Below are 72,089 nucleotides of genomic sequence, written 5' to 3' on the forward strand. Positions count from 1 at the left end.
CACCATAACCCAAGGGTTAGCAGTGTGAGCTTACACCTTCAAGGACCCTCATGCCTAATGAAGGCAGGGCAGGATCTACCACATTAAGGAGATAGACCCTGGAGAAAGTATGCGGCGTAGCCCAGCTAGCCGCAGTACAAATATCGGACTGTGAGGCCCCTCTGAAGAGGGCCCAAGATGTAGCCAGCCCTCTAGTGGAGTGTGTGGCTACTCTCCCAGGTAGGGGCAAGCCAGCACCATCATAAGCAGTCGAGACTGTGTCCACATTCCAATGTTACAGACACTGCTTTCAGCGGGACAGTCCTAGGGTCAGTGTCCCATGACAGACAAAGACCTGGTAAGACTGACGTAGAACTCTTGTCCTATCCACGTAGTATCTCAATGCCTGCACTGGGCAGAGGAAATTCAATCTCTTATCCTCCATTGACACAAATAGGGGAGCCACATAGCCAAGAGCTTGCCCTTGGAGACGGGAGAGCTGCAGCAGCGTGCCAGAGACGGACCTCGTGCAGTACACCGTCCATATCAGTCGTCAGCACGCTCGCCGTGTTTGACAGTTTCTGTCACCCAGCACTGAGTGTTCGGGTACATTGGGTCTCTAGCTAACCCACCCACTGGGGGGGCCTTAACCACGATGGTGGTCTACAAGGGGGAACCCCGCTAGGCCCAGCTTGTCCATGCCTTCTATAGAGGCAAGCAGTGTGGCCTGCTTCAGAATGCTAGGACTTTAAGCCAAACAATACCAGGAGGAGGTTACCTCCTCCATGAAGTCCGGGAAGCTGCAGCATGTCCCACCAGTGCCGAAACTGAACTAGACAACAGGAGAGCATTGGTTTCTAAGGCTACCTTGAAGCCAGGTTCTTCCTCAGCAGGGGGTTTGAGCTCTACTCCTACCTCCATGTCAGATGAGGAGGAGGCCCCATCCCCAGAGGCTGCTATAGAAAGCATGTCCTCTTGCACCAGCTTGGACACCTCCTCCCATGCACCCTGATCTCCCCTGGGGTAGGGGGGCATGGAAATTGGGGAGGTAACGGAGCTGGGACTGCGGCCAGGGCCGCAGGTGCCTGTTTGGCCAAGAGCTCCAGGACCTGAATAATCTGGGCTTTGAGGTCCATAATGTCCCTCGCTTGTGTTGAAATCTTCACCCTTCTCGCCTGCAGAGAATGGGAGAAACTACGGGGGGGGGGGGGGGGGGGGTCGGGTATTCGGGGGGGGGGGGCAGGGGGTCCTGGGACGATCAGGACGTGGTCCTGGGACAGATCATGGAGGAGGGGCTCTGGGGCTGTAAGAGTTGCCGATGGTGCGGCCACCGAGGACAGAAGTCGCCCTTGTGGCCCTCTCCAACCTATTCTCCCTCACTAGGGATGGCACAGATGCTGCAGGCCACCTCCCTCTCGTGAGCCAAGGTGGCATGTTGGACGCCCAAGCACCGCGCACAGAGGGTATACTTATCTTCCTGCAGGATCTTTGTCTTGCAGGCCATACAGCGGTGGAACCCCGACTTGCCTGACATCAATTCGGTGTTCTGCATTGGCTGTGCACCAAACATTGCTTGCACTGGCTGTAACAAGCTCTCTAGCGCTGTAGCTGAGGACACCAAGTACCGAGTGCACCGAGTACCGTGGACACCACATGCTCGTGCAGTAATGTGTCAGTCAGCCGATCACCGTTTGCATCATGCATACTGAGCATCGTGTGCACCTAGTACCGGAGCACTACGTGCACCGTGCATTCTTGCAGTAGCGTTTTAGCAGTGGGTGCCAAGAACCACGTGCACTGTGCGTTCAGGCACTAGCACTATAGAAGTGGGCACCAACCACTGTGTGCACCGAGTACCGAGAGCACCATGTGGTGCTGTGTCTGTGCACTGATGTTGTAATGCTGGGTACCATGTGCCGTATGCAATGAGCACTTTGCACATCAAGATACCACGGTACCAATGCACCGATCACACCTGACCAGCGCGTAGCATACAACAGGGAGATACAAGGGCCGAACCCGCGGTGGAAAAAAGTGGACAGCGAAAACTGCAGAAAAAAATAGATAGGGCAGAGCACACTGTTTACAAGGCCCGACTCACTGAGGTGGATGGGCCTACACAGCCAGCGAGGTCTACTTGACAGCTGGGATGCGGCAAGGCATTGGCTTCTTTTTATCAAAATCACTGGTGATGTGTTTCACCACTTCATCACTTGAAGCTCTTTACTAAATTGAAAAGGACACATGATTACAATCAGTTAATAGAGCACATGAAATAATGACTACATACATCTTAAACTGTAATTTGCTAACTACACTGAAGATGAAGTACCAGACTGCAAGACACACTGTATACTGTATGTATGAATGTGAGAAAGTGTTGGTTCTTCTCTAAGAAAAACAAAACAGGATAGGTTGATTCTTATAATAGTCTATTGTGTTTCTATGAACCCAGGGAACAAAGAGGCCTTTTTTATCAACACTAACACCCACCCCACTAGCTCCACCACTTACACACTGCAAGCATGGTTTGTTCATGCTTAGAATCCAGAAATATGCATTTATTTGCAAAATGAGAAGCTGCAGTTTCTCACTTTATTTCTACAACTGAAATGTAGACAGACCACAAGGATTTCTTTTCAGAAAGTTCCCTGGAGGAATGTCAGTAGTGCCTATTAAACTTTATGCAACAAAATGTGGCAAGGTCAAACAACAAAATGCAAAAACAGCTTCAATAGATTCAAGTTTCTGGAACAGTATATGCAGTTAAATTACTATATGTTCTTGTACACTATTTAAGCAAGCTGAATCACTGTAAAGTTGCAATGCCATATATTCTAAAAAATACTGTGTTTATCTGCAATATTGTGTAGAAAACATTTAACTAATAAATACAATAAGAAAACAGACAAAAAAGAGAAAAAAAGCACAAGTGCAAATATCAGTGATTTCATTTAGACACACACACACACACACACACACACACATCTAACTAATAGCAGTGTTAAATATGGAAAGCAAAGCCATTTTTGGTTTTAAAGGGGTTGTTCATTTAAACTACTAGGCTGGGCAAAACCTTCCCTGGTTTTATCTTCTGATGCATTCGCTTCACCACAAGAAACTTACATCACAGTAATTTTTATTTACGCTTGAAAACTCACATTCCTCTTTTGAGTTAAGGAGAACCCAGTATTACATAAACATGTTAATTTATTTACAGTATAATCGTAAATCTCGAAAAACTACTCACTTCTAAATCTTTTGTAGTCATTTTTGTATTACTTTAGTATAAATACATGTTAATTTGGATTCAAATGTTGTTTTTTTCTGACTTTATGTGATGAAAAGATACACATGTGCCCGTTTTCCCATTGGAAATAGTGATATTTTGAAATATCACTGTCCTGGTCACAAAAGCAAAGTTTGTGGGGAATAATAGCCATTTTCTATACTTTTGAGGCATAAGCAATTAGGAAATAACACTTACTACCCAGGAACAAAAGTTGTGTTACATAGTGCTATTCAAGCTCTCAACAGAAATGCTGACAATCAGGTGCAGCTCATTGGTGTTGATTGGGCTAATTTACCATTCAAAGTGAAGAAACAGCTGCTTGGATTTGTGAGGATTGCTGCTGTTCTTGGACACTGTTGGGAACAGCAGTCCACACAAATCCAAGCAGCTGTTTCTTTATTTGTTTCACTTCGAATGGTAAATTAGCCCAATCAACATCAATGACCCTTACCTGTAGAGAGCTCAATCTGCAATAAATACTGGCGAAGAGAAGATTTAACTGCAGTACATTTTCTGCTTGAAAATGAAAAACTGTCGATGGTTCTTATACTCCATATGCAACTATGTGATAAGGTCAGTGGAAAAAACACTGACTTGTTATGCACAATACCTACCATTTTGAAGTAGAACAATTGCATACATATTCCTCTACCTAATGTCACAGAGTTTCAATGAGCCACGAGAGATTAACATTTGTGTCACTTGTTTAATGTGTTGTCAGTTCCTGTTTAGTGATGGAAAGGAGATTAGCCATGTGACAGTTTTTATTATACCCTTGTTTAAGTTCAGAAACTCTTTGCCCTTTTTCTGAGACACTTCAAAATCAAATGAGGAAGTTGTTACATAATGTGTAGAGGTTTTGACCATACCTGCTATACTCTTTAAACACTATTTGGTAACATTAGGGTGTACTGCAGGTTAGTTTAATACATTTCAAAGAACAGTAGAGACTGATTTATCCAATCTTTGATCAACAGTTCTGTCTAATCAACCAAATGCACCTGTAATCATGTGATGAATTACGTGTGGTGTATTATGCACACAGCTTCTGGTGCTGAAACTGCTATGAGAATTAGTTGCCAAAAAAAGGACCAGCAGTCTGACGCAAATACGAAAACATCTTGGAAGCAGTTTCAGTACAATTGTAATCTCCTTCTAGAGCTCAATGAGTTCATACTAACATCAGCATAAGACCCTGTGACAGAAATACAATTAATTTAAATCTCCCCCCGACCTGTGAGGGTGCTAAGCAGAGAGAACAGAGTTCTTTGGACGGGCTGGCCTGACAGTTCTTTCCCCGGGCCTGGAAGTCAGTCTGGCAGAAGGCATTGCAAGAATGTATTGACCCAGAAGGGAAACTATGTAGCAGCCACAGATTGTAAAGGCAGCTGCACTTGTTTACCAATGGATCATGCGTGACAGCATATAAGGGGACGGAGAATCGTAATCTGTTCCTTCACTTTGGTTACGGAAAATAACCAGGAAGGACCTGTGCAGTATTTGTGAAATATCGTGAGTCTTTGTTTGTCTCATCTATAATTGTTACTTGTGTTTTCATAGACGGCTAACACATTCCGGAGCTGTCACTAAGGGCCAGCATAAAACCCGGAACAGCACTACACTATTGTCACGCATTAAACTGTATCGCTCACCTTGAGCACTACAGCACGCACCCAGGACTGATGAACGTGTTTGTACATTGTGGGAGAGATACCTGTGTTTATTGTTTGGGACTGCAAACCCGTTATTTACCCCGTGCATTACACATTGCTGTGTATTGTCAAGGATCATTGTTTGGTCACTAGACCTGGATTATAAAATAAAGAAACACTTTTCCAAACCAAATTACAATCTCTGTCTGTTTTATTCCTGCATTGCATCCCCTCTGCACCTGTACACAATCAACCACTTTGCCACAGACCCATATTCACTTCTCAAACACAACTTGCTCTTTAGTTGAATGGCAAGGTGTTAGTCTTGGACTCATATGGTTTGCGGTTTGAGTCCAGCCCTTACCTTTCCATTCAATTCAATGGGCAAAAATGCCAATTCATTGCACAGTACATCTTTTATAAATGTTTACCATAGTAAAAGCATACTAAAGTGTAATAAATCATAGTGACAGCATGGTAAAGCAGATTACCATATATTATTAGAAACAGGAAACCAAAGAAGATGCAGTATTTCAATATAAAAGTTCTTCATATTTCAAACCGGTGACCTTGCTTACTGCAAGTGAGCGTCTAAACCGAAATGCAACAGTCGAGCTTGTCTGCATTCGTGCTTGTGGAGCTTTTGACCGCGTCTCATCTCACTGATGGGACAGGACAGAATCTACATTGGCAGTATCACATGACACTGCTTGTTACACACACATGTCCTTAAAATAATGAAATAATCATTATTGCATCATTATTGCACTTGATGAATATTCTAAAAGAAGAATTCTAATGTGCGTCAATATTTATTTTTCATTTGTTATGATATGTTAAAGTGTCAAGCACACAGACTGAAGTGAAGCCATCTGCTCAAAGTCACGTCTAAAACCAGTTTATATCATCATTGATTGGGGCATATAGAACAAATCCAAATAAAACTGTGTACTGTCAAATGAACGCTTATATCTGAAATCTAAAAACATGAGTATACATTCTAAACATATAACTCTTGATTCACTACAATAAAATACAGAAAAGAAAAGTTTAAAGCTTTTGATAACACTATGTAACACAATTTTTGTTCCTGGGTAGTAAGTGTTATTTCCTAATTGCTTACGCCTCAAGTGTATAGAAAATGGCTATTATTCCCCACAAACTTTGCTTTTGTGACCAGGACAGGTACATTTCAAAATATCACTATTTCCAATGAGAAAACAGGCGCTTTTGTATCTTTTCGTTCACATAAAGTCAGAAAAAAACAACATATGAATCCAAATTAACATGTATTTATACTAAAGTAATACAAAAATGACTACAAAAGATTTAGAAGTGAGTAGTTTTTCGAGATTTACGATTATACTGTAAATTTGCCTCATACACACAAAAATAAACTATTAAACCATTGCATTTAAAAGTCTTATACAAAATGTGATGAAATTGAAATTAAAAGAGACAGAAAATGTGTTTTGGGGTTTTGTAAAAGATAAATAGTATAATGAATAAAAAAGCTTGGGACAACTTCAAAATGACTGGGTCAATTTACTGTACTAAACTTTTATAAAGAGGACAAACCTGTAGACCACTGCCTATTTACATTTTTTTATGTAACTTTAAGGGTCTTGTTGCTGAAAATCCTGCCTGAAACAAGGACCAGCGATGTTTTTTGGTAAAAAAAAAAAAAAAAACAGATACAAAATTTACAAATATGCACAGTAGCAAAGGACCAAAAAAAAGTTAAATTAAACAAAACCAAATATATCTCTCCACAGCAGAGTAAGAATTACAAGGAAACTCATAGATCACTCCCTGATATAACATAGCATGTTCTCATGGACATCTCACAAAACCAGAACAAGGTAATGATTCTTTGATTTCACTGCCTAAGTCGAAGAGCCATATTCAGAAACGATATTTGAGGATTCATGTTCACTTGGGTTCACTTTCTCAATGTGATAAGCTAATAACGTGTCATACATAAGTGGAAAACAGTTTGTGTCTTCTCTGAAAATGTCTGTAAAGCTCTGTGACCAGTATGGCTTGGTGGTGACGTCAGACCAGGAAGACCAGTACCAATACCAAGACCAGTACCTCAGGTTGAAGCGCTGATGTGCATATTTAATTATAAATAAAAGGTCTGAACACAAAACAAAACACTGATACAAAATAAAATGACACGTTGGCCAAAGCAAACAAAACACAACAAACCAGTATTGTGCGGTTTAAAGCCAGCATGAGTAGCAATTGTTTACATATTTTTAGATGTCTTTTTCACTTACATTCCTCCTCTGAACAAAACCCAACCTAGACTGATAGGCTACTGCCTCTTTTATTCAGCTGTGCCTGAGCTCAATTGCTTGTCAATCATTCAGTCAGGCTCAGGCACTTTCCAGAAGTGAAGTGATTTGGCAGGGAGGGCAATTAACCCTTCCCTGCCAACCTAAAACAACAGTGCAAAATAACATTTAAATCATAATACAACACAAATACAAAATAAAACAAAATATGTAGGGAAGTAGATCTGTTGCAACATAAATGCTTCAAATTTGTTGTTTTGCATGCCAAATTGTTCTAACAGGGAATTCTAGTTCTTTTTTCATCTAACATTTAAAAAAAAAAAAAATGTGTGGCATTTCTGGCATGTTCAAATTGATAATTTAATTGCAACAGTAAAATTGTTAGTTAGACATACTGTATTATAGCACTATGATGCATGCAGGCTGTGAATTTTGGGACATGTATGGGTTATTTTTCTGTATTGATACAATTGTTGAAGTCTTTCCATTATAAACAGTTTTCTCTTTGTCTTACACTTCTTTGGTACCATAAGCTGTTTATTAACTGGCTGTTCCATAAAATGTTGGTTCTCAGTATTTCTATAGTCTATTGCAGCTGGAGAGGCCGGGCAACCAATAAATCTCTTTCCCTGAGCCAAATTCTACCTTGCTTCAAAGCACTTACGCGTTACTATGGCAACACAGTCTTTGTTACTTGCTCTCTAGAATGCTTGATCGTCACTGCTGGTTGCAAATGTGAAAAATGTTATCTGATAATACTGGTAGTCATGACAATACACTAGCAATATACGATAGATTTTCTGCAAATTATCTTTATTTGAAAAATCTGCCAGTGCCTTACTTGCCTCACCGCGCTAAGCATAAAAAATGCTGCAAACTACATTACTGCTGATAATGGCTAATTGGATCCAATTCATCAAGAGTAACACCTGAACATTTTGATAAATGCATTGATCATAAGGCTTTGGCAGTTATTCTGTGGACGCAGAGTATTACTTCCTGAAACTTCCTGAAAATGCTTTGTGTGAAGCCACTGAGTGCATACATGCCTCTTATGTTTATGTTTGGATGCCAGTTTACTGCCAACTTGGTAGAGAATGGGTAACCCATTTACCTTAACATCTGTCAGTGGGAGCAGTTAAATTAGGCATCTTTAGGCAAGTAAAACTGGCAGATATCTATTGTCAGTCTACTAATAGTAGACAGCAAAAAATATTGTAGAGTGTAAGGGGGTGAGCCTCCCGTACAGGGCTTTCAGTCATGCATATGGGTTGTGCGGCTGGAACTAGCTATCAGTAGGGAAGTAGGTCTGTCACATTAATAATTGGCAGGACTTCCCACTTAAATATGTCACCGTTTATGTTTTGACAGTAGTTATGGTAATTAAAAAAAGGATCAACTCCTACCTGGAATCCTAGCCTTGGTTGTTACTGACATTCCTGGCTCGTTCCTGGGTGAAACCATGGGCAAGGATTACAGAAAGAAAATGTCATTGGTATTGGTATGTGTGGCAAAGTGGGCTATTTATTTGTTCATATGTTACGTGTAGTGTGTTAATGTTGGTGTACAGTCATTAGTACATGGATATAAATGGGTCTGTGGAACACGAGTTGTTTAAAATGTATATTTGTATTTAGGCACGAGGATTGCACAGCACTTCACGTGCAGGTAAAATGTAATACTATGCGAGCACGGGGAATTGCACTTTATTAATTCACGTGCAGTGGTACCGAGACTCAAATTGAATAATTGATTAGCAATCGAGTCTCGGTACAGTTGCATAAAAGCAACATGTTTTCACTCACTCGGTGAGTGGAGAAAGGGATTGGAGAAGGAGAGTAAAACAAAGTAAAATAACGTAGTTGGAACTGTCTTGACTCATCGTGTTTGTCTGTTAGTCCACTGTTTGTTTAGTGTTAGTCCATTTTGTTTCATCTCTTTGTTTTGGCTCCAGTGCCGTGTCCTGTGTTTTGTTTGTCTTGCAACCTTTTATTTTCTGTTTATTGATTAAACTGCGCAACAACGCAATTCACATTTCACCTGGCAGTACTGAGTGTTTCTTCCGGGTCTGACGTCACCATACACGCCATCCTGTTATAGTGTGCCATTCCATAGGAAGTAAGAGATATCAGACAGCACCCACCCCCAACACCTCCACAAGTTCTGATGTGCCTGTTGATGACGAGAGAGCTCTTAAAGAGCCATTCAGATCTGCACACTGCCTCAGTAGTTTTGTTATCATTAAACAGGTTACGGGTTTAAACACACACCGTTTGTATTTGCACTTTGACTTGCTTCTACTAGAAACTTTCAAATGTCCAGTCTCAGCCTGCAAACCCACAGAGCCATATCTGTTGTCCAGCTGATGCACCCTCTATACATATTTGCTTTTATAATCATCTGTAAAATCATTATTTTACATACATCATCTATGTGCAATGAATATCCAATAGCTAATGAAGTGTGAATAAATGAAATTGCAACGTGATTGCATTTATCTTCATCATGGAATTGTTGTTAATTGATGCTGCATAATTTATAAAGTATAACTGTGATTTTTTTTTTTTTTTTTTGTTACCCATCTGCTTGAGAATGTATCATTGCTAGCAGTCCTACCTGAATTCTGACCCAACAGCTCTATTCCATTTTTTGTCACATTTTCTAAAAGCTTCTAAAAGCCTATTTAGACTTACTTGGTTCTATAGTATAGCCAAATGTGTTGCATCACCTAAAATTTTAGGATTGAGAATCATTTAAAAAAGTAGACACATAATTTAGATATTTTATTTAACATCATGTAATCAGTTTTTTTCTAAAATATATAATATTACAAAGTGGTATGTAATTCAATATGTTAATATAGTAATATTATTCAGCAGGTTTCATTTGACTTTATGAACAAAATGAGTTCATTATATCGCTTTTGGCCATAGCTGTATGTATTAAGGGGGTCTCATTCAAACTGTATTTACCTTAGGATATGGAATAGGTTACCTGGTCATGCCGTTGATGCTGAATCTTGGCAAACCCTTAAGCTTTCAGTTTGTGTAAACTTATGTACAGCCCCACTTCTATTGGTAAGAACTGTGTGCTTCACCAAACCACAACAATCAGTACCCCAAGCCGTGGTTGAAATCGAGAGAGTGAGGTGAAGCCAGACAAAATAAAAAACGTCCATATCAGAGCTCCAGCTGTTGTGAGGCGTGAACAGTAGGGTAAAATGGTCAATACCAAACCATTGGATCTCCACATAGCCGCAGTGAAAACATTAACGAAATCTAATTTAGGCTTAACACCAGGTGAATTTATCAGATAAGAACTAGATTAGGTGAGCCATTTTGTTTTGGTCAAGGTTTAAGTGTCCACAGCATGAGAGCTCAATAGAACAACGTTCTGAGTACTTGCAGCTATAACAAGTAAAGGCAAGCTATTGTATTTGTGATTACAAACTGATATGCAGTAGGACACATTATGACTAATCTTACAGAGCCCCTTTGAATTATTATGAATTATGAATAATTAAAACAGATTGGGTGTGCATGTTAGTTGGAGGTTTGAGGTTGAGAAAATATTGTAATTTTTTCTGAACACGTTCTGCATTTTCACTGATGCTCCAAATCCCAGCAGACAGGCAATTTAAATGGAGCTTAAAATTAATTTGATTCCAGGATTCCAAGGTTTCCATGGTGTCAAAAACATCAATAGAACACATGTTCTGCAAATCATAACCTTACTTCTAAACTCCTGGAGTACTGATTAACATGAAAAAGGGCAAAACTTAGCTAATCATTGCAATGCTTCTAAAGAAGCAGCACATTTTAGAAAACACCTCTACTTTCAAAATGAAAGATCAGCCCAACAACTTTTTAAAATAAAATATACAATAAATGTAAGCTATTAGTCTATGATTAAGGAATTGACAGCATTTGGCAGTCAGCTCATGTACTGACACAATTTTAAGGTGTTAAAAAATGTTTTCCAATCACTGTAGGTAATAAAGTTGGTGGTTCAAACGCACGCCATTGGTCTAACTGAAATCATATCAGATACCAAGATGCAGCAGTGAATGTATAATGTTATATTTGAAATATTTGCATTTACTGAATTACCATTAAAAAAGGAGTCGCATAACTTGTTTTTCATTACATTAAAAGTGGGACTGTGATATTGTTAATAAAGGCAATAAGAGGACATGGATTTGAAAGCATTGGTTCACTCCTTTAACCCATGTGAAAAAAACATATCTCCAGAATAAACCAAACTGTATATAAAATACTTGTTATATAAACATGATAGCTGATTGTTGGAGGTTAGATTCAATATTTATCTCATTAGCAGTGTTGGGAAAGTTACTTTTAGTAGTCGTAGTAATCCAGTAGTTACAATTTACTTGAACAAAATTGTAACTGGTTACTGTAGCTTATTAATTGGGTGAAACAAATTCAGTTTGGTCAGGCTGAAGCTCGAAATACTCCATAAAGATACTATCAAGCCTACTCATCCCTTTCTCTGATGCCATTTTTTAACAAGATCATGTAAAAAGTGTATTCATGGGACATGTACGATTAGTAAGGTTTGACTTGCAGTGTTGAAGCACTTTCTGGTTTCCAGGTTATGCATTAGCCCTAGTTTTTTCTCGCTTTGTTTTTATTTCTGGTTCTGGAAATGCCACACATGTATACATACATTTTTAAAGAGTACAAATCTCACTGTGTTTCATATTAACTACAATATGGGACCAGTTATACAGCCCCAGTGGAGACCAATTTTAAGTTAATCTTGACTGCTTTGATTTGAGATTATAAGCAATACATTCACTGACCCTGATCTCCAACACCTCCTTCATCCAAGACAGAGCAGATCAACGCATTGCAAACATATGCCAATACACTTCCTAGCTGCAGCTAATAAAAGATGTACAAGTTTGCATACATGACAACAATCCACACATACAGGTATTAGGCCCACCAGATAGTGTCAGGTGAAAATGGAAGAGATATAATCATAATGCTCACAATAACTTGATGGACATTTTTCTAAAATTCCTGGAGATTTGGACAACTCTGCCAGCCACGGAGGAAGCGGGGTGAGGTAGGTGTGGTGCAAAAGCTGGAGATGGGCCTCCTTGAGCCTGCAGCTACAGTACAAGAAAGGGCCACCTGCCAATCCTGTCCATCAACCTCCCTGCCAAGATTCTGAGCCCAAACTGTCTGTGTGGAAGATATTACGCAGGTCAAAGTCCAGTATGATATTGGTATAAGAAAAGTGTGTTGTAAAAAATCGCTTAAAATATGCTGACAGTAATGTAAACAACACCAAGCTACAGACAGCAAGTCGCAAACTTTAAACATGTTACTGCTGATTATAGGAAAGAACTCAACTTTATTATGAATATATTGTGTTATTATGTTGTCAGAAACATATTATGATAGTGTTCATTATGGTAATTGTGTATTTATTAGTTTTAAGGTGTTTAGTAAAACGTGGCCTATTTTTTGATCTCATTAGTAAAACCAGCCCCCTTTGCTAATGTCATCTTCAGTCAGGATCATAACCCAGTATAAATCTCCACATTTTTATAAAATGACTTTACACTTACTTCAGTGATGCAGGGTGTTTCAACAATTTTTTTTTTTTTTTACATGACAATAAAGTAATAATAAAGATCAACAAGGGTAACAGTTTCTGTTGCAAGTTGAAGTATACCTGTGACAAGAATGATAAGATTGTACCTCTCTTGTGACCATTAGGGACCTAATGCAAATGCATTTTGTTAGCACCAATCTGCAGATGCATCTGCATCATTAACATCACTATCTTAAATAATGGACCTTTAACTTCTCAATTAATGCAAAAAGGTCAAAAGGACAGGCATTGTTAGTGGAAATGAAAGATAACGCAGAATACTATAATCTTCTGGGATTACTTAAAGCATCATCTTAATGAGCTCTTAAACACTGAACCACATTTAAATCTAGTAGCTGGTTGCATTTCTGAGTTATGACCCTGCTCTTTATTGGTAAACTTGAACATTCTCCTCATTAGGATCATTATGAAATGAGTCTGTGTTGTACACACATTTGTCAAATGCATCTCAGCCATATCTTGTTTTCAGACTTTTACAATGAGGCGTAGCTTTGGGGAAAATGACTGGAATGTTGTTTTTTTTATGTCTTGAAAAAATAGTTTCACACTTAAGGATCTGTTTATAAAACATCATTTTATACACTTGACACTTATTTACAAGGAAAAACAGATTATTAAACTAGCCTTTTCAAGACATATTACCAGTATAAAGCTCATGTATTTCCAATCCAATCAATTTTTATTTTATATAGTGCCTTGCACAGTGGACCACCATCACAAAGTGCTTTACAAGATGCAGTAACAACAAGAAAATCCATAATACTTCAAAATACAAAGACATGCATAATACATGACATGCAGGGAAAAAAATGCATAATACCTTAAATACAGTGGAAAGTGCATAATACATGCTAGTAACATAATACATAAAATAGTAGCAGCAACACAGCAGGTAATAGTAGATATCAGGCTTAAAGAGCATAGAAAACAAAAGAGAACAAGTGGGTCTTGATAGTTGATTTAAAGTGAGCGACAGTGGGAGCATCATGCACCAAAGCTGGGAGAGAGTTCCAAAGAGTCGGAGCCATGAAGCTAAACGAGCGAATCAAATTTTGCTTGAGGATAACAAGCAGGCCAGAGCCCTACCTTAGCTTGCGGGTAGGGACATACCGAGTCAGAAAGTTGAGGAGGTACTCGGGACCTATATGATGAAGGGCATTGTAGGTGAGCAGGAGAGTTCTGAAAATAATCATGAACTTTATAGGTAGCCAGTGCAGCTGTGCAAGATAAGGGGTGATGTGATCACGTTTTTTACATCTAGTAAGGATCCTGGCAGCAGCATTCTGGACTAGCTGCAGTCGGTTTATGGTGTGTGCCGGGAGACAACCATATAGAGAGTTGCAGTAGTCGAGTCATGAGGAGACAAATGCATGACAGAGTATCTCAATACCTGGGAGGGAAAGGTAGGGACGGACTTTGGAGATGTTTCAAAGAAAGTAGAAGGAAGATTTGACCACAGAGGAGATTAAAGCATTAAAGGAGAGGCCACTGTCAAGAAGTACACCAAGGCTTTGTACTGTGGGGGAAGGCAGCAGCAAACAGTTTCCGAGGTTTAGGGCAGCTATATTTCGATTCTTGAGTTGAGTTTTAGATCCTACTAGAAGGAGTTCAGATTTGCTAGTGTTCAGCTGAAGAAAATTGTATTGTTAATTAATTTTGTACTATAATAAAGCAATTTTCCTACAAATGCCAGTTACATGCTTTTAATAATACTGTAGTTCCCTTTCAATTGAAAGACGACCACCAAAACATTACATATGGGATATGCCTGCCTATTGGTAGATATTCACTGAGCTCTCTATACCAGAGCTGCCGATAGGCCCCTTCCTTGATAGCATCCTCTTTCCCGCCCACCAAGGGGTTAAAACCATCATTCCACGGAAGCCATTCCTCTTTTTGCCTCGCAAGATGGTAAGGTAAGACCTCTGTGTTTAACTGAGCATTTTGTGAAAAAGAGCTTTTCTGAGTTGACTGCAATTCCCTTGTATTCATGCTGAAAGCTGGCTTGCCACTTTTCTGGAATCATTGGCCCCAAAATTGAAGCCTCTTTTTCTTTCCTCCTTCTTTCAGCAATTTGCACGCTTGCGTTGCAGGCTGCCTTTCCTTACTGTCTGTCATGTGAGCGACTGCCTGTGCAATACTGATTTAAAAGAGTGTGTGTGTGTGTGTGTGTATGTCTTTTCTAGTCTACACTCTTGGGAGAACACAGTTTCAACCGGGGCTAGGCCTCGCCGCATCCCAGTTGTCAAGTGATTCCACCAGCCGCCATCTGGGCGTTGTTTGTTTAGGCTATTGCTGCATGTCCTCCTGTCTGTATACCAGACTGCATAATCCTGCTTGTCTGGGTCATGCTGTGGATTAGCTGCAGCGCAGTTTTTATAAACAACAACAGCCAACCAGCCGTGTATTCCTCCACCGGGCCATGTGTTTACATACATCTCGCTGTAGACACGCTGGCTGCATTGGCCCGCCCACATTGTTGTGTCGGGCCTTCATAACAACAAACAACAGTGTGTTCTCCCCCAGTTGTTTTTGCTGTGTTTTGCTTTTCAGCTCACCCGCTGCAGCTTCGGTCCTTGTGTCTCCCTGGTGTATGCTGTACGCTGACCAAGTGTGTGACCACACGCAGTTAGGGTAGGCACTGCTGTATTGCTGCCCCCCCAGTGCTTTAGTACCTCTGCGCACGCTCAGCCCCTAGTACTTCGGTGCCTCGGTGCGTACAGTGCTTATTGTACACAGTGCACTTGGTGCGCACGGTACTTCAGTGCCTTGGTCGCCCAGTGCCTTAGTGCACGCGTCGCTCAAGCCGCTCGATGCAGATGCAAACAGTGCTGCACAGTACTTGATGCACGTAGTGCACGAGTTACTCAGCGCACACGGTGCCCACGGCACCCAACGCACCCAATGCACACAGTGCTAGTGCCTCAGTGCACATAGCGCCCTCAGCGCATTGTACTTCAGTGCCTTGGTGGCACAGTGCCTTAGTGCACGCGGTGGTCATTGCGCGTGTTGCTCACACCACTCAGTGCACATGCAAAAAGTGTTGCACGGTACTCGGTGCATGTAGTGCACACAGTACTTAATGCACACAGTGCCTGGTGCCTCAATGCACATAGTGCCCTCAGTGCTTGGTACAGCTGGTGCACATGGTACTCGGTGCACACATTAGCACCTCGGTGCGGGCTATGCCACGGTACACCTGACGCTCGCTGCAATCTCAACTGCTTATGATGATGCTGGCTTACCCCCGCCTGGGAGGGTATATGCACATTCCAATAGAGGGTTGGCTACATCTTGTGCCCTCTTTAGAGGGACCTCGATTTCTGACATATGTAATGCTGCATATGTTCTCCAGATTCTATCGCCTTAACATGATAGATCCTTCCTTGACTTCCTTTCGGCACAAGGCTCCTTGAGGTTGCACGCTCACACCGCCAACCTTGGGTTAGAAGGTTCTGACGTGTCCCTCGTATGCTCCCGTTCTTTCTCCCTCACGACGGCTCTAGTATACATTTCCCATATGTAATGTTTCTTCTCTTTTAGGGTACCAGGTTTATGGTAAGTAACCTAACAGTCCAAATACCTATTGGATTGGATGTCGGACAACTTTTTTTTTATTATTATTATTATTATTATTATTATTATTATTATTATTATTATTATTAGTCTAATATTGTTTATGAAACCTTAAATCTCTATTGCACATTTATAGATGTATTTTATGTATTATAGATTTACTTCCCAGCACATAGTTTTCAATTTTAATGTTAGCCGGCTGAGACCATCCATACCTTAGGCCTAATTTCCAGTTTAAGGTTGTTTTTTTTTTAATTCTTCTTTTTTTTTTTTTATTGAAATTGACTTAACAATACGTGTTGCAGTTTTGTAATTGTGTAGTTATAAAAAAAATAAAAAATGTAACCCATACAATCTCCCAGCTGAGGATTTAAGAGATAGGTCAACCCTAAACCACTTGGCCAAAAGCTAACAGGATTATGATACTATCAAAATGCATATCCCTGTACCAACTGACTGACAACTGTAAGGGGATATCATTTATAACCAAGAACCCCCTGATTGATTTTGGCAGAAGGTTAATGCTTGAAAATTGTCTGTTTTAGCTTGATAGCCTCAAGACTCAAGTACCCTTGTATGCTTTAACAGGATAATCCAGAAAGAAACAGACCTTTTAAGAAACCAGAGGGCTTGCAATATATAAAATAGGCATTATTTTTGCCATCAGGCTTTGTTGTTTGTTCAATGGCATAGTACAGTACAGAGAGATTGTATTTTGTACATACACTTGCAGTGTTCATGCTGCCTGGTAGCTGCAACTAAGTGGGTAGATACTAAAATTATCCTTTCTTTATGGCTTTATGCTATTCTTTGAAATATTGTACTTTTTGTTATTGTTTTTATGGTAACCCTTTATAAGGAGTGTTAGTGATGTCACACATGCGCATTGAACAATATCTCTAAAATAGCCTTTGTGTTTTATCAGTTCAAACCTCCTTAAGTTTGTTACTTTAAAAAACTCTAGATTTTCAATCAAACAGGCATTTGTTACAGATTAAAGATAAGTGCAAATCCAATATTTGTCATTTCTTCTTGTGTCCACACAGGCTCCTGTGTGATTGAATTGGACAACCCCAATTGAAAACCTGAAATTGCGCAGCTACTCTGCAGAAAACAATTAGAAACTCTCAATTGGTCAAGGAAATTAGTCTGTAAAATGATTGTTTTATCTAATGGGCTAAGCCCTTCATTTGCATAAGATAATGTACTGTATGTTCCATGAACAAACAAATTTTGATGCAAGCAGCACTTCAATGCATTAGAGTAAACAGCATACTCTCATTATAGTGTTGTCTAAATAAACACTCACCTTACCTTTGTTTCTTATTTTATAAAGCAATTGTACAATCACAAATATTCAGTCATCTTTAACACACCACAAGACCGAAAGATGTATGATTTACATCAGGGGATGGAAAGAAAGAAGCCTGGCTTTTCAGACATGAGTAGTATCTGACCCCTTACCTCAGCCCGATAACTTGTCAGCCAGCCCACAGCCACTGCCACACGACACAAATTATAAGTGTTTTTAAAAGGAAATAAAACATCCATGTTTAGGAAATGTTCATAATTTTTTTATTGTTAAAATTAGCATTTTTCTTCAAGCCTTTTACAACAAATGACTTGATTTTTACAAAAGGAGAAAAACACCTCTAAAAGTTACAGAACTTGAACTAAACACAGCAATTGTTATATTTGAGGCAGTTTACATAAGTTTTTTTTTTTTTTTTCACTATGTTATATGAAAGGTGTTTTTTTTTTTTTGGGGGGGGGGGTGGTAGAAAATGTTTTACATTTGGACTAAAAATAATATGAAATCAGCCCTGATGTGCCTTTATTACACAAATTTGTTATATGTACTGTGCATCAGCATTTTATTTTAAAATAGTATATCTGGATGGGCCAGTGAAAAAAATTAAGTTACGAACTCGGTATCAACCCTATGTGGGCTCAATGTGGAAAAAGATTTGGCAGAGCCTTTATGGAACCCCCCCCCTAAATAAAAAAAGTATAATAAAGTCAAACCCATTTAATATCAAATCAAAGGGACCGAGCATAAATTATGACAACAAGTGGAAGGTCAACGCGGCGTGAAATTATCAGGAGTTCATCAATAATCTAACAAACCAAACGACCACGTACACATTTCATCCAATTTAAGTTGTCTTCTAATTAGGAAAGTGACAAACGTTTTTCATTTTGCTTAATCTTTTAAACTTTGTCAAAAATATGCAGGCCAAATATTAAGAACAAGGGGGTGTCTGCAAATAAGGGTTTTTTCGTTGTCTACTTCCTACCTTTGTCACGCGGTATCATTGTACCTGAATATTCCCCTCCCAATGTCCAGCATGCTTTTGCTCATGTGACTAGCAATGTCATCTTCGGGAGCTTGAAAGAAGAAAAGCCCTGTCTAGGTATATTGCGATAAAAAGGGAGACCAAAAAGTAAAATGTAGGCTGTGCTCTTACAATGATAGTATGGAAACAATGATAAATAACATGAAAATAACGTAACCTGTACTTCTCTGCTTCTCAGAGGCGTCTTTTCAGAAAAATTCAGGGGTGGAGGGGGGGGGGGGTTCAAACTTGTGTCAACGTTGAACGTTCTCTGTCCCAAATAGCATCATGAATGAGAAAAAATAGGCAGAAATATCTTTTACAACAAGATAGTGTGCTGCATTTGTCAACATCATTGTTATTCTTAAAATAAATTATACAAAATGTGCAATGCAAGTATTTTTAAATCACAGCACCGGTTTACAACAAACTAAAAAATGTTGTGCCTCATTGTCTCATTGTATAGTAATAAAGTGTGTAATGTTGCACTCATTTTCAATGAAACTTCTGTGTTTTAAAAAGGGATGTAAAGTTGGTTGTCGATTGCTTTTTGGTTTACAGACATTTCAGTGTACAAGGAGAGACAGGTCGATTTCAGATTTGTGATTTCAAAGATTTCATAACATGAAGTGAAAATAGATCAGACCTGTTTAAATAGTTTTAGCCACCTCAAAAAGATTTTAGCCACCTGTGGCAAAGTGATAATGAGTAGAGCAGGTGTATAGCAGGTGTGGTGCTGGTGCAGTAATCCAAACAAACAACAAACAACAAAGTACAGGTGAAATGGTTTGTTTTTAATGTTTTAATGATGACCAGCCAGTAAATAATATAGAGCTTGCAATACACAACAATGTGTTTTGCACAGTGGTGAAAAAGGGTTGCAGTGCCATAAATAATAAGCATAGTACTAAAACACACATAGACACACACACACACACACACACACACACACGATCACAAGTCCAAAGTGAGTGCTCTTAGTGCTTGTGGTGAAGTACAATATAATAAGTGCTACAATGGTGAACAAGTGGTGAAGTGTTGTCCAGGTTTAGTGCTGGCCTATAGCGACAGCTCCGGATCGTGTTAGCTGTCTAGTCTAAACAAACAAGACAAGCAAGATGATATAGACAGACTGACAAAAACAAAGAAAACACTCACTCCAATCCGTGGATGCCATGCCTTTAACCTTCCGGGTCAATGGTTTAGGGTACCGTAGCTCCACCCCCTTTCTAGTTGGCAGACTTCCGCCATACTCTGGGAATGAATTGTTGGGCCAACCTGTCCAGGGAACTGTTTTCCTTTACACAGTGCCCTCACAGATCAGGGGGGAGATCTAACACCAAGAATCATTAGATCTCTGTCACACCAACCAAGGAGCGTCACTATTTTGACAGACCCGGAGGCAAAATGATAAGTTATTAGATGTGTTTTATTTATACACACATACACACACATACACACACACATACACACATACATGCACACTGTCACACTATTCAAACCATACACAGAGAAAAAACAGAAAGTCAGATTAAAGTAGTTTTAGCCACCTCAAAAAAGTTATAGCCACCTCGAATTATAAATAATGTCACAAGTGACCAGATTTAGTAATGGGGAAATATTTTTTGGTACTAATTACTGTCGCTAATTGCACTTTATTGCACTTATTATTCTGTTTCACTTGTTTGATTATGTTTGATTGATTTTGTTTTTATTGTTTTGGTTTATGAGGCAGAAGCAGCTGACTGTTTGGACTCGTGGTTTTTGTTTTGTTTGTATTACATCACAGGGACTTAAGTAGATAAATTGGCTACTAACTGACACACCATCCACAGCTGAAATTCATCCATCTATTAACAGTCAGCTATTAACAGCTATTAATAGCCTTACCTACCCTATATAAACTGTTACTTTGCACCAGCTCCAGTGCTGGGAGCTGTGACCTTGAAGACTGAGCTGGCGAAGATGTCTGTTAGACATATGGCCTGGATCGCTGAAGTAGAGCATGAGCTGATCCTGGGACTTGACTTCCTGCGCGCCACCCGAATCTGTCTGGATCTTAGCCAGACAGACTGATCTTGGGGCTCTGGGGTCAGCAGTTCCATGTTGGATTGGTGAAACAACAGCAGGAGCCGCTGCAGCCAAGTGCCTCCAGGAACATGACACAGGCAATGCTTGAGATGTGCACACCGGGGAAGTGCTTCCTGGATGAGGAGGAGCAGACAGCCATACACTGTCTGGCATAGGAGTTTTGGGATGTGTTTCCCCTAGGGAAGGGTGACAACGGATGCACAGATTGGATCCAGCATTGCATCGACACCGGTCATTCCACCCACTTCAACAGCCACCATGCTGCATGCCCAGGGCCCGCGGAGAGGAGACCAAGAGTCTCATATGAGAGATGCGGGTGACAGGAGTAATTGAGCCTTCCGACAGACCATGGGCATCTCCAGTGGTGTTGGCACCACAGCACCATGCAGTTTTGTGTTGATTTCCGCCACCTTAATTAGGTCACAATGAAGTACTCTTACTCCATCCCCCACATTTCCGGGTCTCAGTGGTTCTCCACACTAGACTTAAAGAGTGGATACTGGCAAGTGGAGGTGGAGCCAGCATCATGGCCAAAGACATTCAGTATGGGCCAAGGGCTGTGGCAGTTTACCGTCATGCCGTTCGGGCTCTGCAGTGCACCGGTGACCTTGGAGCAATTGATGGAGTGAGTCCTTGATAGCTTTTCCAAGACAGTGTGTCTCGTTTACTTAGACAATATCCTGGTCTACACAAGGACTGTGGAAGAGGGAATTAAGCACCTGTGACTGGTGTTGTAATGCCTACGGCGCACTGAGCTGAAAGATGAAGAAAGGTGTGTTATACCGAAGGTGGCAGACACCAGCAGAAGACCGTACCATGTGGCAGTTGATGGCACTCAGTGCCATCCAGTCCTCCATCTTGAGAGTTGCACATGATCTGCCCACAGCTGCCCACTTTGGCATTACCAAGACGCTGCTCCACCAGCTTTATTGGGTCCTCTGCAGGAGGGATGTGGAGAGCTGGTGCCGTTGCTGTGACGCCTGCACAGCGCAAAAAGGGCCTCAACACAGTGTGAGCCCCAATGCAGCAGTATAATGTAGGGGAGCTCATGGAGAGGGTGGCCATTCAGCAGTCCCCCACTAACAAGAGAGAGCAACCGATTTATATTGATCGCCATGGACTATTTCTCAAGTGGCCTAAAGCCTACGCCCTACCTAACCAAGAAGCTGTAGCGGTGTCGAAGGTCCTCGTGGGACAGTTCTTCTCCCGATTTGGCATCCTGAGTGAGCTCCTTAGCGACCAAGGGTGAAATTGAGTCTGAGGTCTTCGGCGAGGTCTGCACACCACGGCACTTCATCCCCAGAGCGATGGCATGGTAGAGTGATACAACTGCACCTTGGAAGTTCAGCTGTCTCTGTTTGTGGAGTAGCACCAGCGTGACTGGGACAAACCATCTCCTGCTTATGGGTGCACAGGGTGGACCCCAGCTGCCATCATGTTCAGCAGGAAGCTCAGGGCACCCACAGAGCTGCTTCATGGCTGACCACCTGGGAATAAAAACGACAATGAGCCAGGACTGAAATACATACACCAAATCCAAAGGCTGTACCAAATTCTCTGAAGCCAACGCTTACTTGCTTGCTTGCATGTTGGTGGTGGTGGTGCTCCTTGTGCTGTACTGTGAGATCCTCTCTGCTTCTCGAGGTGAGTGACCGTGGGCTATTTAACAGGGAGCGCTTCACCTGTAAATGAGAGAGAGAGAGTAATTAAACAAACCAAATCTCAAATCTCCATATTCAGAGAAAAAAAGGCACTTTACAAAGCATTTAAAAGGGACCAAGAACAAAATGCACAGGAGTATTTGGAACTGCAAACCAACACAAAATAAACAGAGAGTTGGAGTTTTGGTGAAAACCAAATTAATTGAATAAATGAACAGTGAACAGACCATTTAATAAATGAACAGACAGAAAATAAAAGGTTTCAAGACAAACAAAACACAGGACAGGGCACTTTAGCCAAAACAAAGAGACTGGAGAGAGACTGGAGAATTGCAAACGTAATGCCGATCCACAAAAAGGGAAACAAAACTGAACCAGGTAACTACAGACCAGTAAGCCTGACTTCTATTATATGCAAACTTATGGAGACTATAATAAGAGCCAAAATGGAAAATTACCTATATGGTAACAGGGTCCTGGGAGACAATCAGCATGGTTTTAGGAAAGGGAGATAGTGTCTAACTAACTTTTTTTGAGGATGCAACATCAATAATGGATAATTGCAAAGCATATGACATGGTTTATTTCATATATCATATAAAATATCATATAAAATGATCTAGACAAAATTCAGAACTGGGCAGACACATGGCAAATGACATTTAATAGAGAAAAGTGTAAGGTACTGCATGCATGAAATAAAAATGTGCATTATAAATATCATATGGGAGATACTGAAATTGGAGAAGGAATCTATGAAAAAGACCTAGGAGTTTTTGTTGACTCAGAAATGTCTTCATCTAGACAGTGTGGGGAAGCTATAAAAAAGGCTAACATGATGCTCGGATACATTGTGAAAAGTGTTGAATTTAAATCAAGGGAAGTAATGTTAAAACTGTACAATGCACTAGTAAGACCTCATCTTGAATATTGTGTGCAGTTCTGGTCGCCTCGCTATAAAAAAGATATTGCTGCTCTAGAAAGAGTGCAAAGAAGAGCGACCAGAATTATTCTGGGCTTAAAAGGCATGTCATATGCAGACAGGCTAAAAGAATTGAATCTGTCCAGTCTTGAACAAAGAAGACTACGCGACGACCTAATTCAAGCATTCAAAATTCTAAAAGGTATTGACAGTGTCGACCCAAGGGACTTTTTCAGCCTGAAAAAAGAAACAAGGACCAGGGGTCACATATGGAGATTAGACAAAGGGGCATTCAGAACAGAAAATAGGAGGCACTTTTTTACACAGAGAATTGTGAGGGTCTGGAATCAACTCCCCAGTAATGTTGTTGAAGCTGACACCCTGGGATCCTTCAAGAAGTTGCTTGATGAGATTCTGGGATCAATAAGCTACTAACAACCAAACGAGCAAGATGGGCCGAATGGCTTCCTCTCGTTTGTAAACTTTCTTATGTTCTTATGTTCTTACACAGAGAATTGTGACGGTCTGGAATAAGCTCCCCAGTAATGTTGTTGAAGCTGACACCCTGGGATCCTTCAAAAAGCTGCTTGATCAAATTCTGGGATCAATAAACTACTAACAACCAAACAAGCATGATGGGCCAAATAGCCTCCTGTCGTTTGTAAACATTCTTATATAGTATAAAAACAAGCACTGTGCAGAAATGCTACTGGAACTGGTTCTGCCATTTGGTGCTACTTGTGATTTTACTTAATAAATGCTCAGTTAGTAGATATTCTATATTTTATGCTGAAACACCTGTCCAATTTTGTGGGTTTACTATTACAAAAACAGCAACTTGAAAAAGACTGAACAGCAAAAATTAGGTTTACGATTTAAAGATTTTAAAAAAATACAGAAAATTTACAGAAAGAAAAAAAAACTTAAATGAAATCAATTTTACTATTAACGCATTTCTCAGTTGTAATTGAAATACACGAATGGCTTAATAGGTACCAACTGCATTTGTAAAGGAGAGTAGTAAAGTTGGGGTGAAAATCAGAAGCCCTCTTCATAGACATACTGTATGTGTGGCAATTTGTGAAAAGACATAAATAAATAAATAAATAAATAGCACTTTCTCATATTTATTTTTTTTAATTAATATTTAAATGTCGTATTTTTAAACCACTTCAGAATTGTGATAGGCACTTAAAATTGCATTCATGTTTTTAAGAATCTTTGAGATCATTAACGGGTGCGAAGAAAATTTGTAAGCAAGAGGCTTTTTTTCTCTTTCTTTTCTTGGATAGAGCGATTATTTCAGCCATTGCAGTTTAAATATTTTCGTTTGCAAATTTATTTTAATGTGCAAGTCAAAAAAGCACTGAACACACATTTCTGATCTCCATGAGACCATGAGGCTGTTGAGTATTGTGTGTACAGAATGTGTCAAAATACAGACCAGTGGATGCAGACATTTTGAAACGATATTAAGTGCGTAGAAATCAACTGTATAACTTTTACATCTCCTTGATAATAAGCAGAATGTGACATTAACCAAAGTGATCTTACCAGGAGCTTGCTCCTTTGATTCACATTACAGTATTTTGTGGTTGAGATATTTGAATTTGATGATAATAAGCAGCGTGTGATATTAACTGGAGTGATATTAAGCAACATGTAATATTAAGCAGCTTTGACCTTACCATTTATGGGAATAGAGAATGTTCTGTTCTGCCTTGTTCAAAAGCTGTCAGAAAATCTTGGTTTATAATTCCAGCACCGACTTTGCACGATTGTTGGAGGTAATGCGTTCTGTACAGGTAGAACGTAATATACTTGCATTTAAGATAAGGGTAGTACTAGAACATTCAAACTACAAAGCCATGTTCGGTGTATTATAATAGTAATAGAAATATTGATGTCACAACTTCACAAAATCATCACTATAAAACACCTTTGATATAAAAAGCATCACTACAAGTTCCTTCATGGGACCCCTGATAGATTGTAATAGGTTCTTGGAAACTAAACTGTTGCTGGAGTGAGTGCATCTAGTACTAGTGAGATAACCTGTTTGGCTTTACTGTATTTTACTTTTTATAACTGTCTGTTCCCTTATGTCGTTCTACAATTCAAGTTTCAGACTATTCTCATAGACTACTATTTTGTACTTCATTGCAGTTATAATTCATCTCACAGTGTAGTGTTCCAGATATCTCTACCCACATCTTTACCCTGCAGGTTAGCGGTGAAGTAGATGAAAAAAAAACCTTTATAGTAACCAATTAATAGAGCTCCTGTTACAAAGCGGTTTATCTTAATGTGCAGTCCAATGATTAGTTTCTGTATTAACAATTCAAATGCTTAATCTATTCTTGCAGTGGGGTTAATAGAGCCTAGAGCAATTATTGTATTATAGTTGTACCCTGTATCTTTCTGATAACATCAAGGGAATGCTGTTTATGAACAATCCTTACTTTCAAGTAGTGCAGAAGTATTAATGTAACTATGTTTTCATTAAGTTTGATACTTTAGGCCAGTTTCCTTTGAAGAAGACGTTGGAACACAGTGTTACACATCTCAAAAGGAGGGCCATATGTTGAAAGTTTCAGAACCTCCAAGATCTACAGGAATGGATGACATATCGACCTTCAAAGTCCAGCGCTATTGAAGTTCTTCATGAATTATGTATTCCACAACATCTGGAGATTTTTTATTTATTTTTTACTTGGAATTTTAATGTAAAGAGGAAAAGTGTTACTTAGAAAATGTAGCCTATTTAAATCTCTTTCATTTTAATTACCTTACATTCCCATCCAGTCCTCACACTTCTCAGATGTAGAGGCTGGCAGGTCACTCATCACCTAAGCCCAAGGATTTGAGATGTCAGTGCTTTATCTCATGAAGATGAAAGTCACGTCAATCTGTAATAAGCATAGAATCATTGGGAAGTATGCCAGGCCAAAGATTCAATTAATGTAATTATATGTATTGCAAATGGAAAGGGAGAAACAGTTCAATTTAGTGATTGAGGGGCAAGAAAGAATTAACAACGTCAGCCAGTACAACAAGCATTACAAGACAGTAATGACAGGAACATTTTTCTGTTTTTTTTTTTTCAACACAATACAGGGACATATTTATTTGATTTTTATTTATTTAGTTATTTTTCATGAGAAGAATGCTTTTGTTGTTCTCATTTCCTACAAGATATTCAGCTTAAAGAGTAATTCAAGACTGGCAAGTAATAACAGATACAGGTCTGAAAATGTTTCCAGTTTCATTCCATAAAATACAAAAATAAAACTATAAAACCAGTTTTTTTTTTTTTTTGGAAGTTCCCTTTTAAATTATTAAAAACACTTTAAAACATTCTAAAAGAACACAGTATAATATGGTAAAATGTGGTAAACTGTAAGAAAGACTTTGCCAAAGACAAAATGATTCTTAGTGATAAATCTCCCTCCCAATCTGTCAGGGCACTGTGAAAAGGGAACAGAGTGCCCTGGACTGGGTGGCCAGACAAGTCATTCCCAGGGTTAGAAGGAAGTCAGTCATCTAGAAAGGGGGCAGAGCTACGGTACACTAAATCATCGACACAGAAGGGAAATGATGTGGCAGCCGCGGATTGGAGGAGCGGTTGCACTAGTTAACCAAAGGTTCATGATTGACTGTACAAAAGGGGACATAGCAAAGTGATCTGTCCCTTTCTATGGTTAAAGCTGAACCAGAAGGAGAACGTGTAATCGTGAGTGTTTGTTTTGTTTTGTCATGTCTAACGAACAAATTTGTTTGTTGTTATTAAATGGCTGAACACGATCTGGAGCTGTCGCCAAAGGCCAGCACTTACCAGGACATCACTACACATTGTTCACGAATAAACTGTAATTACACCACAAGCACTAAATCACTCACTGTGGACTTGTGTTTGTGTTTTGTGTTACATGTGGGACTATTATTATTTCGGGACCAACCCATGGATTAAAACAGAGCAATACACGCAGCTGTACCGTTAGAATGATCCTGATACATGAATGTGACAAAGAGCAAATGAGTCTGGATCAACAATCTCCCTCTCGACCTGTGAGAGCACTGCACAGCAGGAATTATGTGCCCCGTACTGAATGGTTGGGCAGTTCATTCCACGGGGAGTCAGAAGCCGGCCATTTAGGAAAGGGACAACGTCACGGTACCAGGAGTCATGGCCCTAGTACGGTGAGCGAAGTTTCATACATGAATTGGAGGAGACATGATTGAACTAGCTGTCGGAGGGGGCGGGGCTATGGGTACTTTAGGGGGACGAGACGTCTTGATTGGGTCCTTTGTTGTGGTTGATGGGAGGAAAAGAGGACTGTGTTTTGAGAGAGGGGTAAAGGGTTTGTTTTGCAACCGTGTGTTTTTTCTGTCACCAGACTGATCAAGCACGGAGCTGGGAGCTGCAGCCTTGGGGCCAGCGATTCACTTGAACTTCATTGCACCTGCACTTAGCCGACATCACTGTTTCAGCACAGCACCTACACCAAGAGCACTGACCAGAGACGTGTCTGTTTGTGTTTTCTTTATTATTATTTTGGGACTGTAAACCCTCATTTTTGTGCTGGCAATACCCATTGCTTTATTATTTCTGAACGATGAAAGTGGTTGGAGGAATTAAACCGTGAACTTTGTGTCTGTCCTTGTTTGGAGCACCTGCATCACCCTCTCACCATGCAATGCAAACCACAAGTTCACAATGATCCATTAAAATGATCCTGATACACATACCATTAGAATGATCCTGATACACATACCATTAGAATGATCCTGATACACATACCATTAGAATGATCCTGATACACATACCATTAGAATGATCCTGATACACGTGTCTTTAGAATTATCCTGATACACATGCCATTAGAATGATCCTGATACACGTGCCATTAGAATGATCTGATACACGTGTCGTTAAAAGGATCCTGATACACATACCATTAGAATGATCCTGATACACGTATCATTAGAATGATCTGATACACGTGTCATTAGAATGATCCTGATACACATGTCATTAGAATGATCCTGATACACGTGCCATTAGAATGATCCTGATACACATACCATTAGAATGATCCTGATACACGTGCCATTAGAATGATCCTGATACACGTGTTAATAGAATGATCCTGATACACGTGCCATTAAAATGATCCTGATACACATACCATTAGAATGATCCTGATACACATACTATTAGAATGTTCCTGATACACGTGCCATTAGAATGATCCTGATACACGTGTCATTAGAATGATCCTGATACACATACCATTAGAATGATCCTGATACACGTGCCATTAGAATGATCCTGATACACGTGTCATTAGAATGATCCTGATACACGTGCCATTAGAATGATCCTGATACACATACCATTAGAATGATCCTGATACACATACTATTAGAATGATCCTGATACACGTGCCATTAGAATGATCCATACACGTATTAGAATGATCCTGATACACATGTCATTAGAATGATCCTGATACACATACCATTAGAATGATCCTGATACACATACCATTAGAATGATCCTGATACACATACCATTAGAATGATCTTGATACACGTGCCATTAGAATGATCCTGATACACGTGTCATTAGAATGATCCTGATACACGTGCCATTAGAATGATCCTGATACACGTGTCGTTAAAATGATCCTGATACACATACCATTAGAATGATCCTGATACACGTGCCATTAGAATGATCTGATACACGTATTAGAATGATCCTGATACACGTGCCATTAGAATGATCCTGATACACGTGATTACCTGATACACATGCCATTAGAATGATCCTGATACACATACCATTAGAATGATCCTGATACACATACCATTAGAATGATCCTGATACACATACTATTAGAATGTTCCTGATACACGTGCCATTAGAATGATCCTGATACACGTGTCATTAGAATGATCCTGATACACGTGTCATTAGAATGATCCTGATACACGTGCCATTAGAATGATCCTGATACACATACCATTAGAATGATCCTGATACACGTGCCATTAGAATGATCCTGATACACGTGTCATTAGAATTATCCTGATACACGTGCCATTAGAATGATCTGATACACGTGTCGTTAAAATGATCCTGATACACATACCGTTAGAATGATCCTGATACACATACCATTAGAATGATCCTGATACACGTGTCATTAGAATGATCTGATACACGTGTCATTAGAATGATCCTGATACACGTACAATTAGAATGATCCTGATACACATACCATTAGAATGATCCTGATACACGTGCCATTAGAATGATCCTGATACACATACCATTAGAATGATCCTGATACACATACCATTAGAACGATCCTGTTAATCACAGAAAAATGTGACAGTTTATCCACCACAGGTGTAACTTGGTTCAAAGCTTCAAAGTGGAGAAAAATGCGGGAATGTTAGGGTTATTATACTATCATAACCCACTGCCACCCTGTCTCCCACTGTTAATAAGCCTTGTTAAAATAGGATACATTAAACTAAAAGGTTATGTTAAAATAGATACACAAATTAACATAAATAAAAATATAGTATTATTCTTAGGGTACGTATTCATATCCTGTTGACCAGTTCATACGCCAGAAATGTTTTTTAATGGAAAGCCATTTTGGTGCTGTTAATGCGCACAGTGTTTATCGCATTTTAGATTTGCATAAACATTTATTTTCTTTGACATTTCAATGGGAACATAGCCATTGACTTGTTCAATTCCCGCTCCTGCTGTACTCTTTATTGGTGCATGCTGAACAGACCGGGCTTCACAAAACACACACTTGCATTTAGACATCACAATTTTCATTGCTCTTTTCATGTGAAGCCTACGTGTCTGCTCCTGTGCCAGTCAGCTGTTGTTGAACCACTTAAATATACTTTAAGTTGGAAGCAGGTGGTTTGCAACAATATCCCTCCACCGGAAAAGTAGTTCCATCAGCCCAGCCAGTGCCCAGGACAAAAATTTCAAACCAGGACAAACTCAAATTGTTCACACATTTGTTGAAATTAAATCTATGATGTGGTTAAAATTGTCAGTTTATCATTTTTATGGGTTTAGTCAAATAAGTATTTTGTGAATGGGAAGTGCAGTAAAACAAAAACAAAACTCTTGTATACCAGTTGCAAAGTAATAATTAACATTCCAAAATACAAAAACAATTGTTTCATGAATATAAGAAATTACATTCAGAGCACCTCTCCTGTATGTCAGTGTGTCATACCAAGTTTGTCACAATAAAAGAGAAGATAAAAGAGGATCTTTATTTGTATCTTAAATAGACATTTTGGACTGAATTCATGAAAATGTTTTCATCATTTTTATAAACCAACAGTTATCGTTTTTTTTTGTTCTTATTTGGTACTTCTTAAAAGTCACAATAATGTTATTTTATTGTGGAACTATAATTAAAATATACTGTTCAGCATTTCATTTCAATGACAGTAAAAAAAAGATTACAAAACTCAGAAAGTGTGTTTCAAATGTACATGAGTTTGTTCTGCATTAAAAAATGAAAAGCCCTTTGTAAAACCACTGTATTGCAATAGTCAGAAGCATACAAACTCTCAAAATATATTCAATGTTCTTTAAAATACGCAATTTATTTGGCTCATCATTCAGCTGTGAACAGCCTCCTTGCTCAGTTTCTTAAAGACGACAGTGTACACATCTGCTTCAGTCTCCTGAATTCAAATCTAGCAATACGAGTGACTGGCAGCAGTAACAAGTCCATATATTGATAGAAGCCTGTCACAATGACTGTTAGATTCCAGTTATTAGAGAATGTAGGTGGAACACTGTTAGATTCTGGAACATTGTTAAAAACCCTCACATACACTTAACAATCAATCACAACATTTGAAATACCGGTAAATGAAATTGCGGAATTGCTGTTTGATGCTTTTTATGCAAAATAAGAGTCGCTTCTTTGAAAGATACATGTTTCTACACTTCCTTCTTTCTTCATGGAGTAAGTACATTATTCTAATTAAGAATCAACTGCATTGTAAAGTAGCTGTGCAGTAACTATAGTATTTGCAATTCCATATATGATGCCGATGTCACCTGGAGAGAAGCTAGCCATTGGAAATCTTCTGAAGATCTTCTTCAACCGATCAAGTGCTTGGGGAGATCTCTGGTACTCTCATTTTGAAACAGAGAAAAAACAATAGAATACTGTACAAATCACTCTAGATACAGTCACAGGAGATAGTTAACAGGGAAGTGCCGTGAGTAGGATTTGATTATTATTGCCATGATTGGTTTTATACTATATAAGAAAGTTTACAAATGACAGGAAGCTATTTGGCCCATCTTGCTTGTTTGGTTGTTAGTAGCTTATTGATCCCAGAATCTCATCGAGCAGCTTCTTGAAGGATCCCAGGGTGTCAGCTTCAACAACATTACTGGGGAGTTGGTTCCAGACTCTCACAATTCTCTGTGTAAACAAGTGCCTCCTATTTTCTGTTCTCAATGCCCCTTTATCTAATCTCCATCTGTGACCCATGGTCCTTGTTTCTTTTTTCAGGTCGATAAAGTCATTCTCTCTTGTTGTGAGAAGTGCAGGGGAGCAGAGTGTTCCTTTCAAAAGGGGCAGGACTGACAGTGCCATTATTGCTCGGTGGTGTAAGGATGTTAGGGCAATTGTCCAATCTATTTTTGCTCCTATGATGAGGTGTTAACCAAGCACAGGCCAGAATATCCAACCACCAATTCATTATACACACACACACACACACACACACACACACAGTACCTACAGAAAATTATGTTGATTTACTAAATAATGTTATTTTAATGAGCAATGCTTCTTGTGACTATTTGTTGTTTGCGTGAGAAGCTTAAAACAAATCTGTGTTAATTGTCATAATTTATCAGAAGTTAATTTGGAAAAGGAGGGTTTTAATTAACGAAAGAGTATATAACTCACCTTGATACAGAGAGAGAGAGAGAGAGAGAGAGTATACAGGACCAGAATTTCTTACAGACTACACTAGGAAAGTGACTAATCACACTATTATATATATATATATATATATATATATATATATATATATATATATATATATATATATATATACACACACACACACACACACAGTACCTACAGAAAGTCTACACCCCCTTGTGTCAGTGCCTCAGAGTTTCATGCATTTAAATTAGGATTTTTTCCACTTATCTACACATCATAATCCACACTGTTAAGGGGAAAACAGTTTTTATTGAGAAAAAATGATATATTAAAAATACAAAACTGAAAGATCATAATTGGATAAGTCTTAATCGCCCCCTGAGTTAATACTTGGTGGAAGCACCTTTGGTAACAATTCCAGTTGTGAGTGTGCTGGGATAGGTCTCTACCAACTTTGCACACCTAGATTTGGCAATACTTTACCATTCTTCTTTACAAAACTGTTCAAGCTCTGTCAAGTTCCTTGGTGAGCGTTGATAGAGCTTGAACAGTTATGCCTCAAATGTTTGATTGGAATTAGGTCAGGGCTTTGACTGGGCCACTCAAGGACATTTATCTTTTTGTTCCTCCAGTGTAGCTTGCTTAGGTCGTTATCATGCTGAAAGGTGAACTTCCGTCCCAGTTTCAGCTTTCTTGCAGAGGGCAGCAGGTTTTCCTCAAGGACTTCTCTGTGCTTTGCTCCATTCATTTTCCCTTCTATCCTGACAAGTGCCCCAGTCCCTGCCGATGAGAAACATCCCCATAACATGATGCTGCCACCGCAACGCTTCACAGTAGGGATGGTGTTCTTTGGATGATGCGTTGTGTTGAGTTTGCGCCAAACATAATGCTTTGCATTTAGGCCAAAAAGTTCAATTTTAGTTTTGTCAGACCACAAAAAATGTTGCCACATGGCTACACAATCTCGTGCGTGTTTTTTTGCATGCTTCAAATGGGGTTCAAGGTGGGCTTTCTTGAGTAATGGCTTGCTTCTTGCCACCCTACCATACAGGCCAGATTTGTGGAGTACTTGGGATAATGTTGCCACATGCACACTTTGACCATTTTTGGCCATAAAAGCCTGTAGCTCTTGCAAAGTTGCCATTGGCCTCTTGGTAGCCGCTCTGATCAGTCTCCTTCTTGCTCGTTTTGGAGGGACGGCCTGATCTAGGCAGGGTCTTGGTGGTGCTATACACCTTCCAGTTCTTAATAATCGTCTTGACCATGCTTCATGGGATATTCAAGGCCTTTGATATATTTTTTTATACAGGAACTGTTAAATTTTTCCTGAAATCATGTGAATTAGTACAATTTAACACAGGTGGAGGCCACTTAACTTGGTGGGTGATTTTGAAGGCGATTGGTTACACCTGAGCTAATTTAGGGTTACTTTTACAAGGGGGGTGGGCACTTCTCCAACCAAGCTATTTCAGTTTTTATTTTTAATTAATTTTCTACAAATTTTTAGAATTTTTTTTTTCACTTGGAAGTTGTGGGGTAGGATGTGTAAATAAATGAAAAAAAAAACTATTTTAATTCCAGGCTATAAAGCAACAAAAGGTGAACATTTTGAAAGGGGATGTAGACTTTCTATAGGCACTGCATATATCTACACACACTCAGTTGCAGACGAAAGTATATGAGCAGTTAAAAAGGAGAAAAAACACAAAGAAAGTAATTTCTATAATTTCGAATTGTTCTATTGAAAGATAAAGTAAAGACTGAGCTTTATAATACAATAAATTATTACATAACACGTATACAAGTATTTGGGCAATCAACATATTTCATATGAAACCCATTCATTGGTAACAATTGGCAATTATCAGGATTGAAAAACAACACCTGATAATTATAAAATAAATACATCATCAAGTGCTGAAAAATAACTGGAAATTTGTATTTTAAAAAAAGCAACGAAAATGGTTAAAACCAAAGAGTATAGTATCAAATCTGAAAATGGCAGTCATACCACTAAACGAAAAAGGATAAACTACGAGAAAAATCGCATAAAGACTCTGTTTACCGAAAAGCACTGTGTGGGTTATTATTGACAAACACAGGAGAACAAGAACTATTGCAACTAACTCAAGGTGTGGAAGACTGTGAAAGGGTTCTTTCTAGGATTGTGGGTATTCATTGGGCAAGGAGACAGTTGTTTGACGCTGCCATGCCACGCAAGCGCACAGATTTATTTATCATTTATTTGGTACGTGGCCGCCACTAGGGTACCAGCAATGGGATCCCTAGTGCAGGAGAAAACATTCGGTGTTGACACAGTATAAAAATGTCCCACTACAAAACACATTAAAACACAGGTAACAAATAAAAGGTGGCCAAGCTCAGGCCGTGCACTATCTCCACTAGAAGAAGGGTCCCGCTGTTAAAAGGCTGAACTGAACGCTCGCTATGCTATTTGGCATCAGTAACCAGATCCCATAAACTCACCCAGCTACAAACACACATATACGTACATGCTCATGTACCCACCGATCTCAGTCCTGACGATCCCGAGTTAACATTCACTTGTTGTTGTTGTCCACAGTTTTATTTTGCGGTCACGTTTCAGGCTAGGCAACGCCGTCACTGGTAACTCTCTTGAGCTGAACAGTGATTCTTTCTGCCAGACCTGGATGCACGCAGCAAACGTGCTGTAGAGGCAATAGGAGGAGGACGGGCGAGTGTTCAGCACAACCTCCCTTTATGGTCGGGAGCGCCTCAGGATACTCCCCTCCAGCCAATCGGGGTGCCTAGTTACCCAAACCTTAACCAAGCCCCATCAATCAATTGGCTGCCAGTTCGTCCTTGATGAGTATCCCAGCTGCTTAGGAAGTGACAATTATTTATACAAAATATAAACAAAAGTTTAATTTCCTGCTACTGCCCTTTGTTAAAACAATACACAAAAGAAAGTGATTGGAGTTTTTTCCATTGAATACTTGAAGACTAATGAGTTCTTCAACCAAATTTTATGGTCAGACTAATCTAAAATCTAACTTTTTTCATTGAGAAAACAACAATATGTTTGGAGGAAGAGAGAACAATTTTTAGAAAAGTTCTTCATGCCCAGTGTTAAACATGATGGAGGTTGTGGGGTAGGATGGGCTTATTTTTATTCCTCAGGCCCTGGCAACCTTTGTATTGTAGATAAATGAATGCTGCAAAATAAAGAAATGCTTGCACTCTCATTTGTTACCCATTGTTAGAAGGCTGATTGGATGGAAGTTTGTACTGCAGTAGGATAATGACCTTAAGCATTCTGCAAAGTCTGTAAAGGTATTTCTGGAAAAAAAGGAAGATTACAGAAGTACATCAAGGTGTTAAACTTATGTGGAAGCACAGCATAAATTAACTGACAGATGTAGGCAGCCTAAAACCTCTCTCATTTCAGATCACCAGGCAGAATAGGCTCTAATTGATCTCCTAGTGCATACCTACATAAAACACGTTTCACTGCAGTTCAAGGTATCAAAACCCTGAGGGCAATGCAACCATCCTAGAATCACATCATTACGTTATCATTATATAGCAAATAAAGCTTTTATTACTACTGAATGTGAGTCCAGCACATCTATTTTACTTATGATGCAGTTAAGTGTGTGAAAAGCGTGCTGCTCTATTATTTACATGTATAATAAATAGACCCAGAAACGTGGTGGGTATAATTATAAACAGAAATGGTAACATGTAAAAGCTGCAGGTTTGAAATGTGACCCAGTTTGTAGAAATTATTGCAAGTTAAGTGTGGCTACTGGAAATTCAGCAGGACTATTGATATTGTTTGCAAAGCACTTATGTCTACCAGAGATGTATTCAATAAGCAGAGAGCTCTCTCATGGAGCCGCATAACTTATGTTAGCAGTTATTGAGCGGTCTGTTAGATGCGAGCAGTTTCACAATAGCAGGCAATACATCGCTGTGTATTAAAACAGTTGCTTTAAGCAAGTTTTGCAGTTTTTGTATATTGTTTTTAAATGTAATAACTACTACTGTATTTTTGTAATGTTAAAGTTACTGACAGAGTCATATTTGTCAAGTTATAAATAGTCCATGCTTCCATTTCTAATACAATCGTCAACTTTAAAAAATATTACTTACCACACATGTTTGTCATACAAATCCAGATTTGAAAAAAAAAAAACTATTTCTAGCCATTGCATTTATAATGCAGGTCAGACATTTTGAACCTCCAGCGAGGCAGCTCTGAGATTGACTCGCTACTGTTAGGAAGCGCTCGTGGCGTGTGCATCATTTTAAAGGCTACAGGGGAACACACAATCTGTTGCAGTGGTTCTATATGGATTTTTAGACAGTTTAATAGTTGTGGTTCAGCACATGGGATCTAATACAATTCCCTTGGCTACACACCACACTATAACAGAACCTAGATTCACACTGGAAACTAATCAGTCCCTGTATTCTGATGACAATATTTAAGTGCAATACCCAATCAAGAGTAACTAGCTGGTATATTTAATAGTTTTAATTAATTAGTTAGCACTCTTAATTATTAATTACTTCCAACCAAGCTCAAGATCTGGAAAATGAAACGCAGTAGAATAACACCACAACACACTTCTATAGTCTATACATTTTATCAAAGTGAGTTCAGTAATACTGTACAAAACTAAAAGTTAGTTAAACTAATTAGTGTCAGTACATTAAGTTTAGCAATGGATAATATTTAATTAATATTTCAACTTAAATGACATCAATTAAGTAAAAGCATGCATTCATCAACATTTATATTTGTCTTTCTATAATAGTAAGGTTCTTAAATCAATAATCAATAATACAACATATACATATGAAACAGTTGAGTATATTATATATATATATATATATATATATATATATATATATATATATATATATATATATAATATATATGTGGTTATTTGTTTTGTTTATAGTGAATAATTAATTCATGCACAGCCCAAGTTCATAAAGCCTTCCTGCAGGTGTTGACCCAAATGGCATAGAATATGAAAAAAATAATCTCGGTTTAGTCATCAATCGTGTTGAGTAAAAGACAAACCAAAGTCCACTTGTTTGTTGTTTGCAGAGACTGGGTGAGTGGCACACTCAGGATGGCTCAATTGTATCCTTAATTCATTTTAGACTTGATGTTCAAGAAAGTAAAAAGCCAGCAGCAGTAGTTTACATCTAAAAAATAATTATTTATTATCAAAAACACGAAAATCACGAAACACTTCACGTTTCGACAATACGTGTCTTCATCACAGGTGTGGGCGACCAGGGTCTTTACTTGATACCTGCAAAAACTTAAATCTTGTTAGCTGGACTCCCATCTCAACATTCTACTTCCCATCATCAGTGGGAAAACACATTTTAACTGAATCTGGGTCCGTCAAAGAACCGTACACCCTTGCAACCGAGGCCTTCCATGCAAAAGGATCTAATAACTTATAGCACAAAAAGGACGTGCCAGAACCATCTGTGACAATATATTATAGTAATACGTATCATAAGACATACTAGATACTGTATTTTATCGAACACTGATTCTAACCATGTAACATATTAATTATACTGCTGGAATGAACATGGTATTGTCATGTGCAGATATCGGTTCAGGATTCAAACATGTAATTGAATATTTGTTAATGTACAAAACGTTATCACAATCATTATATGTAACACTTTAAAGTTGAAACATATCCCAAAAGTAAGAAAGGTCTGACTTTAACCTTGTGAATTAATTACAAAACAAAAGGATGCCACATAAATTGTAATAATCCCTGCCATTGCAAATTCACGTGTGTGTAGAGATCAGTACTTGGCAGCTAGAGTTGTGTCACATTAACCTGGACTTGTTTTTTTGACAGTTAGAAGTAAATAGGGGAACAAGAGTGGTTGTGCTAATCATCCGTTTTATATATAGAGAGAAATCCCACACAGTGCTATTTTTCCAATTGCTAATTTAGAAACTGTTGCCAGCTTCTGGCAAGGTGGTAAATCTGCGCAAGGCAAAACAGGTTGTGATATGGATTTCTCATTTCTGACTCACAGACATTTCTTCCTGTTCAAATACATGTTAAAAAAATGGATTAGTCTCAGCACACAATTATTATATATTTTTTCCTTATTGAAATGTAGACTGTTACAACCCTCCTAGAACTATTAGGCATATTATATAAAACATATATAAGCAATTTTTTTTTTTTAACGGCTTTTGTATATAAACCTGCAAAACAAATATTGGAAATGCTATACAGAAAAGTTAGATTTGAAAATGAATTAATGAATTTACCACAAAAGCTAATTACCCTGAGTGAGTGAAAACATGCTGCTTTTATGCAGTTGTACCAAGGCTCCATTGCTAATCAATCATTCAATTGGAGTCGCGGTACAACTGCACGTGAATTAATAAAGTGCAATTCCCCGTGCTCACATATTATTACATTTTACTTGCACGTGAAGTGCTGTGCAATCCTCGTGCCTAAATACAAATATACATTTTAAACACTTGTGCAACACAGACCCGTTTATATGACTATACACCAACATTAACACACAACATACAACACAAAATACACACAGGGGCGGGCACTTTGCCACAGGCATATATACCCCTCCCCCCAATTACACAATTAACTCCTACCCAATATATGTGAATCCTTACCAGGTCATTGTTGTATCAGTGGTTTTGGTTCTTTGAGAGAGCCGAAAACAAAGACTATTTTGACCTATTGGAGATTAATGGATTTACTTTATGTAATAGGCTCAGGAGCCAGCCTGGAGCTGGAGCAGAGCTACCGGAGACACTCCGGAGACAGAGCTAGCCAAGCCGGAGCAAGACCAACCCTATTAGAGTTTGAATTAGTATCTTCACTTTCTGACCGCCAGGTGACCTATGCGTGTACATGTGCTACAAGAGCAAGGCGACACTCCTTGATAAAATAATTCTGTTAAGAAGGTGGTAGTTAAATAAATATGCCTGTTTCTTAAATCCCTTTTGCTGTTGCACTGATATTATTTTTTATAAACGAGTGTGTACCTAAAGGCACGATTTAGATTTGGGATTCATTCCAAAGCCATACATGTATTCTTTGATTCTTATCAAAATTCAGAGGATGAACCAGCTGTATTACTTGTTACAAGAAATATCCACCTGTTGAAATGTCCTGTATAAATATTGTTTTATTTTTAAGTGCATACAAAGGGGCTTTGCTACATAATACAACTGCATTATGCTACAGGACAGTTGACTGAATGTGACCAGTGCTGATACTGTATATCCAAGAATATTCCTACATGCCATGCCTATAAAATCAATTAATTTGCAGTTAAAGAGGCAACTTGTAAAACCTGGCCTGAATTGAAGTGTCCTGAGATGTGACAACCGTACTTGTACAGTGTGTGTCTTTCTGATTGGCTGCAAGCACGTTAGGCTGATATAAGCTTGTATCACAGCATTTAAACTTTTTGGCACTTGGCCACGCCTTCAGTTGGGGGCACTTTTGATTGACAGCCAGTGTTGAGAGATACAGTAGCCTGACTGTCAACCCTGGAGACGGCCAAGGCAAACTCAAAACAGACACAGCGAGCCCTATTGTGATGAAATGAGGCAATCGCAAACGCAGTGTTTAAAGTCAATCGTGTCTGTCGAGCAGGGAGCAGCTTCTTCAAAAGTGTGATTCTGATGAAATTAAAAACCCTGTGCAAGCGCATTTAATGGCGCACTGACAGCGCCCAGCCAATCCATGATGAGTAGTCTGGGGATCTGCTATCCAGTCATGACCAGGCAACAATCCCTTTAAGAAACAGAATGCGCTTGCGTAACTGCAAAGCTCGGGTTTGTAATGTAGAAGTGGCGATCATGTCATACGGCAGTAGCACAGAGCAAGAAAATATAACAGTGCAAGTCAGAACAGCAACTGGGTAGGTCACTCGCCAAGAGAATTTACCAGTGTCACAATTTAGCCTAACTACGTTATTTCTTTTGCATGCATTCATGAAAATAATATTGCATACCTGATATACCCTTCCTCTCAATGGATGAAATTATAGTAATAGCAAGCATATCATCCATGATTATATGAGGTTGTTGTTCATATCATAAAACAAGTCTTCGAAAATCCTCCAAGACACATGGAAATAAGTGTTAGGGATACAATATACATTATTTTATGGAATTGACATTACTGCATGTAATATAGTCATGTGTTACACCCTTAGTGACCTGTCTAACAGTAGCAGCAACAGATTTATTTTCAAGCGGGACATGAAGTGTCACATCATGTTCCCACTGATCTTGTAATGTATCCTCTGGAGTATCAATATAACATCCATTACATATAGCAATATTGTGCTATACACAAACTGCAACAAACAACACACCTTCAGAGGACTATACTGTAGTGTTCAACGTGAGCGATCAACACATCTGAAATTCATTTTTAGTATTCCAAATGTGCACTCAATGACACTTCGAGCAGAGGTGATGGCTAGATTATACCTGTGTTCAACAGGAGTAATGGGATGTCAAATTGATGTCATGAGCCACCGTTTAAGTGGCTATCCATTGTCACCTTTCAACCAGCCATTCAGTCTGTCATCCTGCTCAAGCAAAGCTGTCAGCTGTGAGTTTGCAAGGATGAACAAGTCATGAACTGGGATCGTTTGCATACACATGTGTGATGATGTTGTTTGCATCACAGACTACTTGCGCGTTCATACAATGGATATCTTTACGATTTATGTAAAGGTCACTTTTCTGTATAGGTGCTCGTAGCTGCACATGTGTGTAATCAATGACACCAAGGACTATGGGGGAAATATAAATATAATATATTCCCCTACGTGCTTCACTAAAGCTGCAGTTACATATTGTACAGCACAGCTTACCACGCACTGACTGATACCTGTAGCATAACCTACCGTCCTTTGAAAGAAACCAGAGGCGTACAAAGCTGAAGCTGCCGACACTTTTACAGCTACAGGCAGACTAGTATCTCTCACTTTCATTTTTCCAGATATGCCTGCAGTAAGTGACAGATGTCAGTTACTATTTGCTTTTTTAACTCAGCTGCTGATGAAATTATTACTCATAGAGCGTTAAGTAATTGATTCTGTTTCGAGGTTCTGTGTTCCTCATTGTTCTGTCTCTCCTACGTCTTTCATTCATGAGCTCTCTGTAGTACCCTATTGTATCTGCAAAAGAGGATGTGCCCGATATTTGAAAGGTTTGCGCACCGCGCAGAGGGGTATGCTCGTCGCAAATGACCATTGTGACGAAATTGTGCCAAGTTGCCATATTTGAAATGTCCTTTTGCTCGTCACAATCCATTCTGCGCTGTGCAGAAATAAAATGTATGCATTGCGCAATATGGGGGGAGTGGCCGACAATATGCGTGATCCTGGTATATTCGAAGGTATGCGCCAAGCACAAAACCAGGTTTGTGACACGCAGAATAAGGATTGTAAAAGGACTGCGTTAACTCCGCGCACACTAACATTCCAGCACTGACTACAAACAGGCAACAATGGGAAACGTGGGTAGCATGCAGCGTGTTCATCGACATGTGGATGTGAATGATGCAAGGCACACGCAGCAACAGCAACCCTGACATAGGCGAAGATATGCTGAAAGGGTGCACCGGCCTCGGCACACATATGAGGAGCTCAGCAATGAGCAAATTGTGTCCAGGTATTGTCTCGACTCATCTATGCCACATACTGCTTGATGACCCGGCTAGAACAAACCTGCACAGTCATGCCTTGTCTGAGCAAATGGTAGTGTCTGTCTGTATGTGTATCCTGGCTATTGGGACCTTCCAGGAGGTAACAGGTGATACAGTGGGGATTACCCAGTCAGCCGTGTCCGCCACCTCGACTGGTTCATAACCACGTTGCTGTGACATGCTGAGGAACATATTAAATTCCCCAGTACCAGAGCAAATGTGGGGTTTTTATGAGGTCGCACACCTGCCGCACATGGTAGGTGCAATTGACTGCACCCATATTGCTATCCGGGCACCTGTTCCAGTTGTCCTGTTCTATCAGGATTCCAGTTGTATTCAGAACAGTGAGAAATTTGAATAGCTATTCCATGCCATGTAAACAGGGTATTCCGAATGAATCCGTCCGTATTCTGGATACCAGTATTCCGAAAACCATGATACCAAATACCCACTAAAAAATAATACGGAATACTAGCCCTTCTAGACACCTTATTCAGAAAAACTTTTTTTTTTCTAGACACGAGTCGTCGTTTTATAATCTGTAATATATAACACAACAGCTTGTGTGCCCAACAAAGCCTTTGCAAAAACTGTGCACAAATATATTAGTACTTGTATGACCCCAAACTGGTTGCCGACTATGCAATATCTTCCTTTTTTTTTTTTTTTAAGTTTTTTAGTAGGAGTCAGTCAATACCTGGAGATATATATATATATATATATATATATATATATATATATATATATAATCGATATATTATATATAAATTTATAATGTCCTATAGGAACAGTCACATTGAGATTAAAACCTCTTTTACGAGTGAGACCTAGCCAAGCAGGTAGCAGCAAGTCAATCGGACAACAAGAACAATACTCAATAAAATACAATTAAGACACAGGCAAATCACATTTAAAACAATAATCAAAATACACAAAAGTAGTCAACTATTCAAAACAATTACAACTCTCAGTCATGAATTCATGCAGTTTACTCTTAAATTACAATAAAGATATCTGGGTCTGCAGCTTTAGTTTGGACTGGAACTCATTCCAGGATCATGGGGCATAATAAGCAAAGGATCCTTTACCAGCCTGACTACACACATTTGGGATTTTAAAATGCAAAAAAGAATGAGATCTGTTTATTATGGGAAGCTATAAGGTATCCATTTAAATAAGTATATTCATATAATTTACATTGAATAGCCTTATATATCAGAATATACCAGTGCTTCAACCTGCATAAAGCCAAAGAAGTCCAGCCTACCAAATCGTATAATATACAATGATGAGTATTAAATCTTGTATTTGTATTGTACCTCAATGCTGCATGATATAGCGAGTCCAGTTTACCTAAAGCTGATGGTGATGCAAACTTATATACTGCATCACCATAGTCAATTTGCGGCAAAAACATACAAGCAATAAGCCTCTTTTTTTTGTTTCCATAACATATATAACATGTGCATATCATAGTGATGTTTATAGAGTATTCCCATGCCCAACAGACGAGTGTGGAAACATGCACTCACCTCTGTCCAGCACACTGCCTTCCTTCTGTTCCTTTAATACAGTCCTATTAGCATATGGTAATGCATCAGTAAATAGAAACATGAGATGCAAATGTATTCTAGGTGGAAATTCAATATGCACATAGCTCAATCAAATTTGAATTGGGCGAAAGCCCTAATTCATCTGAATATACCAATATCTGCGCGATAATTGTGATGCGCTAGTTCCAATAACTTTGCACCGCTAGTTCCAATAACTGTGCACCGCTGGTTCAAATAGTGTCGGAGTAACAGTCCACTCTGGAGTTGGGTACAATAGTACACATGTACAATAGTACAGATCCCCCCTCCACTCCACCACATACACCGGATCAGTTATGTGTTTTATCACTGTATTGATAAGATGGACAGCAGTAGTGTTTTTACATATACAGTTATATGTGTTCTTCACCGCTCCACAGGTATATCGGCATCCAACGTTAACCATCAAAGTATGGAAATGAAGATTGAGAGGGGGATGAAGAGGGGAGGGGGGTCCTGCCTGTTATCTTTGCTGCGTGTTACCACACATCTGTAAATTAATTGTATAAATATGTCATACACCCATCTTGTGGCCCATTGCTTTATTTGGCTATTCCATAGGTTGCTGCGCATTACGGGTGAGGGATGGGCAGCAGCAGTTAACTTTTCCTAAAATCAGACCGGTGATACGATCAACCAATCAAAGACCTGTATTTTCTCTGCAGCAGCCCAATCATAACTTAGCTGAGACGGGACAAATAGTTCCGTTAACTGCAATTTCTGGCCGTTCTTATGCAGCTGTCCAGTTTGCTGAATGTCGGTGTTGCTAATTGTACAGAGACTGTTCATTTATTGAGAAATCATAGTAGGCTACAATTAACAATTTAGGAGCATATTTATAATTATTTATGATTCTTGCAAAAAAATGACATAATGAAAAAAATCCATTCCGGCGACACTCAAAACCTTACAAACTGGGCTTAATCATGATGTTCAAATGGATGAGTAGAATGAAAAACATAACACATTTCTGTGTATTCTGTATATAAAAATGCTTGATTGATGTTTACTTTGCAGGTGAATGACAACGTTATATTTACAAATCAGAGAGTTTTCTACCACAGTTTAGACTTTGTCACGGCACGACTTATATAAAAAAATAAAAATCATTCATAAAAAAAGACAGTATCCAAAGCCCTTTTTTAATTATTTTACTTCAAAAACATACAGCTATGTCAGATCAGCTGGCCTTTAAAGAAACCTATATAGTATTACCTTGTGCCAATTGTGTATTTGAATGGTCCATATGTATGTGTGCACGATATATTGTGTGGTCTCATCTGCTGTCATATTGGTACATACTGTGGCAACACTAATGATAGCAGCTTGTCGCATTACTGATGGTGACTGCCCATCATTCTGCGTTCTCGCTTGGCTGTTGTGTGCAGTTGCTATATTGGTAGTGAATGCTAAGACGGTTTTGCAAGGCACAAACAGATTTGCGAATTGCTCAAAAAACTGTTATATTCCTATGTCTCGCAACTGCTTTGCGCAGTTTTGGAATATCTCTAATTTTGTGACAAAGCACTATTTTTTTGCGATGCACAAATTTAGCGAGGGGATTGCGCGAAGATCGAAAATCGGGCCCGATAGGTTTTTATTCATATATTTGTTTATTATTAATTTACTACTTAAGACTGCTTTACTTTTCATAGTGTGTTCAATTCTTAAAAGTTCCTGATTGCGCCACCAAATAAACCTGGTTTCAGCGGGTCTTAGCGCAGTGATCAGTTGTCTATTTGAGACCCCATTGCGCTGTTATAAGAATCTCTTTGGCAAATATGTTTATTATATTACGCCCCGAAATTTATGCTGACCAGTGGCAATGGAGCAGGTTCTCTATAATTGTGCAAGACATGTCTTCTGAATACTATTTCAGCGCAGTGGTTTTTTTAAATTTTCGTTCCATTTATGCACCACAGAATTGTGGGCAAGTGCTCGATTAACAGGAAAATCTTTTAAACCAAATGTGAGATTTACCTCCTCAATTCAATGTGTGCGTGTCCTTTGGTGATGGTTTCAAAGATTGTCCTGTTAATCAAACGATCAGAGTTCTCCTGCCAAAAAAAAATTGCATTGCTTTACATTACAAAAGCACTAGAAGAAAAATAATTGAGCAATGCCATCCATATTTACATGGTTGAAATACCACAATACACTATTTGATAGCATTGCTCAAGCCAAAATGTGTATTAATCCTTTCTCTGTGCTTCACACTTTAATTCTCTGTGGAAACAAACTCTTTCCAAAAGATGATTCATTGTCATAAAAAGTCAGAAGAACCAACCTTCTAAATTAGATATCCTTGTGATGAACAAATTTGTTACAGAGTAAGTATGGGTCCATGTTTATACAATGCAATTAATGCAACACTGGCATAAAATGTAGTGCCAGCTGTTACCATTGAAGTCAGTGGTGCATTGCTGTTTGCCTGCAGAACTGTACAATCGCCACTGTTTACTCATCACATTCTAAAAGGACATTTTGTTTTGTTTTTGTACTTATTATAGTAGTATTCTGTTTTTGTTTTTTACACTGTATTAAAGCAGTAATTATTTCTTTACTTACCTACTTGCATGATTTCTGTACACGAATTGTGGTCAGTTTGAAATTCAAACAGCCTGTGGACAAAGGGTTAGAAAGATAATTAACAACTTACACTTACCTGGAATTAACAATATTAAACCCTGACAATAAATCAATTGACAAGTAAATTTTTTTTAAAAAAAATTGGATTGCAGGCTTGAAATACTTGTATTTTTAAATTAGCATTTCAAGTAGTTTATGTACTGTAAATAATGTCATGCCTGACTTATGTTTAAAAAACTGAGGTATATTCAGAGATGGGTCTATATTACTTCTGAGTATACAGGCAATCAGCATAATTTGTAACTAAACATGTTTTAAATATAGTATATCATTTTGAAATCTATACCATCAAATATACACATCATTAATGCATAAACTATAGTCAGAATAGACAGTTAAAGTAAGCAATAACACGCTTCAGCCACTTGAGAAATGGGTTATATCAGCATAACCTGAGATTGTGCTTATAAAAATGTGTGTGGTGAGGAACTTTGCATGGATTAGGGGTGTACTGTAGATCTGGACCAATCTGAGCCTGAATTAGTGAACAACGCAGATTAGCCGAAATTGGGTTTATTGTTTAGGAAATCCTTGCGCTATTGAAAACTTGAAAAATGCAGCAATACAAATAAAATATAATGTCCCAACAATGATCAAAACATATACTGTACATAATCAGCATTCAGAGGCAGAGCGAGTTGGTTTAAAAAAAAAAAGTCACCGATTTTCATATTCAGACTGTCAGTCTTAAATCTGCTCTCTGCTCGCTTGTCACTGTTTTCAGTAAATACAATACAGTATTGTCCGTTGGCTTGCACTATACTGTACTCAGTTTAATTAAATGATGACCAATCGCTTCCACACAGATACGCTGTTTTCCGCACGAATAAAGATTGTGAATACCCGCTCCCAGATAGATCAGATGATTTCTGCACTGTACTGTATTAAACCGCACAGATTATCGAAAACATGAATTATTGAAACCCGGATTAACGGGAGTCTGCTGTACTCTTTTTACCATATTGGGACTGGAATGTCATCAACCAATCAGGATGCTGGACATATTCAAGCCATTTTAAAAACCTAATATTTTAAAATTGATAACCACTTCTGTCACCAAAAGTGGAGCATATAAGGGAATTATAAGACATTGTGAGCTACGGGTATGCAGGGTAGCCAGTGTGCATTACAATAAGAATGCTGGGGAACATTCAGATAGGTATTGTCGGTACACCTGTATCATCACATTGTACTCACAGGGAAGTTCTAGTGCCAGTATTGACAGTATCTTCACTATAATATATTAAACATGTAACAAAGGTATGTTAATATGTTTCCAGAAAAAGATATGGATACTTAAAACCAATATATATTTAGCAGTATTTGCTGCTCTATATATTAGTATATTCTGTTCTTCCTTCTCTGTCTATATTCTACATATTCTAATTAATGTGCCAGTTGTGCTGTGTACACATCAAGCACATATTAAGCTGCCTTTAGTACAAAAGATGTGTTTATTGTGGATGCAAAAACCTATAACCCAATTTAAACGACAACTTCCACAGTGTTTATCAATATTCTCACTAAGATTTAAAGTAGACTGGCAGATTCATATAGTAGGATATCAAATTGTAAACTGTGCACAATTGCCTAGTTAACATTACCACACGTTCATCAAGGTCAGAAAAAAAAGCTGTTACACATTTCATTCGGCAGAGGTACATGTTTGCGTTGTCTGAAGTTGTCTTTTTCTTGACCTTTCTGACAGAGCCACGACTCACTGTCAGACATGCAAAACAAAGGTGGATCTCTGCAAATGTTTACATCCCAGGTGAGGTTTCAATCAGGAAATTGAACATTCAGCTTTTTTTATACAGTAGTTGGGCAAAACATTAGAAATGCTGTCGATGTGGTCCATCATGCACAGTCAGACTGAAACATGTTCAAATATTCCTAAATGGAAATCTGGATTGGAATTCTGCTGAGACATCTCTTCTTAAGAATGGCTCATAGTCATGACTTTTGAAACTGCCTACATAATTTGTAATTTTTACAATTTTGAATATACAAGCCCCAGAATCAAGCTGGAGTAATAAGCCCTATAAAATCTGCCATATATTCTGTTGTGTTACATTTTGCAGATGTTACTAGTCAGCCTCAAATGTAATCAGTGTCCAAATGCCTTCACTGGCCATAAACTGTATCGTGGACAGGAGCAAGAGCCTTGAAGAAAAGAAAAAAAAACCCTCTTATCAGCAAAGCATGAACAGAATATGATCACTGAGCTGTACCATTTCTCTTAGATGTCCAAATATTTTTGATTTTAGGTCCTGAAAAGAAATTCCAGCCATGAAAGTAAAAATCAGAAAACACATACCGGTACTTTGTTTTCGTAAGGCAGCACAGACACCTCAACACTCATTTCATCCCTTCTTGTTATCAGGGTGAAGGGAATCTACTTGCTTTTAAAGTGTTTTAGTTTCATAAATTACTTTAAGTTGGTGTCACAAAGACGGCTGCAGTGGGTGACGTCAAACCAGAAACCAGGAACCAACACAAAATAAATTGAGAGGTGGAGTTTTGGTGAAGCCGAACACTTGCTTGCACTCAGCATTTAATAAATGAACAGACAGAAAATAAAAGGTTGCAAGACAAACAAAACACCGGACACGGCACTTTAGCCAAAACAAAGAGACAAACAAAACGGACTACACACACAAACACGATGAGCTGAAATTATGATTTACTTTACGTTATTGCTTCCTCCTCTCCACACCTGTTCTCCACTCACGATCACACAACCCCGAGTGAGTGAAAACATGCTGCTTTTATGCAGCTGTACCAAGACTCGATAGCTCATCAATCATTCAATTGGAGTCTCGGTACAACTGCACATGAATTAATAAAGTGCAATTCCCTGTGCTCACATATTATTAATTTTACCTGCACGTGAAGTGCTGTGCAAATCCTTGTGCCTATATATACAATTTAAATCGCTTGTGTTTATAACCCATATTATATCCCATGTACCAACTACAAAACACCAACATTAACACACTACACGCAACATGCAACACAAATAAATAGCCCAGGGGCGGGGCACTTTGCCACAGTTGGCAATAGCTGTCTCTTCTGAACTACAGACTGTCTGGTACGTGTTACTATGGAAACAAGAAAAGGTAGCTGGTTCTATGATAGGATTGGCTCTGTGAGATCAACAGTGTGGTGCAGATTCTGACAATTTAGCAGAAAGCCTTTATTACATAACCAAAGTTCTGTTGTAAATATTGTAAATGTTTCGTCACCAACATGGGGAATGTATGGTAAAATCTACTGGTCATATTACAAATTAAAGGTCCAATCTGGCAACCACTCGACCTGATTTGAATCACCCTGGTTCTAAGAATCATGTTTGTTACAAATATTTGTTATTTTTTTCAGAGTTCATTTATAGTTTAATAATTCACAAGTGTGTTTGTAAATCTTTCTCTATTATTACAGTAACATTACTGTAACAAAGAATGCATGAACAAGTAAATAGTCTATGAAAAACACCAGAATGGCAGGTTGGAATGACTTGAATTCTGGCTAAGAAACAGGGCACAAGATGACAACACTGGCAATCTTAGTATTTAATATATTGTATACTGTACAGTTACTGTTGCATAGACATTTTACAAAAATAAAAAGATCCTAGATGACATTGCTGTGTGTGATTGCCGTGGAACTTTTCAGGTCCACAACTAAAAGAGCCAACTGCACCAGGTGTTCAGAGATATAAAGCTTTATTAGTCTGAGCAGTGTTCTGCCATACAGAGTTAGCATACAGTTATTATACCTTTACACAGAGACCGGGTCGTTTCCCTTTCAACCAATAAGCTGGAGCCAGCTCAGTTGGGGTAATTAACAACAGGGGGGACAGGTATTTACGAGGTAACAAAATAAAGATCAACCGATAAGCTGGAGCCAGCTCAGCTGGGGTAATTAACAACAGGGGGGGACAGGTATTTACGAGGTAGTGAGAAGTCAACTCAATAGGTGGTAATGCAATAAAAGTTTAGGTGGAATGTCATGTTCCTTTTGTCCCACCACCCACAGTTTGGTTCCCAGCTACACATCTGTAGTTTAATACATTTACTTTATTTCTAGAAATTTAATAGATCACAAACTCAAAAGATTTTAAAACATATAACTCAGTGAATAAATGTAGTACAGGGTAGCAACAAACAGGTACAGGAACGGTTCTATGCAATTATTCCCCTACAGTGATGCCAAGCAGACTGGAAGCAGTTAATAATTATGAAAAAGTATTGAAAGTTATGTTGCCGGGTGGATTTAACTTGTGATATGGTTGGTAGAGAAATTAACAAAACAGTTTTCTTTAAAAGGTCAGGTTCTCTTTATTTTATTTAACATAGCAAAATTCATTGCATTTAAATCATTTTTTCAGATATGGGATAAGTTTACAATGTATACTGCTGATCTTTTTTGATTACAACGACTGTCTCTAGATTAAAATCTAGCATGCTAATATTTAACAAGCGGTTATTACCTAGGCAACTGCCCAAACTTGTGCAGAACTAATACAGTGTGCAAAACTACAACTGGGGTAAAGAAAAAAAGGCAATAGTGGCCAGTCTGGGGAAAATATGCAAACACAAAATCAGTATAAATATACATTATAAAACAGTTTTAAAATGTTTTAAAACATTTTCAAACAGTCAAAGCACATGGCTACCCTGAAGTATCCTTCCAAACAAAGCTTCCCCAGTGCAACAGAGGTGCTCAATTTATACAAATAAAAATCAGGGTGTGTCCACCAGAGAGAAACCCTAACTTAACCTTTTTTCTGCCAAACTGGCCAGTTATTTAAAGTCATTCAGGAACATAGGAAACAACAATGCAAGGTCCAGTACATCTTACAAGTCTACAGTATAACTCATGGACGTTATACTGGCTCTTTAAGTCATTTTAAAATTATATATAGAGATTTTTTTGGTCATGTCAACAAAAAAAAAAGAATGATCATAGGGAGATATGGAATGAAGATAAATAAGGGCCAATTAAACCAATACTTGCTTCTACTTTTACTCAGATAACATATCCTTGATTGCATTCAATTAAATCTGTTAAAGAGGATACAGTATGCTCTGACAGTAAAACAAAACCTTTGTGTAGATCTTTGTGGTAGGGTAGCGTCACAGCCAAGGCTGGTACTGGCAGGAAAGAGATCCAGAGAAAAGTGATTGCAAGATTTAACATGCTGTTGTGCATTAATAATAAAATAATAAACATTCCCACGCGTTTTTGCAGGAAGGAATTTAACCCCCTCTGTAGGGCTTTTATAATGTCTTGAATAAGTTTAACAGTCTGTGGCAGAGCAAAGCTCTGCCCTTTAAATTGGCAGGGATGGGGTTAACTTCCCCTACCTGCCTGGGTTTATTATGTTCAGGTGGCTGGGGTTGATTAGTTGATTAGGTTGATTAATGATCAATCAGCGCCCAGCCACCTGATATAAAAGGAGGCCTCTGCTTCTCATTTGGGGAGAGGGAGCTGAGGAAGCAGGTTGGGGGTTTTCTTTTTTTGGTTGTTTAGAAAGTTTGAATCCAGTGAAGGCATTGCCTAGCCTGGAAACTGTTATTTTTGTAAGTTTTGCTTTTTATCTTTTTTGTGTTTAAATTGCTTTGTTTTGGCCCTTGTGCCCTTTCATTTTGTGTTTATTTATAATAAAAGTATATTTGTTTGAACTGAAGTCTGTCTCTGGGCCTCTATCCACTCGCCAGCTTGCCACACAGTCTTTATTCAGTTATTTCAAAAGAGTAGTTTTATTCCAAATGGCAGAAGTCTCCACAGCATTACAGTATCTCACTGGGTTACTCTCAACAGCACTGAGAATCACAAAGGGCCTTCCCAAAGCAGTTTATTTTCATACGGGCAATAAAACAAGCATTCATACCGCTAACATCCCAGACTTACCCAATAATAGTTTACCATACTGCTTTCTAAGCAAAACAGAAAACATTCTTTACCCTGAAATCGGTTTGAACAAGTTTCCTTTTATGAGGCCCTAAAATATATTGAAATGTGTTTTATAACTTTATGGCGAGGCACTTGGACATATTGGAAGGTGCTTTTAGAACTTTATGGCATCATATAAACTCCTCCACTCATAGGCTGCTGCAAAATGGCACACAGGGACTCATTTTAACTATGAGAGGAAATTGACCAAATATACCTACCAATTTCACCTACATCCTCCCTGCCACCCAATATTCCCCCCCACACACCTGTGAGCCAGCAGGGCTTCCACCCTGTCACAACTTCAAGATAATATTTTGATGTGGTGATTTTTCTTAATTTTTCTTCAATAATATGTTTAATAAAAAGCAATTTTTGCATTTCAATAACAATGTTGTAGTGAGTTATGCAAAAAAAAACAAATATGTATCACGCTAATTACTTACAAAGTATGTAGCAGTTTGAATCATAATTGCAGGCTGTGTATTTGGTATCTACAGTGTAATTAGGGTATTTATAATGCACATGTTTTGGCATTACTATATAGGCATAATTTTAATAGTCAACAGACATTATTAGTCGTAGTTGTCGTATTTTTGTTCTTAGTGCAGGGAGAACAAAAGGTTAAAACAAACAAACACTAATTCTAAAGAAACCAACCGATAAAAACCAAAGATTTTTTTTCAATTAAAAGGTGCCCTACTACTTTAGATAAATAAAATTAGCAAAAAGAATTGAAAAAGAAAAATTTAAAAACTGTTAAATTAACTGCTGGAGGAGCTCCCAAAAAGTGCGACCTCTCAGTAGTTCTCTTTAATGCCCAGTAGGGGGATTAGATCAGCTGCCACTGGCAGCTGGTGTGCACCGGCTGCTCAAAGGCAGCCAGTGCAAAAATTCAGTTTAGCACCCCCTCAACAAAAGGGGGTGCCAACAAGGACTGTCCATTAACTAATTAAATGAAAAACCAGTTAAAAAGACTGTAAATTATATATTCAAAACAAAGGGAGGGGGGGGGGGGGGGTACAGAGCACGCCACCCAGAGCCCACTAGTCAACAAAAGCCGACACGTTGCCAGCAGACTCTGCGTGAGCGTGCTCCAAATTAACCCTGGTATGGACCAGGGCCCTGAACATGGCCCCGCAGTCAAGAGACCCTCTCCAGTGATCTTACAATTCCTGGTCTTGTAGATGGTCAGTCTAGCGAGAGCCAGGAGCAGATTCACCAGGAGGTCTCTCGCCTAGCAGTAGTTTTATTTGTAATTCAGAATGCACTGGATGCCTGGTCAGTAGGGACTGCTGCATTTTGTTTACACCACCCACTTTAATAAAAATATCTGAACTGAAACTATAAGAAAAGACTATTGTTTTGAGTAATGCCTTCAGTGTACAATTTTAACTACTTGGTATTAGTATAGATGTTCCTTGTACTGTAAGTATGGGTATGTAACGGGGTGCCCACCTCTTGTGTATATTTATGTATGTACTTCCGTTTGTATTATCACCATTGTTACATTGTGTTTGTATGCAGGTGGATGGGAACCGTCCGCCATTATTATTCATTATTTGAAACAGGCGATAAGCTGGTCTTATAAAGTGTAGTTAGCGTGGAAGGGGACCCAATCGACTGCTCTGATCACTGGATGCTGGCCTACTGTAGGTACCTATTCAGAAAAAACTTCAGGTGGTAGATCTTTTAGTTATATGGTATCTAAATTATGGAACAACTTGCCCATCACAATTAGAGAAGCCCCTTCAGTCAATGTCTTCAAGTCTAGACTAAAAACCCATATCCATAGCTTGGCATTTTCATCCAGATGAGCTGATATCCACTTGCCCCCCTATTGTTCCCACATTAAAATCATATTTTTATAATACATTTTTTAAATGCTTACTGTTGTTCAGTAATATGTATTGTTAAAGCGCTGTGTGGAGACCTGCTGCAAAAGGCACTTGTGGCAAAGCGTAAGCCTTGCACAATGGAATATGTAGTTTATTGTATGTCTTTTTGTTAATTGTTAATATTGATTTAATTGTTTAGCTGCTGCTGCAAGGCCTGCCGTTTTCACGGCACCTTTTGAGTTATAGTTTGGTGTATTGTGTTTTATTTTGCACTTTTTGTACGGTTTTCTGTATCTGTCCTCTGTGCGTTACCATCGCTGGTAACGTCACATGACCGCCTTTATTTTACTTTCACTTTGTTTGTTGTTAATAAATCCTGCGCGCCTGTGCCGGCGTTTCAACACCACCTCTGTCTCTCTGTATGCTTGAACAGCGGCTACCCACGCGTGTGACCCGAGGAAGACCCTGTCACATATGGTGTCGGAAGTGGATTCCGCTGCATCCTGCCGAAGCAAGGCTAGATGGCTACAGAGAGACAGGAGGAGCAAACCCCTGAAATTTTTTGGGGGGGACAAGGGCAGACCGCAGGTAACCCTGAGGGGCTGCTGAAGGAGAGGGATGGAGCCGCTGTCCTTAAAGGCACTGGGAAGGAGCCGAGACATCCCGCCCGAACGCCAGAGAGGCCGAGGAGGGTCCGTTCCCGAGAGCTGCAGAAGGAGGAGTTCCGGTCCTGGAAGCTGGCGAGGGAGGAGGAGAGACTGCCTGCCCGGACGCCAGCGGGAGGAACTGCCTGCCGAGCGTCAGCGAAGGAGGACCTGTCGTTTGTGGGGGATCGTCACAGAAGGAGGCGGGTCAATCCTCTGGAGAGGAGCCCCGTGAAGGGACACTGGGTTTAGGGGATAATAATTCTGGGTGTATTGTTGTTAATTATTGGTATGTGGATAGTGGTTGTATGTGTGTGCATGTTTATTGTTTATAGCAATGCTGACGTTGGAGCCTGGTGTCTGGTATGATGGTATGGAGGTTGCGCCTGGCTCTAATGTTCCCTCCCACCCACCCTTGTGTTTTTTTTTTTGTTTTGTCGAATGGACCCCTATGGGTTCCATTCTGAGCGGGAGGATATGTGGCAAAGCGTAAGCCTTGCACAATGGAATATGTAGTTTATTGTATGTCTTTTTGTTAATTGTTAATATTGATTTAATTGTTTAGCTGCTGCTGCAAGGCCTGCCGTTTTCACGGCACCTTTTGAGTTATAGTTTGGTGTATTGTGTTTTATTTTGCACTTTTTGTACGGTTTTCTGTATCTGTCCTCTGTGCGTTACCATCGCTGGTAACGTCACATGACCGCCTTTATTTTACTTTCACTTTGTTTGTTGTTAATAAATCCTGCGCGCCTGTGCCGGCGTTTCAACACCACCTCTGTCTCTCTGTATGCTTGAACAGCGGCTACCCACGCGTGTGACCCGAGGAAGACCCTGTCACAGCACTAAATAAAAATAAAATTGAATTGAATTGAATTAAATCTCCATCCCGATAAATCTCGTGGGAATGTGGCTGGAGCCTGAATAAGGTAATTATTTGATTAATAGGTAATTAAGACTCCAGCCACAGAATATAAAAAGACCCACTCTGGGTTCATTAAACGGAGAGCTTAGAGAACTGCAAAGACGACTGTAAATTGAGAGTGAGAGCAAATGCAATCTGAATCGAGAGATCCAAAAGGTACTCATTTTGTGAAATATCGTATTTGTTAGTGTTTATTTGTTTGGCCAATGTGCCCTTTTCTTTTGTGCATTTAAAGCATTTTTGTTTAAATCTTTTCTTTGTGTTTTATCAGGTTGTTTGATTCATTAGTTAATAAATATACTGCTGCGGCCGTTTGAGCCCCATACCAATGTCTGTGTACTGCTTCCCTGGTCTGACATCACCCAGGCAGCAATCTCTGCCACAGGGTAACGAATGATAACTTTCTTATGAGAAGGGTATGGCTATTGTACTTAGCAACTGTACTTCAACAGTGCTGTGCTTACAATAGTACTGTACTTAGAACAGTATTGCTAACCAACTTATTGACACAGATTTCTGAATTATATTGCTGAGTTGGCAACACAATGATATGATTAACATTAAACTTCTAAGATAATGCTTAAAAAGAATCCTGCCCCAAGCTCTCATCACACCAGTGCTTCCCTAGTTCTGTCTGCAGTGGCAGTAGCTACTTATACAAATAGGACATTCAAAAGTTTAAACAGGTCAGCATCTCCTTCTGATTCAGGACTCAATGTCTTCTTGTCTTCTGGGGGCAATTCCATCTTAGCATCTCCTGGTTCTTGAACCTCACCTCTTTCATAAATGGCCAGATCATCTTCATCAGAGTTACATACTGTTGTTAAAAGAGTTAAGATCAAATGAATCAGGATTATGTTGTCAACCTGAGTTTGGGGGAGGGCTTCACTTGGACAGTGGACACTTAAACGCAATTCTGTGCAATGCAAATTCTTTGATGGCTAGAATTCATCAACAGGTGCCTCTGTGTATACTAATTTATTTACACTTTCCATGGTACCCCCTCCCATATATCCTGAACGTTATTCCTCCCACGGATATTACGATTCTGTATATAAACCAACTGACCTGTTAGCAGCTGCGTGTTCCGAGATGGTTTTCCATGGTTTTGATGATTTTTGAACCTGCCTCTGTTGTTCCAGCTGGACCTTCCTCACTCTCCCCTCCTTCGAGCAGAAAATGAATTGAAAGACATGGGGAGCACCCAAACATTGCTTGATTTTTTTGAGGATGCAACATCGATAATGGATAATTGCAAAGCATATGACATGGTTTATTTAGATTTCCAGAAAGCTTTTGACAGAGTCCCGCACAAAAGATTAATTCTCAAACTGAACGCAGTTGGGATTCAAGGAAACGCATGTACATGGATTAGGGAGTGGTTAACATGTAGAAAACAGAAAGTACTGATTAGAGGAAAAACCTCAGAATGGAGTGTGGTAACCAGTGGTGTACCAAAGGGATCAGTATTAGGTCCTCTGCTATTCCTAATCTACATTTAGATTCTGGTATAGTAAGCAAACTTGTTAAATTTGCAGACGACACAAAAATAGGAGGAGTGGCAAACACTGTTGCAGCAGCAAAGGTCATTCAACAAGATCTAGACAAGATTCAGAACTGGGCAGACACATGGCAAATGACATTTAATAGAGAAAAGTGTAAGGTACTGCACGCAGGAAATAAAAATGTACATTATAAATATCATATGGGAGAAGGAATCTATGAAAAAGACCTATGAGTTTTTGTTGACTCAGAAATGTCTTCATCTAGACAATGTGGGGAAGCTATAAAAAAGGCTAACAAGATGCTCGGATACATTGTGAAAAGTGTTGAATTTAAATCAAGGGAAGTAATGTTAAAACTGTATAATGCACTAGTAAGACCTCATCTTGAATATTGTGTTCAGTTCTGGTCACCTCGCTATAAAAAAGATATTGCTGCTCTAGAAAGAGTGAAAAGAAGAGCGACCAGAATTATTCCGGGCTTAAAAGGCATGTCATATGCAGACAGGCTAAAAGAATTGAATCTGTTCAGTCTTGAACAAAGAAGACTACGCGGCGACCTAATTCAAGCATTCAAAATTCTAAAAGGTATTGACAATGTCGACCCAAGGGACTTTTTTGACCTGAAAAAAAGAAACAAGGACCAGGGGTCACAAATGGAGATTAGACAAAGGGGCACTCAGAACAGAAAATAGGAGGCACTTTTTTACACAGAGAATTGTGAGGGTCTGGAATCAACTCCCCAGTAATGTTGTTGAAGCTGACACCCTTGGGATCCTTCAAGAAGCTGCTTGATGAGATTCTGGGATCAATAAGCTACTAACAACCAAACGAGCAAGATGGGCCGAATGGCTTCCTCTCGTATGTAAACTTTCTTATGTTCTTATGTTCTTAATAACCAGTCATCTGGTTTTCTGTGTGTTGTAAGCAAATAGTACTTCTGCCTAGCATTCTGTCCATCTTTCCTTCTTCTCAGCAGGTAAAGTACGTAGTAGGTTGTGTAGGGTCCGGGTTAAACCTCTCGCACTGCCTGTTTCCTTGAGGATTGTAAGCAGTGGTCCTGCTCTTTTAAATCAGATACAACTGACATAACAGGCAGATTACCTCGGCTTCAAAACATCGGCCCTGGTCTGTATGAACTCACCCTGGGACCCCCTTCTTAAGATCCATTCCTGGACCAGCACTGATGCAGCCATCTGATTTTTGTTTGTACTGCCACTATAAACTTAAATAAATGTAAATAATAATTAGGACTTTCTCCATTCCATTTCTAGTTGGCTTCAATAAGGTGAACTCTAGTGCTCCCTAGAAAGGTCTTAAATTTAGGTTGCAGATCTTTAGCCACCATACATCATTCACAGTTTCTGCACCTCACCATCACCTACATCATGATGCATTTTGGGCCAGTAACAACGCGACCTTACCAGCTTAAATGTGCGATCCACTCCTTGATGTCCCTGTCTATCGTGCAATTGAGTCAGGACCTTCTTTTTCAAAACCGAAGGCAGGAGCAGCTGGTCAGTCTGACCACCTTAGTCTCCAGAACCACTCAATACAGGATGCTCTGTTTTTCTTCTATCAGGTCCCACTGTCTCAATAGTTCCAGAGTTTCAGCAGATTCCATCTCTCATTCTGAATGGTTAGGAGCTCTGCCTCTCCTCCAATACTACAGGAACCGACCGGTACAGGCATCTGCTTCCTGCAAAAGCTTCATATTCCCTTGTGAACGTGTGCGTGGCAGTGCATAGGTGGAGGGGTGATGCAGGTGCTCCAAACAGGGACAAACACACAGTTCAGGCTCTTTTTATTTTTCTTGTTCTGGTCAGCTTGACCAGTTTAAATAATAAAGCTGGCTCTACCCAACTATGGGTATTGCCAGCATCAAAACCAAGGGGTTGCAGTCCCAAAATAATAATAACAGACACACAACACAAACACAGACATGTCTCTTAACAGTGCAGGCTCTCAGTGCAGGTGTTGTGCTGGAAAGTGTACAGGTGCAGTTGAGTCTGTGTTTATCACTGGTGTATTTAGCTGTCTGGCAAACACAAACACACACAGTTAGAACATAAAACACTTCACTCATGTTTGAACTGTCCTCGTTTCCGTCCATTACATAACAAAAGAACAGATTACAGGGTCATGTCCCCCTAAAGTACTCTCAGCCCACCCCGTCCGATAGCTAGTTTAATCACGTCTCCTCTAATTCATGACTGAAACTTCGCTCACCGTACTAGGGTGATGACTCCAGGTACCATGACGAGGCACACAGTTCCTGTTGTACAGTGCCCTCACAGGTCGAGAGGGAGATTGTTGATTGGGATTAATTTGCTCTATGTCACACTCCTACACAGTACTCTGGAAAGGAATTAACCATTTCCACGGACACATATCTGTTTATAACAGGCTGAAGACCACAAAAGATATTGAGAGAAATGGGATGGTGTCTGAATATTGAAATATGATCAGTAGTTGTACCATAATTTGTTTTAGGCAGTGTCACAAAGACGGCTGCAGTGGGTGACGTCAGACCAGAAACAGGAAATAAACAACAGAGAGAAGTGGAGTTTGGTGGAGCTGAGCGAATGGTTTCGCTCAGCATTTAATAAATGAACAGACAGCCAGAAAATAAACGGTTTAACAAACACAAAAACAGGACACGGCACATTCGCCAAAACAAAAGAGACAAATAAAACGGACTAACACTACACAAAACACGGTGAGCAGATATTTTAACTTTACGTTATTATTTTATTATTTATTACCTCTGTCTCCAATCCCGTTCTCCACTCACCGAACACCCAACCCCGAGTGGGTGAAAACATCCAGCTTTTATGCAGCTGTACCGTGACTCGATTGCTAATCAATCATTCAATTGGAGTCGCGGTACAACTGCACGTGAATTAATAAATTGCAATTCCCTGTGCTCACATATTATCACGTTTTACTTGCATGTGAAGTGCTGTGCAATCCTTGTGCCTAAATACATATATACATTTTAAACACTTGTGTTACACAAACCCGTTTATATCCCATGTACCAATGACTATACACCAACATTAACACACAACACAAAATACACACAGGGGTGGACACTTTGCCACAGGGAGTCATGGAGACATGATTGGGTTTCAGTAAGGGAGGATGTAACACGTTGTTATTATAATGTATTTTTATTTGCATGTTCACAATATGGTTTATCATTTAGTATCACTTAGATTATTATGATTTACTATGTGTGTTGGTTTTGCTTATTCACTGTCAAATTATTGTTTGATCACACCATAAAGTGTGTGTGACTCCTTAATTTGTTTTGTGTTCCTACCCCTGCAAGTACCTTGAGTGATTATCAGCTGTCCTCCAAATGGGAGTAAGATGGCATCAGAAGCATTGATTGAATCGTTTTCCGCTTGCAGCTTACTTAAAACCAACAAACCAGAAAGGAGAGACAAAGTAGAAGGCAGAAAGTGCTTTGTGTTCGCTGGTGCTTGTTTGTCTGTCTGTTGTTGTGTGAGATATGAGCTACTTTCGATCTTTTGTCTTTTTTAATTCTGGTTTTGTTTTTGTAAATTGAACAGGTTGCAGAACATGTGTCGCTGATAACAAGAAAGCACATTCAGAATTATATTACTTGACCTTGTTGCGTGATTAAAGGGATATTGTATGTAACTCGTAGAATATACATTATGAGCTATAAAGGTCATGTGTTAAAGAAAATGATTTGAAATTGTAATGATGCACGAATTATGTTTTAAAGCAAGTATGATTATTTTGCTTTGTATGGTGAAACTGAAGTTTGAACGTTATCAATTGAATAATGTAGAGGAATTTAGAATGTGTTAAAAATGAAACTAGAGGTACTTTAATTAATTATACTGTCACAAATGATCCTAAAACCTGTCTTCCGTTGTACAAGGTGCAATCACCTTTTTTGAGTGAAAGGTGTGCGCTGCAAAGATAAATGTCTCTTTGACAGAAACAGTTTACTTTATTTGAAGTCTTCCCACTGATGATGGGAATAGGACTGTAGAGATGGAAGCTCTGCTAACAAGATTTAAGTTTTTGTAGGTATCAGGCTTTTAAAGACCTGTGGTGGCTTTGACAGATTCACTGAGAGCAGAAACCGACCCAAGACTGTGACAGCTACTGGAAGCAAGCTGATCTTTGGGATGCAAATTGAGCATTTGTGAAACTGCATGTGTGTTAAAATGTTGTAATAACTGTACTGTGTTTTAAAGAATATAAAGCCAGCAGAAATACTAAACAAATTATTAAAACACACTGGTCATACAAAAAGTTTTAATATGCTCTGTATTAACCTATAGTTATTCTGTTACAACAGAGACAAATATTATTGTACCTTTGTAAGTCTGAGTAAAAAGGGAAATATATTTTTAACCCAGGATTGAAATAGTTCAACCAAAACAGATGTTTATATATACATTATATTCTGCACTTCCATATATATTTTTGGGAGGTAAGAACTATTTTGAATGTATATCTCTTATATTGATGCATTGCTATAGGGTATAGATTCTATATTTTAGCTGTGGAGAAATTAAATATTGGATGCTATAGGATTTAGCGGTGAGCGTTTTTAGCTTTAGGCATGCGTAGCTTAAGAGCAAAACATGTTATAACCATAAACATATTGAAGTATTAATGCTGTTATACCTGTTAAGGCACTGGACCTCCCAGATTGCCTGTCAGTCGGGATTCAACGTAGTCTGTAACTACTCAATCAATTTTTATGCATTTAATAAACTGAAGGAGTACTGATACTACTCTGATTCGTTAAAACTTCAAATCGAATAAGTCTGTGTGAGCTTCTTGATTATTAAAAGTCATCTGGATATAGATCACGAACAATCCACTACCCTCAGGTCCCAATATATCTATATATATATATATATATATATATATATATATATATATATATATATATATATATATATATATATATATATAGAGAGAGAGAGAGAGAGAGTACTGTGCAAAAGTTTTAAAGCGGGTGTGAAAAAATGTTTATAGATTAGATTTATCAATTAACAAAATGCAAAGCGAGTGAACAGAAGAAAAATCTACATTAAATCAATATTTGGTGTGACCACCCTTTGCCTTCAAAACAGCATCAATTCTTCTAGGTACACTTGCACACAGTTTTTGAAGGAACTCGGCAGGTAGGTTGGCCCAAACATCTTGGAGAACTAACCACAGTTCTTCTGTGGATTTAGGCAGCCTCAGTTGCTTCTCTCTCTTCATGTAATCCCAGACAGACTCGATGATGTTGAGATCAGGGCTCTGTGGGGGCCATACCATCACTTCCAGGACTCCTTGTTCTTCTTTACACTGAAGATAGTTCTTAATGACTTTTGCTGTATGTTTGGGGTCGTTGTCATGCTGCAGAATAAATTTGGGGCCAATCAGATGCCTCCCTGATGGTATTGCATGATGGATAAGTATCTGCCTGTACTTCTCAGCATTGAGGAGACCATTAATTCTGACCAAATCCCCAACATTTGCAGAAATGCAGCCCCAAACTTGCAAGGAACCTCCACCATGCTTCACTGTTGCCTGCAGACACTCATTCGTGTACCGCTCTCCAGCCCTTCGGCGAACAAACTGCCTTCTGCTACAGCCAAATATTTCAAATTTTGACTCATCAGTCCAGAGCACCTGCTGCCATTTGTCTGCACCCCAGTTCCTGTGTTTTCATGCATAGTTGAGTCGCTTGGCCTTGTTTCCACGTCAGAGGTATGGCTTTTTGGCCGCAAGTCTTCCATGAAGGCCACTTCTGACCAGACTTCTCCGGACAGTAGATGGGTGTACCAGGATCCCACTGTTTTCTGCCAATTCTGAGCTGATGGCATTGCTGGACATCTTCCGATTGCGAAGGGAAGTAAGCATGATGTGTCTTTCATCTGCTGCAGTAAGTTTCCTTGGCCGACCACTGCGTCTACAGTCCTCAACGTTGCCCGTTTCTTTGTGCGTCTTCAAAAGAGCTTGGACAGCACATCTGGAAACCCCTGTCTGCCTTGAAATTTCTGCCTGGGAGAGACCTTGCTGATGCAGTATAACTACCTTGTGTCTTGTTGCTGTGCTTAGTCTTGCCATGGTGTATGACTTTTGACAGTAAACTGTCTTCAGCAACCTCACCTTGTTAGCTGAGTTTGGCTGTTCCTCACCCAGTTTTATTCCTCCTGCACAGCTGTTTCTGTTTCAGTTAATGATTGTCTTTCAACCTTCATATTGAATTGATGATCATTAGCACCTGTTTGGTATAATTGTTTAATCATACACCTGACTATATGCCTACAAAATCCCTGACTTTGTGCAAGTGTACCTAGAAGAATTAATGCTGTTTTGAAGCCAAAGGGTGGTCACACCAAATATTGATTTAATGTAGATTTTTCTTCTGTTCACTCACTTTGCATTTTGATATATATAAAGAGTATGTGCGAATCTGACAATGCAGTCGAATTGAAAATTATAATAAGAGTGAAACGGAACAAAACATATTAGGTTGGACAGTGCAGTGTGTTTTATGGGTAGTCCTTTCTTGTATTTTATGTTACCAGTCTTAGGTTTGTGATTGTTAAATGAATGTTGTATGGAACGTTCCTGTTTGCAGTGTTTACCCACTTGTTGTGAAGATTTGATTTTGTATTTAATTGTGTTTGTATTAGTTGTGTTTATTTATTGTTTGCATGAGGAAGGGATTGTGATTGGTCCCCTTTGCTCCAAGGACCCACAAATCAGCCACAGGTGCATTCAATAGAGGTGCCCATTGCCATCATTGACATCCCTATAAAAGGGGAACCAAAACTCACCAGAGGAGGAGTGTGGGTTGCTGGTGGTGCCTGGAGACTTGATGGAGAGGAAGTCAGTCATTTTGTGGAGCAGGAGCGCTGACAACACCACACACAGAGACTGAGATGTAGAGAGTTGCAGTGTGGCGAAAGGGTTTTGAGTTGAGGAAGGACTGCTTAAATATAATACAAAGGGAAGTATTATGGATTTTCAAGTACGAGATAAGTCAACTGTAAAACGCTGCATGTAGAGAATATTGAATGTGGATTATTGTTGGACCGCCTCTAAAAGTGTGGTTGCATGACATCGAAGTATCCGCTGAGTATACAGAGGGTCCAAAAGACACAGGTACTCACGCATTGCCACTTGTGAGAATGTGCCAATATTAATGCCCTATGTGTTTAGGCTCTGTTTCAAAGGCACCCGCACTGTTGGCCCTGCTGCTACAGACGATTGAACAGCACGACCCAGGAGATCGAATAACAGCAGCACAACACACACCCAAACTGTGAGGCAGGGTGTGTTTGGAACCAGCTAGAGTGCTGCTGGGACTGGGAATAAGTGCTGCTCATGTCCTCTTTTGTACAGAGTGTGAAGGCGGCATAAGATACTGTAGTGTTTGTGACTTTCCACCAGGGCCTGGAGAAGATCAAGCAGGCCATGCCACTATCTTAATTACAGTCTCCATACCAGTGATATAAACAGGGCAGAGTATACAGCAAACTAGTACAGGATTGGATCAGAACATACAGCAAACTAGCACAGGATTGGATCAGAACATACAGCAAACTAGTACAGGATTGGATATATACAGGGCAGAGCATACAGCAAACTAGTACAGGATTGGATCAGAGCATACAGCGAACTAGCACAGGATTGGATCAGAACATACAGCAAACTAGCACAGGATTGGATCAGAACATACAGCAAACTAGCACAGTATTGAATCAGAACATACATTTTCTATTGGTGAGATTTGTCTATGATATATTTACCTGTGTGAAATATAAATTGTTTAAATTTACTTACTTCCTGTGTCCTGTGCACTCATTGGGGAAGGTCCGGGTGGTCACCTCTATGTCCAAAATTTTCATAAATTGTTATACTTACCAGTGTTAACAATAACCCCTAACATATGTAACATCTCATTTTATATTTATTGCACTTTTTAAATTACAATAGTACTCCTAACCGAATACATAATTTGTTTAATTGTTAAGGTGAATTTCTCTAATCCTGGTGAATGCATTTTCTCTGGTAGGCTACTCTTTGCTCACCTCTGGTATAAATAAACTCAACATGATTGGAAGTAGCCACCAAGCACTTATGTATTATAAGAATATTTTATATGCAACAGACACGTGAAGGTGACATTGTATATAGTGTACAATGTTTGAAAATATAAATACATTTAGACACAATCCATGTCAATGATCTTTTGCCTGTAAGGAAACTTTATTGTAATATCTAGTATGCCATTTTCTGTACCAAGATTGCATTATTTACTCCTAGGTTTTCTTTTGTATAATTCAAATAAAATCCACAGTAGAGGTCAGTTGTCATATAATGTACATATTCAGAGTTCAGATTTAATAATTTCTTGGTAGTAACATTACACTGGGTATATCATGTTAGCAATACAACAAACATTCTGTTAGGTTACAAATGATTAAAACAAGTGAATAAATCTAATTCATAACACCACGTATAGAAAAGGCTTACAGACTTATCTAGGTAGTCTGTAAGAAATTAACCCTGGTCCTGTACACTCTTGCTGTGTGTCGTCGGCACCACAGTCGCAGTCTGTTAAATTTCTGTTTCAAGGTCTAGTTAAATACTATTAAATTGTGACAATTAACAGATTTATTTAATTCCCTTGCAAACAAAAGAAATAGTCGTAAGAAGCACTGCTTGTTAAGATATTAATATTATTTCACAAACCAGCATAATCAATGCTACAGACCGATTTGTTCATTAACACTGGAGTTATCATTTGAACCCCCAACCCCACCCACCCCCTCATTTATTCTTGCTTGAATTTTTTATTTTGTTAAATGTAAGAGTTGATATATTCTGACTGTAAAATTGTCTTAACAGTCATTTATTAAAGATATTGGGCCTGTTTACAACTGTGGGCAAATTGCCCAGCTTATACATTAATATGTAGGAGGCAATTTAGCTGTGATTTGCCCATAGGGAAAATATAGGCCCTAGAATGTTGTATCTGTAAGTTATTGTAGATGAAATGTAGTGTTTTACTTTGAGACCTCAAAACCTGTTAATTATCTATTTACAAAAAAATGAATACCACAGGCAGAAGAAAATTCCAACAGTTAACCCTATATAAGTGTTTTTTACATTTTAAAAATTGTGTGAGTAACAAACATTTCACTATATTTGTAGATGTTGCATCGAGCACAAACACACGTCTACTAGTTTAAAATTAAGCTCCCATTGGCCTAATTTCTAAATCTCCTTGACATACAATAATTACACAAAGATCTACCTGTCAAACGTATAAGCTTTCCCCTAATTGGTGTAATTTTCAGTAAATTAATTTTGCCTCAAGGGCTTCTTTACCTACCAACATGAACCTGCTCATTAATTAATTTAGAACTACAGGTAAATGTTGTAATTTGTTAGTTTTATAGATGCAGACTATATGATTCTATGGGTGTTATCACAATACATTTCTTTTGTTGTGTGTTATAACAAAGTCTTACGTTAAAGGTTTGTAGGCTTTCTTCCCCTCTGTTGTCGCCGTTCCCAATCACTTTACCTTTATTTGTTTTGCCCTGCACTCTGTTCTACTCCCTGCTAGCATTAAAACTTCTAATCTGATAAGTGACTAGTATTTTTTGATATTATTTTAAAATGGATCTCTGTGGTATTTCAGGGTTCCAATTATTATTAGAATAATAATATTTGTTAGTATTTTTTTTTTTAAACGTAACATATGCCACTGTAGGACCATAACAGTATTTATAAAGGGTTCAACTTTTTTGTAATCTAACACAAGAAATACATTTGAGGGCTTTGTAACAATGTAGCTTGGAAAGAAACAGACCCCTGGTCACCATAGTAACGTCTGATAAGTTTTGTGGGAAATTTCTGAGCCTGCAATAGCCCTCTGAATGATAGAGGTAGGCAAGCATGGATGCACCTGGCTCTCAAGGTTGGTTGTTGCAAAAAGCAATAATTCTAATTAAGGGAGAAGTTGGTTTTTGTTTGCATGAATTTTACATTCTGTCAGAAAAAAGGAAAGAGCAGGCATAACATCTTGAACTGCAACGCTGCTTTCAATACCTAGCAACGAATAAGTTCGAGAAAAGGGAGTATGCTGTAAACATCTAGCAAAGTCAGGAACTACAAACAATTTTAATCATTCCCTTCATCGGCTGCAAGATGAAAATTAAGTATTCCCGGTTCAACTAAGATTGAACAGAATCTATATGTGGGAATGTAATACATATTCAAAGAGAGAGAGAGAGAATAAGCTGGCACTTTTATAAAATGGCTTTCTTATCTTAGTGGGTTTTAATGTAACTTTAAAATGGTTGCTTTTGTATTATTATTATTATTATTATTATTTATTATTATTATTATTATTATTATTATTATTATTATTATTATTATTATTTTTATTATGTGTATACTGTTATTTAATCGTAAATCTTGAAAAACTACTCACTTCTAAATCTTTTGTACTCATTGTTGTATTACTTTAGTATAAATACATGTTAATTTGGATTCATATGTTGTTTTTTTTCTGACTTTATGTGAACGAAAAGACACATATTTGCCTGTTTTCCCATTGGAAATAGTGATATTTTGAAATATCACTGTCCTGGTCACAAAAGCAAAGTTTGTGAGGAATAATAGCCATTTTCTATACTTTTGAAGCATAAGCAATTAGGAAATAACACTTACTACCCAGGAACAAAAAATAATAATAACAATTGTTACACGGTGTAATCTATTTGTTTTTTAAGTGTAAGATTGTAATGTCTCTGTCCTATGAGTTTCTTAACAGCATGAACTCAGCTGAACTACGGATGACCTCCTATTTTTTAAGTAGCACACAAGCCAGCTAAAATCAGTTCGCTAGTGGCACACCAATCTTCCCAATTTCCAACGATAATTAATGTCTTTTAGCAATGTTCCCCCTTCTTCTAGGGTGAGAAGATAATTTCCGTCGTTAAATTTTAACCTTGACTCTATAATCTTTTTGATAAAAGAATTCTTGCTCTGCGTGCCAACTATGCCTCCCTTTACTAGGCACAGCTTTCTCTAAAAAACAGGCTCATAGCAAATTCGGGAAGAAAGTTTACATAAAGTTTACCTTTTTCAAAACCTATCCTCTCCTTTTAAAATTACTTTTTATTATTTGTTTAAGCTTCTTATTTTATATTTCAAACAACATCTCTTTATGTTGCATCATCTTTTAACTCAGAGTCAAACTAAACAGTTTATTCCCTATAGAACACGATTACTAACTATTTTAAATGTAAACTTATCTTGATGAGAAACAATTTCATGTATATTATTGTAACAGGCAGTGTTAAGCATATGGTCTTACACACACAAAATGTTTTTAGTAAAAAGCAAGCATATTAAACCTTATTTCAACATTTAACAACATTTTCTTAGGCTAAAAAGGGTGCTGTAGAAACTTAGCATTCAATTCTGGGAACCAAGCCCATCTTGATAAGAAACTGCCCAAAACTAGCCACTCGTATCAAACTGTACCAGTTTCTACTGCATGATTTTTTATATAAAGAGAATACATAAGTTCACAATTACTAATTAAAACAGCATTAAGCGTTACTTTTGTTTACACACTTACATAATTTTCCAGACCAAAGATTATACAAACACTACAAAGGATTATAACACATTTTATTGCATTAATACATTTCATTTTAAATCATCCAGTCCATGTCCAGGGTTTCAGCTCGCTCCCAGCAGGACTCCACTTCGGTCTCAGGTTCAGCTCGGGTTGGCTCAGTGAACACGACAATGGGCCCTCGAATCCATCATCTCGCATCACAGGTGTGAGTCACTATGGCCTTGACTTTGTACCTACAAGACACTTGCACACGCTTAGCAGGGACACCTTCCTCACATTCTAATTTTCTCAGATGTGCCCATTTTAGTAAGTGACCTTTTTCCTCACAACCCAAGCATTCAACTCTTTTTACATCCCGTGGATTCACATTCAGATGAGAGAAAGAGATTCCCTCAGAATAATTACATTCAAACAAGATTCTACAGTGTTTAGCCAAATGACTGCATGCCGGACAAAGTCTGGGCCCAGTCGCTGATGACTTGCTTTGGCACATATTACATGCACAATTAACAAGAGGATTATGTTTTAATTTATGTGTCAGGGTTTCTTCTGCACCATGTACAATAGTTCTGGATCTGTACACATTGTTACTATACATTTCTTTCTGCTCACACAAGGTCACTTTGCGAGGTATGCCTTCTATTCAAAATACTGAAGAAGGCCAAAACTCACTGTTATTCATATTTTCTGGTATCCAATTACTGTTCTGCCTCACATCATCAGTTGGCAGACACACTACAACTGAATCTGAATCAGTTGATGAACCATGAGCCTTAGCTACTGAGATTCTCCATACAAAGGAATTCAATGTTTTATTGACCAGCCTAGCTGATTCAACGTTACTTGTGACAGAGGAAACTCAGCGAGCAACAATGTTTACACGTTTCAACAGTTTATCTTCATCAGAACATTGTAAAAGGCATGCGTTTCAAACATTTAAATATTTCAAAGCCAGTACCATACCTTATATCAATAATTAAAAACAATTTGCACCCAATCATGAGTCAATTAGTTAATAATCAGTTAATAGATAATTATTTCAACAGGTAAAAATAAAAACATTATGATTACCAACACTTCATACATTGTGAAAATCATTAATAAATGTGTAACTCTTCAGAAAATAATGTTAGATTAACGGACGTAAATTAATATCGTCGTTGAGACCCAATGGAATTTACAAAATTCCCCCCTCTAGCTAGTACATCGATTTTCTCCACACCCAGAAATCTCAGTGAGTGGGGAGTAGATCCATGTTGGGCCTTTGTGTTGTGTTTTGCCATAGCATAGTTATGATTCTGATTTCGAGTAGCTGCTTTGTGTTCTGTAGACCAGACCACATGGGCTAGGTTAACATATAAATTACACCAGCAGTGTTGCAATTTATAAACCCTTGAATTTTCATTTTTTATACCTGATTTTGGATGAGGAAAATGTTTTGTATTCATGGTGTTGAATGGTGAACAATGTACACAATGTCCACATTTGTAATTTGTTTATCTGAAAGCCAAGTTTGAAGATGTTCTATTTTAGGACTAAAGGAATGCACCAAGATATCCCTTATATTCTTGACGTGTTTAAATGTAACATCATGTGGGTTTTCTTGTACTTCTCTCAAAGAGTGGTCATATTTCAAAATGTGCCAGTGTTTGCAAATTATCCTTTTAATATCATTTGAAATGTAGTTAAATTCAGTTGAAAAAAAAATCATATTGGAATTACTATGGTCTTTAACTTTCTTTTGAAGTAATGATTCTCTATCTATATGTTTAATTTCTTCTAGTTTTTTTTTTTATTTCAAAGACAATTTTTATATCCTCGTGAATGAGGAATTTGTTCCCTAGGTGGAGAGTTTAAATAAAATTTGACAGCTTCATTCCACCTGTGTGTGGGATGTTGGTATATAGATTAGTTACATTCAATGACACAAGAATATGGCTCTCTTCCACTCTCATTTCCTTAATGCAATTTAGAACATCACGTGTTTCAGAAAGATGTGAAGGTAATTCCTGTACAAATGGTTGTAAATAGAAATCAATATACTGGCATAGGGGTTCTATTATACAGCTTATACCAGATACAATTGGTCTTCCCAGAGGGTTAATTGGATTTTTATGTATTTTTGGAAGACAGTAAAATGCTGGGCATATAGGATAATCTACTTTCAGAAATTCATATTCTGATTTATTGAGTCAACCCCTATCCAAATATTGATCTAACATAAGATCTACTGTCTCTTTAAATTTAGAAACAAGGTCACTCTTTAAAACAGTATAGAATTGAGTACTGTTCAATTGAGAAAGTACTTCCATTCTATAGGCTGCTGTATCCATAACAATAATCGCTCCCCCTTTGTCTGCTGGTTTAATTGTAATATCTTTGTTCAAGTTTAGTTGTCTCAAAGCAGATCATTCTTCGTTTGTTAGATTATGGTATGGGGGACGAGATTTCCTCTTAATCAGGTCATCAATATTATATTTCAGTAAATGTCCAAACGTAACAATATTGGGGTTCAGATTTGTATTATGCAGAAAATATGATTTGTTTTTTAATTTAGTGGAAACACATATTATATAAAATTTTTTATATAGCTATATATTATATATAATATATATATATATATATATATATATATATACACACACACACACACACACACACACACACACAGTGGCTTGCAAAAGTATTCAGACCCCTGACTAATTCTCTCATATTACCGAATTACAAATGTTACATTGAAATTTTGTTCTGTTTGATATTTTATTTTTAAACACTGAAACTCAAAATCAATTATTGTAAGGTGACACTGGTTTTATATTAGAAATATTTTGAAGAAAAATAAAAAAACTGAAATATCTTGCTTGCATAGGTATTAGCGGACTGGGTCTGAATACTTTTGCAAGCCACTGTATACACACACACACGCACGCACGCACGCACGCACACACATAGCTGTGTAAAAGTCCTAGACATGTTGCATTTTTCTACTCTGATGCATTATGAGCATCAACAATGTACACAAAGCCTCCACTAGTTTTTTTCTACTATTATAACAACCTTGACTTGCATAAAGAAGGAAACATGTTGAGTGAAATAGCTTGCATCACTCGATGTGGTATCCAAAGCATAATCAACCAGTACAGAGAAACATCTTT

Source organism: Polyodon spathula, chromosome 1, assembly GCF_017654505.1.
Source record: "Polyodon spathula isolate WHYD16114869_AA chromosome 1, ASM1765450v1, whole genome shotgun sequence".
Classification (NCBI taxonomy): domain Eukaryota; kingdom Metazoa; phylum Chordata; class Actinopteri; order Acipenseriformes; family Polyodontidae; genus Polyodon; species Polyodon spathula.